The following is a 61,419-nucleotide window of genomic DNA, read 5'->3' as shown; positions in this document are numbered from 1 at the left end:
TTTTAGACACAGTCATCACAAGGTGGCGGCGGCCATGTTGTCTGCTGTCTAAATGTTCATTGATTTCATAAAGGTACTGTTGACTAATGCAGTGTGACGTAAGCCAGCAATATGGCCGCCTGTACCGTGTATAGTCATGAACATCTTGGATATTACATCACTTAAAGGAATGGTCTGCCCAAAGGTGATTCGTCGTCTTATGTCTACTGCAGGACCTCGGGGACGGGGCAACGATTCAAAGCACGTCGAGGAATCTTGTCATGCTCCGCCCCCGCGGATTTGACAGTAGGCATAACCTAGTGTAGCCTTTGGTTTGCTTGTGTCACTAATTGATGATGCTCATACATTTCGCTTAAAGGGGGACTCCACCTTTAGCTTCAGACTTGTCCTACAGATATGTCGGAAGATTTCTGAACCTGTAGTCATTGCAAAGGGTATCGCTTTACAGCTGCTGCACAACGCACACACAAGTGATGGGAACCCTCGAAGCTCAGGGTTTTTCCACGACCCAGTCCATTGCTCGGAACTTGAATTTTCGCTTGCCTGTCCTAACGAGATTGAGGTGAAGATGTAAAAAATGTGATTGTGGGGGCGGGGGAAGTTTTATATGTAACTAGCTGGTGGGGGAGGAAATAAATTAAATTTTTTTCTGAAAAATTCTCTTTTTTGGTGTTTGTATTTTATTAAGTCCTTATCCAGATCCAATCAAATCAGACCAATCATTCAAAACCACCGCATCTTTATTTAGCGTTATCATAAATAATACATTTTCCATATTTCCCTTTCCCCTTCAGAAATATATGAAAGACATACAGAAACCAGGATTTAAATGGTGGCCGAGGACCTCATCCTCTTATCGGGGGAAGGGTGGGGGTTAGTAAGGCACCACAGTAGATGTGTAACAAGACAGAGCATGAAAATGTGCTATCTAAACCATATACCAAATGATATCAAACGTGTATATATATTATATAGATTTCTATTTGCTCTTTTATGGCATAAAGGAGAACGCCTCTGTGGTTTGGCTTTATACTACCAACTCCACTTTTCAGCGCTTGTTCCTTTAACAATGCTTTCGTTGGTGCTTTGGCTTGAGAATATCCTATTACAAAAGAGAATTCTTTGATATTTGACAGGGCAGCAGTTTGATACCTTCCATAAAGTTGTGCTGGTTAATCAGACAGAGACCTCTGTAGCTCTTGTAGAATGGTTTTCAGTCTCTGCAGATGATGCTCCAGTACAGATGGAAGGTCCTACATGACTCATTTGATTTGTAAAGAGACCCACCCGTACCTTCAAGTTTGGAGAGCATTATGGCAAAATATCTCCTCCATGTGGGTCAACCAAGGATAACAGAAGCATAGAGGTTCTGCTATTGAAGGAAAAGGGCAGCTATAACTGGTTTAAAGTCTATGTCAAGACCGCAGAGTGCGGCCCCACAGCTATCCCCAAAGATTACTTCTTTCCAGAAACCAAGGCTGCAATTTCCTGGATGGACATCTCTTTGTTGAGGTACCTTTCATACTGACGTTTGGTGATACGCCCACTCTTCAAGGCATCTTCAATGTCAAACTTCCTGCCTGACTTCCTGTCGTGGATCACAGAGGAGTCACCATTTGGCCCCTTGATGGTGGTTTCTTCCCAGTCACATTCTTGACTTTGTAAGTTGACAAACATCTTCCAGTCAATGAGACCCAACCTACGAGCTTCTTCTGGTGACATCTCCCTACCAGTATCGGGATCGATGACCACAATGGATCGACGTAGATGGTTCTCTCTCTGTTCCCGCTTGATTTGCATGGTTTCAAGACGTTTCTGAAGCTGTTCAATTTCTGCATCTTTATCCCGAGAGATTTTCTTCAGTCCCTGCAGCTCATGTTCCAGGGCAGATAAGCGGGAGTCTAGATTGATACCACTATCCACCTGAGTTAAGCTTCTCAGACCCTGTGCCTCTTTTATTGTAATCTCAATCTCAGACCGCAAGTCGCGGGTCTCCAGCTGAAGACTTTGCTTCTCCATCTGTAGTTTGTGGACTTCTTCCCGCAGATATTCCAGTTCCTTGTTTGATTTGGAGTTACTAAACTCTACCTCGGACAGCTGAGCTTGCAGACGTTCAGCATTGGATTCAGATTCCATTCTGCGCTTGCCCTCTTCATCCAACGTGGCCGTAAGCCTTTTTATTTCCTGTTCTGTTTCTGGGTCCTTCTCGACCTCTATTTTTTCTGAAAAGACAACTTTCTCCTTCACCTCCATCTTCTCCAGTGTTATAAGCTTCTTCTTGAGTGCATCCAGCTCAGTCTCAAGCATTTGCCTCCTGTGTTTTTCTTCTTCCACTTGAAGTTTCAGCAAATTGTGTTCCTTCTCTTGCTGGGGGTCTTGTTGTAAGACTACCTTTTGCTTCAAAGTTACCTTTTCTTTAGTTTCGATCTCCCTTTGTTCCAGCTCGTTTAACCGGATTTTAAGACGTTGGATTTCTAGCTCTGCCTCACGTCTAGCCTGTCTTTCTCTTTCTAGTTCCTCCAGCTGACGCTCAAGCTCGGATTTCCTCCACTGCAACTGCCGCAGCTCTTCTTGTAGTTGATCCTTTTGCTTCAACTCACTTTGAATATTCTTTGAGAAACTGTTCAACTCAGACTTTAGTACTGGATCTTCTTCATATTTTACAACCTCCTGTTGTACCAACTTCTCCCTTACTTGTGAGAGCTCTCTTTCTTTCTGTCTGATTTTGTCTTCTTGAGTCATTTTTTCACGTTCAAGATCTAAGCGCTTCTTCTGCTCTTCAGCCAACTTGGATCTCAAGGTTTCCATCTCATTCTTGGTGGCAGAGTCTTCACGATATTGCAGAACCTCCTGAATTACCTCCTTAATCTGTACTTGGGGTTTGGTATCAATCCAACCCTGTATCTCTTGTTTTAATTGAGTGATCTCTAGCTCTGATCGTTCTACTATTCTTGTCTTCTCGAAGATTTCCTCTCTAAGTCTTTCCAGCTCTGCTATGACTTCTGGATCAGTCTTGTATTTCATGACTTCTTTTGTTACTTCTTTCACTGTTACTTGTGGGCCACGTGCTTTTATGGCTGATAGCTCATTCTGGAGAACTGTTACTTGCTCTTCAGCAGCTCGGTACTTCCTTTCTTGCTCAGTCAGTTCAAGGCGTAAATTGGCTAACTCGCTCTCAGCCTTAGGATCTGGCCGAATAATCTCGCGGACTTTCTCCTGGACAATAACTTTAGAGTTTTCGTCTTCTAAGATGCCTATCTTACGAATCAACTCATTCTTCTCACGCTGGGCTGTACGTATCTTTGATGTCTCATCTTCATACTGCCTGCGAAGATCAGCTACCTCTCTTTCACTGGCATGATCCTTTTCTACCTTCAACACTTCCTTTACTGTGATTTTGCCTTCAGCCATGGCTCGCTCTTTTTCTAAACGCTTCAGTTTCTCTTGGAGCAACTGTAGTTCCTCCTCTTCTTTCTGACACTGAGAACTCTCTCTTTGCATGTTCTCTTGAAGTGTCCTGTATTCGGAGGCTAGCTGAGGATCGTTTTGGAGTTTTACCACTTCTTTCTCTGTCACTTTCTCTTGAGGCTTGTTCTTCTCTTCTGTCAAGATGAGGATGCGCTCCCTCAAGTTGACAATCTCGTTTTGCTTTGCCCCTTTTTGCCTGTTCAGCTCCTCCCACTCTTCTTTGAGTCTTAAGAACTCTTCTTGCTGCTCTTTGTCTTTTTCAATCCTCAAGACTTCCTTTACTATATATTGCTGTCCACCTTCCTTCTGCTCGTATTCCAGCGATCGTATCTTGATCCTCAAGGAGTCCAATTCATCCTGCAAAGACTTATTTTGGCGCTGTTCTTCTGAAACCTTTTCAAGGACCTTGTGGTACTCTTCTTCCAGTTGGGGATCTGGTACCTTTTTCAGGACCTCTTTCTTGACTATGGTCTCCTGAGGTTTTTGATTCTGAAGGAAGATGATCTCTTCCTGAGAGCTTCTGATCTCTGATTCCAATTGGTGACGACGCTGGACTTCATCATCTAACATATTTTTGATTTTCCAGGTCTCTTCAGCAGGCTTCTCTGAACGGTTCATCTGGACTGACTGTTGTTGCACTTCCACCTCAGGTTGCTGTGGATACAACGTATATTGCATGGTAAGTGATAAGGCATTTCTTACACCATCTTAAACGTCAGAGAAACATAGATGGTTTAAATTGTTGCACGTCTTACCTGGCGTAAGAGGCTTTGTGCAAACTCCAGCGTCTGCAGCCTTTGTTTATTGACAGCGCTGGCCTCTGTGAATCTAGCAGATAAATCGGCCTCCTGCAAGAACGAGAAAATAGTTGGGATTAATCTTTATTGGTCCAATAGCATCTTCAATCATCAACTGTTGCTTCACCTGTAGTATACCACGACCTGATTCGGAACCCCTCACTCAGGCTCCAAAATCATATCCACATAATCCACTCAGTCGTATTAGTCTTTTTCAAAAGGTTATTCGTGAGGTATAAATAATACTCATTTTGAAGCTTTGCTTGTATTTTTCAGTCCTTTTATTCATATAAATAAATCGCTATAATGCATAGTAATCCTGAGAGCGCTGAACTGATTGCTACCCCATCCTGCGCGACGTTTTGGGGGTCATGCCCCCTTAATCATGCATGAGTGGATTATGTGGATCCAATAGCATCTTCTCATAGCCTGCAGAAATGTAAACGATGCCCCCTCCTATCCAGTGGCTGACAAACCAAGAAAATAATTGTGCCTAAGATCTCAACGTACCTCTTCCTTCACTTTGTTTGCTGGTGACAGCACCCTGGACCTCCTGGTGTAGGTATTCCTGCGGTTCTCCATATCCAAAACAGACCTCAGCTTCTCTGAATCGAGCTCATAATCCTAACGACATCCAATAAAAAAAAGAGCAATGTGTAAATTTGCATGCTCATACGTATATAACCATGTAACTAAAATCTTCACCTATATTGTCTTGTCTGACTCCATTCTGGAAATTTTAGATATCTAATGCCCATAAGACCAAGTATCTCAAGCCAAGACCACAAAGTATTGCATCAGTGTCCAAACTGGCTACCAAGCTTAAGGTAGTATAGTGTGAATGAAATCCCAATCCAAGAGAACTTACCTTCACTGCTTGTTGATACTGTTGGGCACTGCCAGTCACATGCTCTAAATCTTGCTCCCGATCGGTTATCTCAGCCAAGAGAAGCTGCAAGTAGAAGGTAAGGAATGACTTTCCTGACATACTGGGCTTGAATTATTTTTTTTACTATTTACTAGTCACAGTTTACTATAGTGTTCCACATGACTTACCCTTTGGTTTTTCATTTTGGTTTCCACTTGGTTGACGCTGTCTGTATCTTTGGGCTCATAGTTTGGCAAATGATGTAGCCAGCCATCAAGCTGGTCGTAGCTGTTGCGGTAGTTTGTATAGGCAGTTTTAGCTTTCTGCAAGTCCTGAGACCTAAATGAGAGAGAGAGAGAGAGAGAGAGAGAGAGAGCCTGTAAGGCATCCCAGTAGATATCTAAGTTTCCATGAATCGAGTGCCGATACATCCTAGTTGCTCACCTGCTCTGAATCTGTTGATCGAGTTGGGAGTAACGTTGGTTGAGTTTGGACACCTCCCCTTCTTGACGCTCAATGTCAGGGCAGTGCTCCTGGAAACGATTGGCCAAACTTTGGCAGCTCAGTTTACTGTTGTGAAGGTTCTGCTCGGCTTCCGCAAGGACACCTCTTCCCTGCTGGAGCTCTGAGCTCATTGCCTGCAACGATGAAGATGATACTAAAGAATTCCATCATAGTTTATGCACCTATAATGATCGAACAGTAGGCATTCTTGGAAATTAGGGTTTGGTCAGCAGAAATTGCTTTGTCCCACAAAGTAAATTGTGAACACATTTTTAGGTGATCATCATGAGAATGGATTTCCATTGATATAAAATGGTATTGTGAGGCAGTGATAGGATTATAAGTCTGATGTCTATCCTTTAGGACTTCTTGGTCACTTACCGTCAGTTCTTGCAGCTTCCTATCCACAGCTCGAGGGTCTTCTGGTACAGTGTCATCTTGACACAGCTTGGTCTCATAGGTGGTGAGGAGGTCCCTGCTTTTCTGCAAACTGTTCTCCAGGTGATTGGATGTCTCAATCCTGCAAAGCATAGAAATGTCAACAAGAGCTAAAACTTTTCAGATTCTATTGGGCGACGAGGGATGCTGCCATGCCATAGCAAATTATGAGGTTACCCAGTAAGTTAATGACATCTGGTTTGCTTCCACTTACTTGTCCTGAGCAGAGGTCAAGAGATCGTTAACCCGTTCATACTTCTTGTTGGTCTCATTGATTTTACTTCGAAGGATTGGAGCGCTGGAGGCTGTTGGAGCCTTGGAGAGATAGACCTCGCACTCCTGCACTCGCTGAGATTTCTCGGGCTCTATACGGCGCACGTTATTGGAAATGTCCTGAACAAATGATGGAGAAAACAAATAAATTAATTTCCTAGTGATATTGTGTTGTAGTGTATGGTGGTACCAGAGATGCTGAAACTACTCTTTCACTAGGAACCAGCGATTTCAACGTGACAGTTTTTGTAGGCCTCCATTTCATGGGTTCAGTAATTTGTATCTAAGGACTCCTAGAGTTCAGTCTCCCCTACTCAGGACTCCTGTTTTTCAGTATTGTGGTGCTCACCTTCAGTTCCTTCAGCCTTTCTGAAGAGTCCTGCACAGCACGGCTCTGCTCCAGAGGTGGACGCAGGTAGGAGCTGATGGATTTCTCCTGTCTGTCTAGGTCAGTGATAATTCTGTCCATCCCAGCAAGCAGCTGACGTCCCTGGGTATCTTGGGTGCTTGTGGTAGCTGTGGGTAATGGAATAAAAATACCTTTAGTTGGGGCAAAAAGCTAACAACTTAGTTGTTCTTAAGGCTTTTCGAGACCTAAATAGGTGACGGTTTAAAGGTCAATGTAGGTTGTTGACTTCAAACAATATCACATTATTCTAAATAAATGGCCCCATAATTTAGAGAATTAAAGTTGGCGGAAGCACAAAAACGGTTAAAGTGACCTGCAGGTGATACATCTTCTGGGATCATACTTTGACTTGTACAGTGGTGAACTTGTGATGCCCTTGGATTAGTTAGTCGGCTGTGCCAGCCACCATGCTGATTATATATCACAAATGCCGAAACTGGAAGCAAAACATTACCAGCCCTGGCCTATAGTAAGGTAGGAATGTGACTGGCATGGAAAATAGGCATCCTCATGCTCCAAGCAGCCTGTAAACTACTACTCTCAGCATTCTGTGTAGCCTGGCACACTAATAGGCATCTCGCGTAACACCCATTCCTCAGGGATTCAGTGAAAGTGCTAGCAGCGGCTGTCTGCGGTACAGTACAGATAATATTACATAATAGCCGCCGACCTGGCGTGCGGCCCCGCACCATCTGTCAGGGCGAAGTGCATTAGCAGATTATTCTGATCATCTCCTAATACCAAGGACTAAATGAAACCTCCGCCGCGCTGCAGTACTAGATGCACCAGGCGGCCATGTCTACACTGGGAATAGAAAGCAGGGTGCAAGTTTCAGAAGTTATATCCACTCTTGACAAACCTTTGGACTCTCTCTTGAGATCCTCGCTGCGCTGGAATAAAGCGTTCTTACAGTTTGAAGCCTTCTGCTTCGTGGCTCGGTATTGGTTGAAAGTACTGACCAAAGGGAAATATTAGAGTTACATATCAGAAAATTTGGCCCCATTATAACCACCCCCATCATAGTCTTTACATATAGCCCCTCCCCTATTATAACCCTCTTCTTTTAAGACCATGCTCTTATCTTCTCCTCTGTTATAACCCCTCCATATATATTGACCTATAACCACTCCCTTATCTCCTTCCCAATTATAACCCCTCATAGCTCTTCACCCATTATAACTGCTCCCTACTGCTATGACCACCCCCTATATCTCCTCCCCTAATTATAACCGCTCCCTATATCTCCTCCCCTAATTATAACCGCTCCCTATATCTCCTCCCCTAATTATAACCGCTCCCTATATCTCCTCCCCTAATTATAACCGCTCCCTATATCTCCTCCCCTAATTATAACCGCTCCCTATATCTCCTCCCCTAATTATAACCGCTCCCTATATCTCCTCCCCTAATTATAACCGCTCCCTATATCTCCTCCCCTAATTATAACCGCTCCCTATATCTCCTCCCCTAATTATAACCGCTCCCTATATCTCCTCCCCTAATTATAACCGCTCCCTATATCTCCTCCCCTAATTATAACCGCTCCCTATATCTCCTCCCCTAATTATAACCGCTCCCTATATCTCCTCCCCTAATTATAACCGCTCCCTATATCTCCTCCCCTAATTATAACCGCTCCCTATATCTCCTCCCCTAATTATAACCGTGCCTTGTATACCCGTATCGCCGCCCTCTTACCTTTCTGCCACGGTCAGGGCCTCGGGGTCAGTTGGGGGGATCGTGAAGCAAACTCCTGGAACCACCAGCTTCTTCCCATTGCTGTCCGTCACCTCCCACTTTTCGCCCCGGTTTGATTTTAGGGTGTATTGAGATCCTCGGGTAATCTCGCCCTACAAGACATACATGTCAGTAGAGGTCTACTGCTGATGACAGGATGGGATCTGCCCATAGTTCTGGTGATTTGTGACAGACATAACATGGACGTTGCTCACCTCGTCTGAGTAGAAGTCGCACACCGCCTCCACTGGGATGGGTTTGAGTGGCGTCTCCCGTCGAAACTTCAATGGTACAACCTGGTGGCTGCGCTTTTGCAAGGAACGTACCACTTCCTCGTATTTATCCAGAGCCTTGTCCTGGTCCTAAGAAGGATGGAAGTCCTTATGTTATGGGTCGGGGTCCCTCTGACACCCTGGAGTATAGCAATTCTGCATCCATGTTCTGATTACATTCATCACACTTCATTCCAAAAACCATCGTACATTCATCTCTGCTTTACGCATTCATTTTTATACATTATTTATCTACTACATTCATTTTCATTCATTCTTAACTCCTTTACCCTTTTACATCCTCTTTATCCTTTGCTCCTCTACAATCCTTTTCTTCATTCATCTGACATTCATTTTTTAACTCTTTTACTCTTATCTTTTCATATCTTTTCTATATCGTGTTCCTCTACAGTCCTTCATTCATCTGACATTCGTTCTTGGGCTTCATTCATATTTTCCTCTTTGGCCTTCACTCTGCACAATTCCTTTTTAGTCTCCTCCCCTGAGTATTCCCTCTGTTATATGCTGCATTCATTCTTCTGTACATTTCATTCATTATCGTTATTCTATATATCTTGTATTCATTTAGCTCAGCTCTTTATTCTATATCCTTCATTCCTTTCTATTGCACAATGATCTATATACTTCCTTCTATACATTTCATTCACTTCTCTCCACTCTATAATGCACACTGTATCTTCCTTCATTTCTACCTTTTATTTGCTCTGCCATTCCTTAATTTTCAGTCATTGTTTTCTATCACTTATTCATCTACACATCATTCATTTCCCTATATTTCATACTTCTCTTATGGGCGTTATTCATTCATACCTACATTTATTTACAAATATTTTTATTCGTCTCTATCCTTTATTCATTTATTTTTATTTTCTCTTTATGCATCTGTCATTTAATTAGTCTTTCTTGTATTCATTCATTCGCCATTCACTTTATATTCTTCCTTCTCTACCCTGCATTCATTCATCTTTTTTGTGTTTCATTAACACATTTTTTCCATTAGTTTTTACCCAATATTCATTCATTTTATATACTTCTCTACCCAGCATTCATTCATCTTTGTGTTATTTACACATTTTTTTCCCCCATTTATCTGTAGCCTGTATTCATTCATGTTTCAGTACCACATCCTTGCCATTCATTCTTCTTTAATCCCTTATGTCCTACATGACTTACTTTCTCCGTCATTCACACTTCAATCCACTCTTCATTCCTCTTTTGCTGCATTCATTCCTCCATTCATTTTTCCCTTTCCAGCCTTCATTCCCTTCACCCTCTTCTTACCTCCAGTTCACGTAACTGAGCTTCGATCTGGTAGCTGTCCTTGAAGTCTGGGTTGTACTTGTGCTCCAGGTCACTGTCCACCTTCTTCAGGAGATCTTGAGTATCCTTGGCATCTCGATAATACTGGATAAGAAGATGGAGTCATTGCCCCCCTCTGTAATGTACCTCAACATTTATGCCCCCCCACATAGGCAACCACCAATGTTCGATACCGTAGGGCTGACCCGAGTGTAGGTTTTCTTTTACCTCGCTCTTGTAGTCTCATTGCCCCAAGTATTTTCGAGCCCACTTCTCCTTACCTGGTGGTAATCCTCCATATATTTTAGGTGACTTTCCTCACAGATCAAGAGGTTAAGATATTCCTTCCAGTCAGCGTGCACAGCCTCCATGTGAGCCTGAGGTAAGAGAGCAGATGGGTGGAGTAGTCTTTATTCTCTATTTATATGATAGGTGGACTATATGTACAATGGTGTGGCCAACCAGTCTGTCCTTCCTCAATCCTTAGTCTTCCTGCTAAATCTATGACCACATCTGAAGGCTTTGATGGGGTAGGACAAGACACCACTGTCATGGCAGCACATTTTACCAGGCATGTCTCATGAGTTTTATGGTTTTGAACTTAATGGATACCTGGTATGGATTGACTCTGTGTGGTCCAGAAAGCTCTACTTGCTTCCTCATGACAATGTTTTTGGTCACAGGTGAGGTATTGAGGCAGCAGTAACTTGTTGGACATCCTCAACCCTTGGCTTCCTAGCACTTCACCAAACCTTGATCTTCTGGGTCATACAGCTAAGGTCTGTGTAGAAAAACTTACCTCTATGGGGATTTTGGCTGGGTGGCCCTCCGCCAAGAGCTTATCTCCTTCCTCCTGAAGTTTGTTGATTTCCTGTTCCTTGGCTTCCAGACTCCTCTGGATAAAGTTCTGTTAAATAAATAAGATTATAATGGGATTGATCCTGGGGTGTATGAAGGTAAGCAGAGTACAGAGGAATACTGAAAAGTATTGGAGTACAAAAGAGTAATAAAAGGTGTTGACGTAAGTAGCGTATAGAGGGCAAATGAAATGTTTTGAGATAGGTGGAGTATGGAAGTTATTAAAGAGTATTGAGATAGATTGAGTACAGAAGACTATTAAAGGGTATGGAGGTTAATAAAGTATTGTGAGATACATGTAGGATAGAGGAGTAATGTGGTAGGTGGGTGAAGTATAGAGGACTGGTGCGGTATAGAAGACTATTGTGGCAGATGGGTGGAGTATAGAACATGATTGTGGTAGGTGTAGAGAATATAGAAGACTGTTGCTGTAGGTTTTGCGGAGTATAGAAGACTATTGCGGTAGGTGTAGAGAATATAGACGACTTGCTGTAGGTTTTGCGGAGTATAGAAGACTGTTGCTTTAGGTTTTGCGGAGTATAGAGGTCTACTGCGGTAGGTGGGTTGAGTATAGAAGACTATTGTGGTAGGTGGATGGAATATAGAGGACTATTGCGGGAGGAGGGTGGAGTATAAAGGAGTATTGCTGTAGGTGGATAAGTATTGGCAGTGTCACCTCATACTGTCTCCTGCGGCTAATGTAGTCGGTGTTGCGGTCGCTCCAGTCATACTCCATGCGCTCCTTCTCTTGCTGATCCAGCCAGTAGAGCTCGTTGGTGCAGCGCTGCATGTAATCCTGCAGGGTGCCCAGATCCCGCTGCCGCTTCTGGGAGCCGTTCTGCAGAAGAACGCAGAAAGGGGAAACTAAAGGAACTGATTGGATCAGATGACTTCCATTACCACTGACAGCAGCTAAAGATTACTTACCAAAAGCTTCTGATATTTTACTTGCAAGCCACTGATGTACTCCTGCGGACAAAGCACAGCGAGTGAGATGATGGGAGTGCTAGTAAAAGGTCATTGTCATATGCAATGCATCATCCGAGGATGTTGCTGATGGTCACTCACCTTGTCTGAGTCCTTGTTGATGTGATCTCCGATGGCCTTCACTTCGTTGTTGAACACGTTGTGCTCCATGATCTGGTTCTCCAAGTTGGGTAAATCGGTGGCGAAGGTGGCTCTGTTCAGCTGGTCCTGGAAACGATATAGAAACGTTCATGTAGCGTAATATCCTGTAACCTATGACCTCACTCTTATAATCTCCATCACTCACCATCTTATCATCGATCACTTTGCCCCAGTTGACTTTTGGAACATCCGTTGTTATGATCTTCTGGTTGTAGATCTGGTCGTGCTTCTTCCTTTGACTTGCCAGACGCTCTTTAAGCTGCCGGATGCTGTAGAAATGAAGAAACAGGTGGCAGTCAGCATCAGCGGCAACAACCCTGACCTGAGGGTCTCCAAAAACTGCCGCCTGACTCTGAATAGCAGTCATATGTCATACGTGACCCTCAAGATCGTCAAGCCCTACACAAGGATGGCACACAAACATTGAATCCATTACCATTCTGTGGCCATTTCATCATCCGGAACCTATCGGGTCCTATTGACTCCAGATTTAAGGAATTTTACTGTAGAGGTTTCCAGACATTTTACAGGAACAATGTTATTATAGTTAGGCCTTGTTCACACTTCAGTGTTTAGTCAGTGATTTCCATCAGTGATTTGTGAGCCAAAACCAGGTGCAACTCTAAACACAGAACAGGAGCAGATCTTTCCCTTCTACCTCATGTCTGTGGAGGCTCCACTTCTGGTTTTGGCTCACAAATCACTGATGGAAATCACTGACCAAACACTGAAGTGTGAACGAGGCCTTAATCCAAAATATTATAGAATACTTGACCCAGGCCGGGACAGGAACATCGTATAAACCACACCCCGGTCACGATAGCATGATTATTATACTCTCTCTAGGTCGGGATAGTAACATGATATTATACACTATAGGTCAGGATAGTAACATGATATTATACACTATAGGTCGGCATAGTACCTTGATATTATACACTCTATCATTTTAACTTGTGGTCCCTTTAGTAATTGTTAGTATTTGTCAAGTATAATATTGTATGAGGTCGGGATAATAACACAATATTATACTTGACCCAGGCTGTGCTAGTAGCATACCTGACATGGGGCAGGATAGTAACATGTTATAATTGAGCCAGGCCAAGCTAATAACATAATAGTATATCTGACCCAGTACAGAAAAGGAACATAACATTATACTTGACCTGGGCCGGGTTAGTTGCATAATATTATATTTGACCCATACATGACATCATACGTGCCCTGCCCAGAGACAGCAAAATAATAATATACTTCACTGAGGTCAGGGTAGTAACATAAAAGTATGTATGACCTGGGTCGAGATAGTAACATATTACACATGACCCGGTCCAGTATAGTTACATACCTGACTCAGCCGGGATCGTATCTTATTATACATGACCCGGGACGGTATAGCAACATGATATTATACATGACCCGGGACGGTATAGCAACATGATATTATACATGACCCGGGACGGTATAGCAACATGATATTATACCTGACCCAGGGTAGTAGTAACATATTATACCTGACCCAGGGTAGTAGTAACATATTATACCTGACCCAGGGTAGTAGTAACATATTATACCTGACCCAGGGTAGTAGTAACATATTATACCTGACCCAGGGTAGTAGTAACATATTATACCTGACCCAGGGTAGTAGTAACATATTATACCTGACCCAGGGTAGTAGTAACATATTATACCTGACCCAGGGTAGTAGTAACATATTATACCTGACCCAGGGTAGTAGTAACATATTATACCTGTCCCAGGGTAGTAGTAACATATTATACCTGACCCAGGACAGTAACTTAATATACATGAACGGGGATGGTATAGTAACATAATAATATACCCGACCTGGGTCAGGATAGGAAAATAATATTATACTTGACTTTGGACAGAACAATATTTCCACTCTTGGACAGCCCATCTGAATAATATTATTTAACCCTTCCCAGACCCCTGGGATCCGCGTGTGTGCGACGCCCCTTACAGGAATGTGGCTGGCGCTGCTCTGACCACCTGTCAGGGATCCAGTATCGGTGCTCGGCTATTTCTGTTGGTTTGTAATAAGCGCTGATCCTCGTAAATAACAAGACGTGGAAAGAGATCAGGAAGAGGCGCCGCGAGGGGCCAGGGGCCAACCGTACACAGAGCAGTTAAAAGAACACAAGCTCCCAAGGACCCATTCAAGAACTGGGATATGACAGGACGACCCATTTAGCTAAGGGAAGCGGTATCTGACTGCATCTCATGTTTTTGTCCCCCATCTACACCCAACACTCACTCCTCTTGTATCATGTCACCCTGTGGGTGATTGCGTTGGCGTGCCAGGAGGGCATCTGTTTCCAGGACCACTAAGATCTTCTCGGTCTCGGACATGGTGGAGGCTGTGGAGTCTTTGTACATCACAGGCTGCTGGGCACGAATCTTCTCCAGATCCTAGATGATACAAAACTAATGGGTTAAAATGAATAGTGAATGTATGCAGCTGCTAAGTAATTTAAAGCTGTAACTGCAGTACCAGCTATGACCACCTGGTGGCACCATTCAAATGCATTGTAATAGAAACAGCCTCCTGCACAGGGTAAAAACACCGCCCCCTAGAGATGTAATGTAAGAATGCATGAGACGCTGCAAAACATGTCTTTTATCCAGAGAAGCTGCAGATTGACCTCCGCAGCCCTGTGTAAACAGGGAGGAGATAGGAGTCGGGGAGAGACTGCCAGCAGCTCTGCTCTCTCCTTGTGATGTGTTTCCACTTCACTTCCAACCCGTTTCCTGCTATGTTTCCTTACAAAAAGCCATAAAAAGTGATTTATGAGCTGAGGACCTCTTTATTGGTGTTTGCCAAACATGGATTCCACTTTTATCACCAGTCCACAGTCAAAACCTGCACTAAAATTCAGTAACTTTTATTCACTTTGCTTCAGTTTTCAATTATTTGTACATGTTACTCTCCAATCAGATCCAAAGCTGCTGAAAAAATTCTGCAGGTTTCCCCTTGAAGCACTCAGCACCACCCGGCGGTCAGACAAGTGGCCTAATAGCTGTGCAACTGTCCGCTGAAATCCCACAATGCACTGCTGTCTGATAACAGGGGACCAGCTGAATTCTCAGATTGGCTGTGGGGTGACCTACGAATGTCGGCTGTGGACCTCCAGGTCATTATAAGGTGTAACACTGTGTAGTCATTTCTTAATATCTGTCTCCATTTTCCTAAAACAGAGCTCCAAATCCCCTACATAGTCACAGAAATAAATGATACATTCTATCTCCCTACAGCCACCACTAGAGGGAGCTCACTACATACAGATTATACAGCCACCACTAGAGGGAGCTCACTACATACAGATTATACAGTCACCACTAGAGGGAGCTAAGTACATACAGATTATACAGCCTCCACTAGAGGGAGCTAAGTACATACAGATTATACAGCCACCACTAGAGGGAGCTCACTACATACAGATTATACAGTCACCACTAGAGGGAGCTCACTACATACAGATTATACAGCCACCACTAGAGGGAGCTCACTACATACAGATTATACAGCCACCACTAGAGGGAGCTCACTACATACAGATTATACAGCCACCACTAGAGGGAGCTAAGTACACACAGATTATATAGCCACCACTAGAGGGAGCTCACTACATACAGATTATACAGCCTCCACTAGAGGGAGCTAAGTACATACAGATTATACAGCCTCCACTAGAGGGAGCTAAGTACATACAGATTATACAGCCACCACTAGAGGGAGCTCACTACATACAGATTATACAGCCACCACTAGAGGGAGCTAAGTACACACAGATTATATAGCCACCACTAGAGGGAGCTCACTACATACAGATTATACAGCCTCCACTAGAGGGAGCTAAGTACATACAGATTATACAGCCTCCACTAGAGGGAGCTAAGTACATACAGATTATACAGCCACCACTAGAGGGAGCTCACTACATACAGATTATACAGCCACCACTAGAGGGAGCTCACTACATACAGATTATACAGCCACCACTAGAGGGAGCTCACTACATACAGATTATACAGCCTCCACTAGAGGGAGCTCACTACATACAGATTATACAGCCTCCACTAGAGGGAGCTAAGTACATACAGATTTTACAGCCTCCACTTGAGGGAGCTCACTGCATACAGATTATACGGCCACCACTAGAGGAGCTAAATACATACAGATTATACAGCCACCACTAGGGGGAGCTCACTACATACAGATTATACAGCCACCACTAGGGGGAGCTCACTACATACAGATCATACAGCCACCACTAGAGGGAGCTCACTACATACAGATTATACAGCCACCACTAGAGGGAGCTCACTACATACAGATTATACAGCCACCACTAGGGGGAGCTCACTACATACAGATTATACAGTCACCACTAGAGGGAGCGCACTACATACAGATTATACAGCCTCCACTAGAGGGAGCTAAGTACATACAGATTTTACAGCCTCCACTTGAGGGAGCTCACTGCATACAGATCATACAGCCACCACTAGAGGGAGCTCACTACATACAGATCATACAGCCACCACTAGAGGGGGCTCACTACATACAGATCATACGGCCACCACTAGAGGGAGTTCACTACATACAGGTCTATACAGTCACCACCAGAGGGAGCTCAGGAGCTGACTGCATACTCTGTTATTATTGGCTTCTATGTATAATCTGTATGCGGTAGGCTCCCCCTAGTGGTGGCTAGAACAGCCAGGCATGGACAAAACTTTGGCTCTAAAATGATGGGTTGCCACAAATGTAAATTCGTTTTTATATTCGAGACTGTATAACGCTGCAGGTCTATAGCAGGGATCGTCAATTAGAATGGATATAGGATCATTCTGATCAGGACCGCTGAGAGGGTGCCCAGGTGTTGCCACCTTTTTAAAGGCATACTAACGGGATCTTCTGAGTTGTTAGTTAATAAAATGCCTGCTCACATGGGGAGCTGATGATGATGATAGTGGGTAGGTGGGCACGAAGGGTGTCCATCCACACTATGGGTACCTGAATTTATATAGGCACTACACGTTATTAGTGCTCCCATATATAATTTATATAATGGGTGCAGAAATAACGAGCATATAATTGCCTACATGGTGGGTACCTGTATGATGGGTGCACATGTACCCCCCTCCCCTCGTACCTTCTGCAGCTTGGAGTCGGTGTCCACCACGTTGCGCTCCACCTGGTCGGCATTCTTCTGCAGCTGCGCGATGAGCTCGGTCAGTTCGTCGTTGGAGACCCTGTAAGAGGAGACAGAGCCAGTGTCAGCCAGGCACAGCATAGTCCTCGCTCAGCAGTCCCAGCCTTCACTCCTCTCCCTCCGGTTCACACCCCTGGGCCGGCCGAGCTCCAGCTACGAGAAGCCGTGTGCCAAGGGGGAGCACTGGAGGGCACACTGCCAGCTCATTAGCTGGTGACTCATTCGGCCTTTTGTATTACTTTCCAAACTATGTGTGCGTCTAAGCCAAGGGATCAGGCGTGTGCAGCCCTGCTCTGTACTCGGACTGTTGTTTACATGGGGCTGCTGGCGCCGTAGGTGCAGTAAGGTAGCTATAGAGTTTGCAGAGGTCGCACCTGTGCCCTAAAACCTGCAACACCCCCTGGCATACATAAGGGCAGCAGCGCAATAACTATATAGCATGTGGGCTGCAGATTCAGGGTGAAATGGGCCCCTACATTGTCACTACCTCACCCTGGGCCCCACAGGGTAACACTGTCCAAAGATCTGAACATGCAATCCCAGGCTTACCCCACCCAACACGGCTATAGCCAGAGTGAGTGCCAACATGGACTGGGCCCCCTTCTCTTTTAGGGCCACAAACACGCTGTACACACTGCCATATAGACAGATGATACCGCATGTTATATGGGGGGCCTAGGGCCCCAAAGCTTCACCCCATAGCAAGGTCAAAATGAGCCTTGATTGCATTGCTCCTATAGCGAGGGCGTGATGTGACCGGTCACAAGAGCTTACAATCTACAGGCTGGCCTGCTAGCCCGTCACTGCAGGGGCAGGCCGAGTGAGCTCCAGACATCATGTCTCAGACCCAGTGACTGGTGAGGCAGGAGGCACATGGTGCCTCATAACCGCTGCTGAACACTTTCATGGTGGCCCATGAATTACGTGGACACTGGCCGCACGCCTACTAGTACAAATAGCAATAAGAATAATAGAGGTTTAGTTTGGTTTTCAACATCTCTGCTTGCTGTCAAGGAATGGGAGCATTGATATTTACATGCAGAGGCTAAGAAAATGCGGCTACGATTGTATCCAGTCTAGATAATGCTCTGGGTGTCCTGCCCTGATACATTGTGACAAGCTATCAGCGTAGGAGAGAGATGTGTGCTGCTGATGTGTTTAGTATAGAGGAACTTAAAGGGTAACTCCACCAAAAACCTAAACAGTCATGAGGGAGTGCCGTTAACCCCGATATTCCCCCTCCTGCCATATCACAGCCACAGGAGTCCAGGAAGCTGAGATACGAGGGGCTGTTTGTAAGGTCTTCCAACTGTAGATTTCTGAGCAGCCTGTGACATGGGGGATCCTGGTAGTCACCAGGGAGTCTCCGTCTGACCATGATGCATTGCAGCGAGCAGTCGCCCCCCAAAATGCAGGGGCCACCCACAGCACAGACCCCTCCCGTGACCACCTCATCTCCAGCTCAGCCCATCCTTCTAAATCTCTCCCTGCCTGACACCGATATCTCAGGAATGTTCTCCCTGAACTCGGGCCTGGTCCAGCATCTCCGAGCACCTGCCCAGACTAATAGCCTTCAATCAATTCTCTAAGAACGGCAGTAACCCATTCATGGGACTTGACAAAGTGCCGGATTATTGGATATTCTGGATTATCAGAAAAGTTACCCTTTGTTTTGATGTAACGCTACAGGTAAATCGCTCCGGTGCCATCTGCTGCTGTCAGAGGAGTCTAGAGATTGGTTCTCTCTACTTTTTGTCCTGCTTTTAATAAGATTCTAGAATCATTTGAAAGTGTTGCACATTTTTGGTAGAAATATGCCTGAATATTAAAATTTCTGGATTATCAGATTCTGGATTACAGTATTCCATACATGTGAATGGCGTTTCCGCAATGGGAAAGTCCAGATGGATTTTCGGCACCGATGGTGAAAGAAAAATCATTTGCAGAGATAAGAAGCGGCTCTTTATCTTGTGCAGGAGAAGCCCCATTACATGACAGCGAGGCCAATCTTTGTGGATCTGCTGCACATCCACGGCAAATCTACGGCACAGCCACGGCAAATCCACGGCCATCCATAGAAAATCCACGGTACATTCACAGCAAGTCTACGGTACATTCACAGCAAATCCACGACCATCCATAGAAAATCCACAGCGCATCTACGACATCCACGGCAAATCTATGGGATATTCAAAGAAAATCCACAGAAACTCCACAGGAAATCTACGGCACATTCACAGCAAATCCACGGCCATCCATAGAAAATCCATAGCAATTCCATGGCATATCTACAGCAAATCCAGGGAACATCCACAGAAAACCACAGTGCATCCACGGCACATGCAAAGCAAATCCACAGCAGATTCACCACATATTCATGACACATTGACAGCAAATCCACAGTGCATCCACGGGAAAGCCACGTCTCATCCACAGAAAATCCACAGCACATCGGTACAAAATCTACAGCACATCCACGCCATAAATATACCGTTTCTGATGTGGATCTTGTCAGATACAGCTCGTATTTACAATATGCGACAGGAACATCATTTGTTCTGCTGGATTAGGGTCGCCTTCACACGCGGCAGATTTTGTGTCAGAAAACTCTGCGACTGAAAATCGGTTCCATTCACCCAAATGAGGCTCGCCTTTCTGCATTCAAATTAATTGAACTGATTTTCAGTCGTGGAATTTTCTGCCACGTGTGAAGGGGTCCTGAGCAGGATCTCTCCTTGATGTCTCTGCACCGTCTTCCTCCATGTTTGCGGAGCCTCTATCTTCCGCTTTTCACTGATATCTGGGACAAGTCTGGATGTCCGGCCGGAGTATCGGCGGCGTTACTCAGCACACAGGAATGTACATGGGGAAATATCTGCAGATAATGATTGTATGCCGCATGAGAACCGCTATGATAATTAATCTGTCATCCAATAGACCAGAAACTCCCTCAGTACACTGTAATCAGCAGCCTCACCAGAGGGGAACCAGTCCGCAATGAGGTCATAGCGCCATTGTGTTGTGGACCGCCTCCTGGATACATTTCACCCTATAGCTCTCCAACAGACACCTGACAAATCCCATTAATTCCAGACTGAAAAATCTGATTAATAATGCCGGCTGAGATAGGGAATGAGGCTGAGCACATTACTAGTTGCTATGGATACCCAGTTAGCTATTACATTCAGTTGTCAGGCAGTGCTTCCCTAGCAACCAGTCTAAACTGCCTATGTTTTCAGCTCAAGACCAAACTAGCAGACAAGGAGTCAGGACCGCCTAGACCAGACTTCCTTCATCTCTGCTTGCAGTAGTAATCAGATTTTAGTAATAATATATAAAGATGAGAACCGCCTTTTAACCCCATATACTATAATTTACATCTTTGCTTATAATTTACAGTATGGTGGGTATAAGATGTATACAGTGATTTCTACATTGATGACATCATCAACAAATTATGGCATCATAACCAAACACTGACTTCCAGGGCCGCAGCTCGCCCACTTCTCTTCATGTAAGCTCCATATTTTGCAGCTGCGTTTACCCCGCCACTCTTTTGTCTCGTATCCTGAACTTCTCCATGATCCGATTGGCTAAAGCTTAGTGTCCTAGCTCCACCTATTTAATAACCCCGCCCCTGCTTATGTAATCATTCCAATCATCTGATCAACTACATTTCACACATCACATCTCCTCATTGCAAAACCATCTGCGGTAAAACTGTGTCAATTCATTGTAAGACCACATGTGGTCCTCAGCCCCACCTTAACATGTGAACATGCCCTACAAACATGAAGTAAAGGCGCGATACATAGCAGCAGGTGGAGTCAGCGCATAATAGATGCTGTCAGGTGACAGCTGGACCTGCAGGAACCTGCACCCAGCACAGAATGTGAGATCAGTTTGCTGCAGGGAATACATTTTAATATATGTGGAAAAAAACTGAAAGATTAGTTGAAGAATTTCCAATGACCTGAAGGCTATAACTAGACTACACATGGACGCATGAGGCATTCTGCCATGGAGAAATGATGCCTGCCGCAGTGGAGGGACGAGGCCTGCCGCAGTGGAGGGACGAGGCCTGCCGCAGTGGAGGGACGAGGCCTGCCGCAGTGGAGGGACGAGGCCTGCCGCAGTGGAGGGACGAGGCCTGCCGCAGTGGAGGGACGAGGCCTGCCGCAGTAATGCTGTATGTGTGAATGTTCCTTAAGGGGCTAAAAGCACTACTCTGTTGCCCATGGAGTAGCTATACCGGATGCCGAGGTAACAGTTACACCGAGGCCCAGGTGCCTGAGGGAGCCCAAAAGCCTGTCCACCAAATAAGAAGACATCAGTAAATGGCAGATAAAAGATGGGGCCCAGGAGCTTCATGTTACTCCTCAGTGTGTGGCACCCTGAGAGTTTAGCACTTGTCATTTTTTTCAAGATTGGTTATTTTAAGGTCTCTTTCCACTCTTTAAAGAGGTTCTGTAGCATCTGTGGTGTGTATTACACAGTTATTCAGCACCTGATTCTCCTGAGCCCCATATTAAACACCTCGGCTGCTGTAGAACCTCTCACTGGGAGTTGAGGAGTTTAGTCCTGTATAAAAGCCCTCGCCCTGCAGTGTCCTCAGTGGCTACTAATATAGTAGTGGCTCCTCACCCTATGGAGAACTGCAATCTATGTGATAAATTTCTGTTCTCACTGCCTGCCCCCGAGGAGCGCACAGGCTTAACTTCTGATGTGTGCTGGACCAGCCCGATACTGACAAGTGCAATGTCTCCAGCACAAAGACATGGAAATGAGGGGAACACCTCTGCCGCTGTGAGAGGAAGCGTTCTCCAAACTGCAGAGCGACATCATCATTAACTCAGCAAGTTGTAGCCTGAACACCGAATTCTTCTTTACATATAAAGGATTAACTTTACTAATTATCTTCAATGGAAAACAGACGGAAGGAAGAAAGATTTCCCAAGGTCCTGGCAGCATCATGTCTCCACAACACCCAGAATCATAACACCTATTATTTATAAAAGAGGCAAAGTGTGGATCTGCAGCATATAATCGTAGTATTACGGCTCCTGTGTACAAGAATATAACTACTATAATACTGCCTCCTATGTACAAGAATATAACTGCTATAATACTGCCTCCTATGTACAAGAATATAACTGCTATAATACTGCCTCCTATGTACAAGAATATAACTGCTATAATACTGCCTCCTATGTACAAGAATATAACTACTATAATACTGCCTCCTATGTACAAGAATATAACTACTATAATACTGCCTCCTATGTACAAGAATATAACTACTATAATACTGCCTCCTATGTACAAGAATATAACTGCTATAATACTGCCTCCTATGTACAAGAATATAACTACTATAATACTGCTCCTATGTACAAGAATATAACTACTATAATACTGCTCCTATGTACAAGAATATAACTACTATAATACTGCCTCCTATGTACAAGAATATAACTACTATAATACTGCTCCTATGTACAAGAATATAGCTACTATAATACTGCTCCTATGTACAAGAATATAACTACTATAATACTGCTCCTATGTACAAGAATATAACTACTATAATACTGCCTCCTATGTACAAGAATATAACTACTATAATACTGCCTCCTATGTACAAGAATATAACTACTATAATACTGCCTCCTATGTACAAGAATATAACTACTATAATACTGCCTCCTATGTACAAGAATATAACTACTATAATACTGCCTCCTATGTACAAGAATATAACTACTATAATACTGCTCCTATGTACAGGAATATAACTACTATAATACTGCCTCCTATATACAAGAATATAACTACTATAATACTGCCTCCTATAGACAAGAATATAACTACTATAATACTGCCTCCTATGTACAAGAATATAACTACTATAATACTGCCCCTATGTACAGGAATATAACTACTATAATACTGCTCCTATGTACAAGAATATAACTACTATAATACTGCCTCCTATGTACAAGAATATAACTACTATAATACTGCCTCCTATGTACAAGAATATAACTACTATAATACTGCTCCTATGTACAAGAATATAACTACTATAATACTGCTCCTATGTACAAGAATATAGCTACTATAATACTGCTCCTATGTACAAGAATATAACTACTATAATACTGCCTCCTATGTACAAGAATATAACTGCTATAATACTGCCTCCTATGTACAGGAATATAACTACTATAATACTGCTCCTATGTACAAGAATAGACCTACTATAATACTGCCTCCTATGTACAAGAATATAACTACTATAATACTGCCTCCTATGTACAAGAATATAACTACTATAATACTACTCCTATGTACAAGAATATAACTACTATAATACTGCTCCTATGTACAAGAATATAGCTACTATAATACTGCTCCTATGTACAAGAATATAACTACTATAATACTGCCTCCTATGTACAAGAATATAACTGCTATAATACTGCCTCCTATGTACAAGAATATAACTACTATAATACTGCCTCCTATGTACAAGAATATAACTACTATAATACTGCCTCCTATGTACAAGAATATAACTACTATAATACTGCCTCCTATATACAAGAATATAACTACTATAATACTGCCTCCTATATACAAGAATATAACTACTATAATACTGCCTCCTATGTACAAGAATATAACTACTATAATACTGCTCCTATGTACAAGAATGTAACTACTATAATACTGCTCCTATGTACTATATCTGGTGGTCTTGGTGTTACATTGTGCAGTATATACAGTATATATACTGTTGCGGTTCATAGAAATAGTAATCAGCTACCTGTCAGTGAATGTCTCTCATCCATAATTCAGGTGACTGTCGGGTGTTGCTGGAATTAATGAAGGTTATTTTCAGCTCTCGCTGCTCCCCTCTCAGTATGCGGTATTATACATATGGATCACCTATCGCTTTCCCTTCATGTCTGATCACCTCCAGCACATCTGTGTAGAAGGCTCCCCCATGTACGGAGTTGGAGTACCCCCTTACCACATACCCCCCAATCCTCCTGGCAGCAGAAACCTTCCTTCACTGTCTCCAGCTGGAAGCTGTGTAACCTTCTGATATGAGACACTTAGGAGCGCGCAACATCCGCTCACTACTAGGACATGCTCCGCATCTAGGATCCGAACCTCGCTTCGCTCATCCCCAACTACAACTCTCAGCATGTTCTAGGAGCCTGCAACATCAGCTCGTTACTAACTCTGGTATATCACAAGATGACAAAGCTTCCAGCTGGAGCCAGCGGAGGACGGCGTCTGCTTCAGCGAGGGTCCTCCCAGGCGGAGCAGCCCAAGCTCCACCCAGTTTACAAAGCCTTAGCATTGGAGAGGTAATAGGTGCTTTTTTTAGTTTTAGTTTAACTAAAAAGCAGTAAAAAACAAAACAAAACTTCATGTGTGACGCCAGCCTAAGGTGACTTGCACACCTGCGGTAAGCAGTTCATGCAGAGAAACAGCCTGCCGCGGTTCACCGTATCCGGCATAGCTGGAGAACGGCTCATGCCCACAACTGTATGCATTTTGTGGCCCGCAAAACTCTGATCCCCCCCCCCCCCCCCAAAAAAAATGATGACATTTGTGTGACGTCCGTGTTTCAGCCATTTTATTTTTGTTCTTTGCAGATCCATTGTAACAATGCCTATCCTTATTCACAAAACGGACAAAGATAGGACATGTTCAAATTTTTTGCGGAACGGACTTGCGGCCATACGGATACGTTTTACGTTATTTTTACAGACCCATTGAAGTGAATGGTTCCGCATACGGAGCTGTAAAAAACAGATCTGAAACGGGTTTTGGCCAGACGAAAAAATGGTGCATTCTAGCCGGCCGAAACCTGGCTCTTTTGCCGGAATCCGGTCGCGTCCCTGCCGTATAATCGTGTTAACTCCTCTGCCGTATAGTTTACTGCAGGTGTGAAACTAGCCTATCAACATCCGCCACGTATTCGGCAGCAGAGGCCGCTGAGGTTTCTATAGCGGTTTTTCACTTTGGATGCCCGCTTACAGTTTATCCCCATTGAATGGAGCTGAACCACGAGCGGACACCCGTAGCGGCTTCCAGTGGCGTCTGTACAGAAAACCCACCAAGAAGGGACGTGCCCCTTATGTTGCATACACACGAATGTACATTGTAACAAGGCCTGTTCTTCTCTGCAAAACAGACAATGGGAATAGGACACGTTCCATCTTTCTTGCGGGTGACGCAGACGGACATACGGATGCGGACAGCACTCCGCACACTGTGCGCATCTTTTGCAGTCCCATTGAAGTGACTGGGTCCACATCCGATCCGCAGAAAATGCAGACCAAAAATACGGTCGTGTGACTGGGGCCTTGGCAAGGTCGTGGCTTTAAACCGCCGACCACGTGAATGGCAGCGCTGCCTACCAATGCAGTGGCAAAATCCGCTATGTGAATAGGTCCTAAAGGGAGGATATGTTTTTTGCAGCTGTCCCCATGGACCTGAATTTTACTTTCTGAGCAGGAAGCGAATTAAACTGCAGCTCAGGAAACCATCAGCTAATTAAAATCCATAGAAGACGTGGAGACGGGATCATCCCTCCTAGAGACCTGCGCACATTGTGCATAGGACGGGGGCGTGCAAGTCAGCAGCACATCCCGTCCCCTGGCTGCGTCCACAATAGTCCTAAATCCAGAATGGGCAGGTAAACAAGAAGCCTCCTTCCTGCTCTGCCCCCTGCGGCCTACCTACCCCCACACTAATGGCTCCAGACCGGAGGGGGAAATGATTCACCCGAGCCTGTAAATAACAGAGGGCAGATTTATCACGGTTATGCTTATCTGTCACACGGCTTCCAATGCATCACGGACATTAAAAATGAAACCTGAAATCCAGCAGAGCCACGGCCGGGTAGTCACAGGCGGATCCATGTCTGTGGATTTCTGGCATCGTAAACTGAAAATCCCCTGTGTTAACAGAAGAGCCGACTCTGTTGCCCATAGCAACCAATCACAGCACAGCTTTCATTTTACAACAGCAGGATATGGAATGAGAGCTGCGCTGTGATTGGTTGCTGTGGACAACAAAGACGGATTTTAGGCCTCATTTATCAAAACTGCCTGACAATACCGCCGGGCGTCCACGTAGCGGCATAATATAATGCCTGGCCGAGAACAGAAAAGCAGAGCCACAGATTCGTAAAGTAAAATGGCCTCTGTGTATTAAGACGTTATGGTTAGGCCACATTTTACTAGAGAGGTAATGGGGAGAAAAACAATAAAACCAGTGTGCAGGTATGAGTGGCCAGAGCCGCAGAGCGCATATTGTCAGCTGGTCTGACCTCTCAGACCTTGGATCCCGCAGCTGGTCTGACCTCTCAGACCTTGGATACCGCAGCTGGTCTGACCTCTCAGACCTTGGATACCGCAGCTGGTCTGACCTCTCAGACCTTGGATACCGCAGCTGGTCTGACCTCTCAGACCTTGGATCCCGCAGCTGGTCTGACCTCTCAGACCTTGGATACCGCAGCTGGTCTGACCTCTCAGACCTTGGATACCGCAGCTGGTCTGACCTCTCAGACCTTGGATACGCTGTGAAGGGCTCCCTTACATGTTCACAACACATCACCAGCCTGATATCATCAGAAGCATGGATATCACAGGACATCTCAAAAGGACCCTCCAGGCACAAGGGACACACTGGCTACTGTAGAGTCTGAGGGGCGGAGCAGGACTCCTACCAATCCTATGCATTAGGCCTCCTGCACACAAACGTGTGCGCCCCGTTGCCGTATTGCGGACCGCATTTGCGGATCCGCAATACACGGGTGCCGTTCCGTGGGCATTCCGCATCATGGATGTGGACCCATTCACTACAATGGGTCCGCAAATCCGGAGATGCGGAATAGTGCGGGACGGAAGCACGGAACTGAACCCTACAGAAGCACTACTGGATGAAACCCCACAGAAGCACTCCGTACTTCCGTTCTGCAAAAAGATAGAACATGTCCTATCTTTTTGCGGAACGGACAGATCGCGGACCCATTAAAAAGAATTGGTCTGCGATCTGCTGCGGCTGCCCCACGGACGGTGTTCGTGTATTGCACGTTCTAGTGCAGGAGGCCTTAGACATAACACAGTGGGTCAATGTGCCCCCAATCTCACCATTATTTAGGTTGCTAAACAGACATGCCTAGTACCAACAAAATAGTACCAATCATAGTACCCATGTCTACCACCCAGAGCTCCTGTGTAATAGTACTACATGTAGTGCTCATATAATACCACCAATAGTACCTATGTATACCACCCATAACTCCTGAGTAACAGTACTACATATAGTGCTCATATAATAGTACCAATCACAGTACCCATGTCTATCACACACAACTCCGATATAATAGTACTACTACATGTAGTGCTCATATACACAGACTAGTCCCATTATTCTGACCACTTCCTACTTTTGATGTCGGCAGCTCATGAAGGAAGTCCTGTGTGCTGAGCTGGCTCGGTGGGTATATAAGGTGGGTGATAGGCTGTCTGCACACATATCCCTCGTTGCCGTCATGGGTAAAAGGAACAATTTATCAGAGTTGCAAGAAGAGACAATTATTGGCTTTTGGGCCCCGGGTGGCGGTATTTCTGAAACTGCGCAGTGTGAACTATTCCTGTGCTGCTGTGGTGAAAGTGTCTGGTGAGCGGACAGATGGCACCATTGTTAATAAGCGTTGTGTAGTCTGTGGAGGACCACGTGCCACTGGTGTGAGAGGTGACCTTCGGGTATGAAGGTGCGAGAAGGCGGACGGACACCCTGCAGTGGAGCAGCTCATCGCCAAAATAAACCAAGGGGCGACCAGACGTGTGTCTAACACTACAGTTCACCAAAGCAGACGGGTGGTCACTGCTCCTCTGCTAACCAAGTTGCATCATCAGAAAAAGGCTTCAATATTGGCAGTATCAGAATTGGACCTCCGCTGATTGGTAAAGGGTCACGTCTTCTGCTTCATAAAACGGACGGACATTGGTGTCAGGTGAGAAACGTCAGAGAACAAACTTCCTGCAACTTGTGTTTCAAGTTTGGCGTACAAGGTTCGGGGTATCTAAGAATTCTGTTATGGATTCCGCTACCACGGACCACTATAACTTCTGGTCCGTGGTAGCTGAATCCATAACGGAATTCTTAGATAACGCGAACCTTGTACGCCGAACTTGAAACACAAGTTCGCTCAACACTACCTGCAGCCATTGCTGGAAGAACACAAGCTGGTGGGGGCGGCGTTATGGTCTGGGGGATGTTTTCCTGGCATTCTCTGGGCCACTCATCACGTGGAAGGCGCTCTCAGCCGATTTGGGTATGAATCCATCCTTGCAGATCGCGTACACCCATACTTGCTGATGGTCTTCCCTGGGGCGAATGAGACAGTGTAACATGGAGCATGACCGAGACTTCCAAGTGCTACCCTGGTCCCCTAACTCCCTGGACTTCAAATCCACTGAGCAGCTGTGGAACCTCAATGGTTGCCTTTGCTCTATGGATATCCCCCACGTCCCCTCCAGCATCTGAGGGACCACCTCGATGGTCGTGTTTGCTCTATGGACCCTACGTGCTACACATGGCGATTTCTCTGAATATTAGCTGCTGCTCAGAATAACGGAACTGTGTAATAGTACCAATTACAGTACCTATATTAAGCAGCCATACTTCCTATATAATAGTACTGCACATAGTGCTCACATAATAGTGCCAGTCACAGTACCCAGGTATACCACCTGTAACGAGGTATAATGGTATTTGCGCATTCTGAATAACAGCACTAGTCACGGTACCCAGATCTACCACCCATAACTTCTCTATAAGGCCTCATGCACACGATTTACGTATTTTGCGGTCCGCAAATTGCAGATCCACAAAATACAGGTGGCGTCCGTTTTGCCTCTGCATTTTTTGCAGATCCATTGACTTCAATAGGTCTTGGATCACATTTTGCAGCCAAGTATAGGACATATCTTTTTTGTGGAAAGGACATACGGATGCAGAAATCACACAGACCATCCGTATGTCCGTTCCACAAAAAGATTCACAAAATGCAGACCACAGACTTATTAATGTAAAAAATATATATTGTGGAAGGCGCACAGACTGCATCCATATGTTGCAGTCCGCAAAACGGATAAGGTTGTGTGCATGTAGCCTAATACTAATACGCATAGTGGTCACATAACAGTACCAGTCCCCATGTATATCACTCATATATTCAGGGGTGCACCCCCAATGAGGCGATCATCTCAGGAGGCACCAGGTAGGGGCGAAAGGGGGGCAGCAAAAGGGCCATGGGCAGTGAGCGCTTTCATTGTGGCAAAGGGGTTAGGTTAAGAAACAGGAGATGCCCAGGTTATACCAGCATGGTCCATATCACTATATACAGGAGATGTATAACTTATACCAGCTGTACATATATAATTATATACAGGAGATACCCAGGTTATACCAGCATGCTCCATATCACTATATACAAGAAGATGTATAACTTATACCAGCTGTACATATATAATTATATACAGTAGATGCCCAGGTTATACCAGCATGGTCCATATCACTATATACAAGAAGATGTATAACTTATACCAGCTGTACATATATAATTATATACAGGAGATACCCAGGTTATACCAGCATGCTCCCTATCACTATGTACAGGAAGATGTATAACTTATACCAGCTGTACATATATAATTATATACAGGAGATACCCAGGTTATACCAGCATGCTCCATATCACTATATACAAGAAGATGTATAACTTATACCAGCTGTACATATATAATTATATACAGGAGATGCCCAGGTTATACCAGCATGGTCCATATCACTATATACAGGAAGATGTATAACTTATACCGGCTGTACATATATAATTATATACAGGAGATGCCCAGGTTATACCAGCATGCTCCATATCACTATATACAGGAAGATGTATAACTTATACCGGCTGTACATATATAATTATATACAGGAGATGCCCAGGTTATACCAGCATGCTCCATATCACTATATACAAGAAGATGTATAACTCCCAGTATCCGTCACTCCTGTCAGGTATATACCACCATCATATGTTGAGCCTCTTCTGTTGTCGCTGATGTGTAGCGGAATACCTCTCCTATCATCTCATGGATGATGAGTGTCATTGTAAGCTCTGTATTTACTTAGCAATTTCCCGAGATAAGCGGTGACTGCAGTGCACTGTGCAGTGTAAATAATGGCCAGGATATTAATAGTGTAGGCCTCTTGCTACTCTATTTAAAGGGCCAGTAACCCTTAAGTCCTATATATACAGGAGTGTTAAATGGCTGATAACGGGGAATCGTAGATTACAGCCTAATGGACTTGGGAACTTTAGATAAGGGTACAAGCTCCTGGTGACCAGCGGCGCCACCTATGGGGACGACAGGTAGTGCACTTCTGGGCTCCAATGTAAAATCTGTAACACTGGTGTCTTTGTATGTGACAGAGGGGCCACAGGCGCTAGGGCCCGGGTACAAATGCTACCTATGCCGCCCTTCAGCTATTTGCCTGGCAGCTGTATGTGTTATGCTGACAAACATGAGGCATGTGGTGCGTTCAGATGAAGCAGAGTTTGTCCGGCGCAGTATCGCCGATCGCCTTTTCCGATTGCAATGAAACTGTATCAGCGGCACACCCCTGCCCCAAGTTCTTGCTGAACCTGCTCCCGGGCTCTGCTATGTCAGTCTCACGCCCTTCTCTTATGTGACATTCGGTGATCGCACTCCTCCCTCGAGTGAAAAAAAAATAAAAATCTCTGGAATCTTCTCCCCTCCGACCTTTATAAGACGCAGGATGAGGAGATTCATTGTCTTCTCCAGGAAGAGCTAAATTTAGATGCAACCACCGGCACAATAGAATGATGCCTCAATCATAGGAGTAGGCCGGGGAGTCCGGTTTTGGTTATTAAGAGTGAAAACCATCAACATGCAGATCAGGATCTTATTATTGGTGTAATTATGTTAGATGTCAGTTTATAGGACATCCTGTCCCATTGTATTAGACACCTGGGAAGAATAACAGCAGCTTGCTGATGGTTTCCGGGTCCTTCCAATGAATGGCAAAAATGGTGGACATGTTTTACCAGATTTCTGACCTGTGCAGTGTATAAGTTCCATTGTATTATGGTGACAGTGGAAGGTCCCCATGTCACTGGAGCACCCCTACTGGTCAGCGCTGGTACTTGTTCTTCTGCTTTTTGTCTTGTATAGTCTTCCAAAAATTGTCACCGAGGTTCTAGGATTTTTCTCTCCCAGGTCAGGGTTTTAATGGTAACTATTGCTCAGGGCCCCAAGGACTATAATGGATATATATGGCAGTGACATGTGGGCACCGTATGGTAGTATTATATGGACACTGCATGGAGGTATTATTAAGGCGATGTATGGCGGTATTATTTGAGCTGATGGTTTCTTGGTTTAGGGGAGACATACAGGTCTATTGCCTAGGGCATCATTTTCTAGTAGGCCCCAAGGTCTAAACTGGAAATATATAGCAGTGTTATGGGAGTACTATATGGGAGCACTATATGGGAGCACTATATGGGAGCACTATATGGGAGCACTATATGGGAGCACTATATGGGAGCACTATATGGACACTGCATGGAGTTATTATGAAGACAAGTTATGTCTGGGCTGTATTATGTGAGCATTGTATAGCGGTTTTACATTATTTGGGACATATTATGTGGCCATGGTATAACGGCCTGATGGTTTCCTGGTTTAGAGGAGGCAGATAGGACAGTTTCGTAGTAGACCTGGAGGACTAAATTGGAAATATATGGTAGTTTTTTATTGACTACATTACTAAAGCAATGTATTGCAGCGTTATTTGGGCTGTAGTGTGTTGACACTCTACGGCGGTATTACAGTATATGTACTGTATTATGTGGGTACTGTATAGCGGTACTACTTGGGCTGAAGGTTTAGAGGAGGCAAATAGGGCCGGCGTCCAGGGCTCCCAATTTTGTAATGGACCTGCAGGACTGAACTGGAAATATATGGCAGTGTTGTGCGAGTACTATATGGTTTTATTATACGGATATTGCATGGAAGTATTACCAAATCAATGTATGGCGGTATTATTTGGGCTGATGGTTTCCTAGCTTAAAGAAAGCATATGGAAATATATGGTGGATGTGTTATGTGAGCATTAGAGGGGCGCTGCATGGAGGTGTATGGTGGTATTATTTGGGCTGATGGTTTCCTAGCTTAAAGAAAGCATATGGAAATATATGGTGGATGTGTTTCGTGAGCATTAGAGGGGCGCTGCATGGAGGTGTATGGTGGTATTATGCATTACATGGCAGTATTTTTCTGGCGGTGAGGGTACTACTCTGTTGCCCACCCTCCTGTTGAGCTGACACGAGTTAATCCAGCGGCAGGTACGGTCAGGAACGTGCGGCGTCCTCCATTGTTTGCAAACAAAAGAGCCTTTTTCTAATCCAGTGAATGGAGGCGTCATGACTGGGAATAGAGCCACCAGGAGGCAGGTGCCAGTAACGCGCCAGGGCAAGGATCTCATGAGATGTCACACACCGGGCGGCATTAAAGGGGCTTTCTAATCGAGACGGCCTCTAGTCACATACCTAGTTATGGCATTATGGGCCTCACGTCCAACATGGCGCTCTGGATTGGAAGCCAACCTGATTGGACAAGAGAGATCACCCACGCTAATGGGTGTGGAGGGGGCTGTAGGGTAAAAGAGTCGCCCCTCAGCAATATTTGGACTGTCACAATGGACGCGACTCCCCCATGGTGCAGCAGCTTTGAAGAGGGGCATGTCGATGCTAATCTTGCGCCAACTTAGCCCCTATAGAAGACAAACATTGACAAGGACATCTTCATTCACACCCGGAGATCAAGGACCCTGTGGCATTGGGTTGACCAATGAATGGTGCCCCCCTTATCTTGTAACAGGAGGTCGTTCCAATCTCCGGCGGCGTCCAGTTGTGATTGATCTTCGGCCAAAACCAGTCAGATTGGTGTGTCAGAAACATGTCCACATACTGGTTCTTCCCCCTCTAAGGCCACATTCTTGAAATACCTACTAAAAGTCTTGCCAAACAAGACAAGGGTACGAAAGGAGTGTCTCCAGTCCAAAAAATCCCAAACATTCACTGTCACGCCCCAATGGATTGTTTCCATTTCTCACCATTTTCAAGATCTCTGCTTGCTGTCCAATGTATGGCTGCGTTCTTGTTTACACCCGGGGACTGAAAAACTCATCCTGGCCAAATATTCCATCCAGACATTGGGGTTTGTTACAATGTATCCAGAGAATCCTCTGGTTGATACATTTGACCTGCAATGATACATTGTATCAAGACAGGAGATGGCTTTGCAGGAAAGTTCTCACAGCTCGGCTTTTCCAAGTTCCTGGTAATTTAGGGATACACCCCTGGTCTCATCCTGCTGCATATTTAGGCTTCTGTGTTTCTGGGAAAGCTGGGTGACGCCAACACAGCCCCTACAATACAGCGCGCATGCCTGGACTCCATTTTTCACATAATTTGGAGGTGCTGGTCTGACTCTATTTTGGATCCATACAGCTCCCATAGGGGAGTCCACCCAGCTTTCCCAGTGTGCTGAATAATAATATTTGCTGGGTGGGAATCCTGGAGGCTGGTGAAGAGTCGTCTCTCCTTACCTCTATACAATGATGGTGTCTCATTTTATATGTCACCTCCCTGGAATCACATTCTCTAACCCCCCCCAGGTTAATCCTCACACACAGCCGGGGTGGCGTTCCCTTTATACTCTCATCATTCACACTGTCTCTTGACGTGGGATGGACTACTCCCACACCCATCAGACCAGTCATTGTCACCGCCTAGGTGAGACTGCTGCCACCATCGGGCCTCTCCTCCAAGCAAAGGTGTGAAGGAAAACCCCCAGCACCTGCAAAATGTTCTCCCAACGTTGTGAAACTACAACTCCCAGCATGCCCTGGCAACCCCAGGCAGAGCAATGCATACTCGAGAGTCACAGGTTATGATACTACAACTCCCAGCATGCCCTGACATCCCCAGGCAACCAGGGAGAGCAATGCTTACCTAGGAGAGTCACTACAACTCCCAGCATGCCCTGACAACCCCAGGCAGCCAAGGAGAGCAATGCATACTTAAGAGAGTCACAGGTTATGATACTACAACTCCCAGCATGCCCTGACAACCCCAGGCAGCCAGTGAGAACAATGCATAATCAAAAGAGTCACAGGTTGTGAAACTACACCTCCCTTCATGCCTGAAATGCCAAAGACCGTATGCTGAGAGTTGTAGTTTTACATCTCGGATCACGTCTTGACCCTACACAAAGGTGATGCCAGCAGGCAGTAACTAGGCTCATTGCCCATTTGCCCCAGGAGTCATGCCCACTATCCCATGTAGCTGCTGATACACTACAATTGTATCTGACATACTACTACCTCATCATCCTCAGACTACATTATGTCCACACCTCAGTTACACAACCTGTCACATTCTGGTGCACGGCGAGAGATGTCATCCCCTCCACGCCCAGCTACCATTCCCGTGCACCAGAAACACATCAATCTGTAATACGTAGAGAGCAGGGGCGACATGAAAAACTTCAAAATCCCCAACTACAACTCCCATCATCTCAGGGCTGGAGTCTATACTGTTTGCTAACACTATGGTTCCTGTTGAGAGGACATGGGGTAAAAGAGGATAGAGGCCTATCTATCTATGGGCCCCTCAGCATCCATAGTGGGCTATATACCCCCATGGTCCCATTATCATGATCAATGACAGGCAGAGCTATTGGGGGAGCGGGGGTGACAGGCAGAGCTATGGGGGGAGACTGAAGGAATGACAGGCAGAACTATGGGGGGGGGACTGAAGGAATGACAGGCAGAGCTATGGGGGGAGACTGAAGGAATGACAGGCAGAGCTATGGGGGGAGACTGAAGGAATGACAGGCAGGACTATGGGGGGGACTGAAGGAATGACAGGCAGAACTATGGGGGGGAGGACTGAAGGAATGACAGGCAGAGCTATGGGGGGAGGCTGAAGGAATGACAGGCAGAGCTATGGGGGGAGGCTGAAGGAATGACAGGCAGAGCTATGGGGGGAGGCTGAAGGAATGACAGGCAGAGCTATGGGGGGAGGCTGAAGGAATGACAGGCAGAGCTATGGGGGGAGGCTGAAGGAATGACAGGCAGAGCTATGGGGGGAGGCTGAAGGAATGACAGGCAGAGCTATGGGGGGAGGCTGAAGGAATGACAGGCAGAGCTATGGGGGGAGGCTGAAGGAATGACAGGCAGAGCTATGGGGGGAGGCTGAAGGAATGACAGGCAGAGCTATGGGGGGAGGCTGAAGGAATGACAGGCAGAGCTATGGGGGGAGGCTGAAGGAATGACAGGCAGAGCTATGGGGGGAGGCTGAAGGAATGACAGGCAGAGCTATGGGGGGAGGCTGAAGGAATGACAGGCAGAGCTATGGGGGGAGGCTGAAGGAATGACAGGCAGAGCTATGGGGGGAGGCTGAAGGAATGACAGGCAGAGCTATGGGGGGAGGCTGAAGGAATGACAGGCAGAGCTATGGGGGGAGGCTGAAGGAATGACAGGCAGAGCTATGGGGGGAGGCTGAAGGAATGACAGGCAGAGCTATGGGGGGAGGCTGAAGGAATGACAGGCAGAGCTATGGGGGAGGCTGAAGGAATGACAGGCAGAGCTATGGGGGGAGGCTGAAGGAATGACAGGCAGAGCTATGGGGGGAGGCTGAAGGAATGACAGGCAGAGCTATGGGGGGAGGCTGAAGGAATGACAGGCAGAGCTATGGGGGGAGGCTGAAGGAATGACAGGCAGAGCTATGGGGGGAGGCTGAAGGAATGACAGGCAGAGCTATGGGGGAGGCTGAAGGAATGACAGGCAGAGCTATGGGGGGAGGCTGAAGGAATGACAGGCAGAGCTATGGGGGAGGCTGAAGGAATGACAGGCAGAGCTATGGGGGGAGGCTGAAGGAATGACAGGCAGAGCTATGGGGGAGGCTGAAGGAATGACAGGCAGAGCTATGGGGGGAGCGGGGGTGACAGGCAGAGCTATGGGGGGAGGATAAAGGACAGGTGCAGGGGTCATATCCATGGTGGAGCACTGTCCATAAATCTCAGGGTGAGCCAGCAGCTACCCTATAATTGTCCCGCAGAGCTGACACTCACTAGGATCAGTCACACTGTGTCACAGGAAGAACAATGAAGGACAAACCTGTTTCCTGACATCAAAGATGATCCAACAGAAGCTGAGAACTTAAAAAGAGCATCCCTCACCATTCAGCCTGTTCTGCCTGATTCTAGGAAAGCTGGGTGAGGAGTAGAGTCCAGAGTGGTGGTCTCCTCATTCCTCCATAGTCCGCAGTCTACCCTCCATTACATTAATACAAGGACTAGAGTCCAAATAGGACTAGGCCCAGAGTAACCAGAACCGGGGAATACAGAGGGAGAATGGAACCATAAACCGAGAGGAAGCAAGGATGGAGACGGTGTAACTGGACCTCGGACAATTGTATGTCAGCACCAGAACACAATGTATCCGGCTCTAGAACCCAGCCTGCCAGTACCATGACCTGGCGACGATCTAGAATCCAGTATGTCAGCACCAGAACACAATGTATCCGGCTCTAGAACCCAGCCTGCCAGTACCATGACCTGGTGTGGCATGATCTAGAACCCAGTAGGTCAGCACTGGAACCTACATTACCAGCATTAGAAACCAGTATGCTAATACTAGAACCCAGTATACCAGCAGACTGTAGAACCCAATAAAACCAGTAAGAGAACCCCAGTAAGGCCAGCACTATAACCCAGTATATTCAGTAGTAGAATCCAGTATGACCAGCAGCACAGACACTTGAGCTCAGTGTCACCTCCAGTAGAACCAGTATGGTCAGCACTTGAGCCCAGAATGACATGCACTAGATCCCAGTATAACCAAAGGTGCAGACACTTAACCCAGAATGACTGGCACTAGAGCTCAGCGGGATCAGCACTAGAACCCATTATGACCATAATTAGAACCCAGTAAAACAAGAACTAGAACCCAGTATAACCAGTAATACAGCCCACTATAACCAGTGCATGGTCTCAGTATAGCTGATACTGAACAGTCAATGTAGTGAATTATATGCAGTCTGGATATTCTAGATCACAGTCCAGTCCGGTTTATACAGTGTGGCCCTTCTAGATCACAGTCCAGTATATACAGTGTGGCCCTTCTAGATCACAGTCCAGTCCGGTATATACAGTGCGGCCCTTCTAGATTCCAGTATATACAGTGCGGCCCTTCTAGATCACAGTCCAGTATATACAGTGCGGCCCTTCTAGATCACAGTCCAGTATATACAGTGCGGCCCTTCTAGATCACAGTCCAGTATATACAGTGCGGCCCTTCTAGATCACAGTCCAGTATATACAGTGCGGCCCTTCTAGATCACAGTCCAGTATATACAGTGCGGCCCTTCTAGATCACAGTCCAGTATATACAGTGCGGCCCTTCTAGATCACAGTCCAGTCCGGTATATACAGTGTGGCCCTTCTAGATCACAGTCCAGTATATACAGTGCGGCCCTTCTAGATCACAGTCCAGTCCGGTATATACAGTGTGGCCCTTCTAGATCACAGTCCAGTATATACAGTGCGGCCCTTCTAGATCACAGTCCAGTATATACAGTGCGGCCCTTCTAGATCACAGTCCAGTCCGGTATATACAGTGTGGCCCTTCTAGATCACAGTCCAGTATATACAGTGCGGCCCTTCTAGATCACAGTCCAGTATATACAGTGTGGCCCTTCTAGATCACAGTCCAGTCCGGTATATACAGTGTGGCCCTTCTAAATTCCAGTATATACAGTGCGGCCCTTCTAGATCACAGTCCAGTATATACAGTGTGGCCCTTCTAGATCACAGTCCAGTCCGGTATATACAGTGTGGCCCTTCTAAATTCCAGTATATACAGTGCGGCCCTTCTAGATCACAGTCCAGTATATACAGTACAAGTGATCTCTGCCTCAGCACAGAGATAGTGAATACACATAAGCTAAATGTAAGAATAGGTGACAGTTTGCGCAGGGGAGCAGATGCTCTCTATAGGTGACAGGATACAGATGATGGGTGCTGTCTATAGGTGACATGGTGCATATGATGGGTCCTCACTATAGGTGACAGGGTGCAGATGATGGGTCCTCACTATAGGTGACAGGGTGCAGATGATGGGTCCTCACTATAGGTGACAGACTTTAGATGATGGGTGCTCTCTATAGGTGACAGGGTGCAGATGATGGGTCCTCATTATAGATGACAGGCTTTAGATGATGGGTGCTCTCCATAGGTGACAGGGTGCGGATGATGGGTGCTCTCCATGGGTGACAGGGTGCGGATGATGGGTGCTCTCTATAGGTGACGGTGCAGATGATGGGTGCTCTCTATGAGTGACAGGGTGCGGATGATGGGTGCTCTCTATGAGTGACAGGGTGTGGATGATGGGTGCTCTCTATGAGTGACAGGGTGCGGATGATGGGTGCTCTCTATGAGTGACAGGGTGCGGATTGTGGGTGCTAGGGTGCGAATGATGGGTGCTCTCCATGGGTGGCAGGCAGGGGTACTCACACTTTAGGCTGCACGGGGTTGGGGCTGTATTTGGCGGTGGTTCTCTTCTTGAACAGGGAGCTCATGGTTCCTGGCCCTCGGGTGTCGGTGCTGCTGCAGACTGGGGCCCCCGGCTGAGGTCCCTTCGCACAGATCGGAGTAGTGTTGGCTCCTGGCTGGGGAGGTGCAGGGAGTCAGTGAGGAGCCGGGGATCCTGCTCTACAGGTAGGAAGGGGAGTGCCCTGCTGGGCAGGTGGCTATTACCTGGGAGGTGGAGCAGACCTCGGTGCGCACTCCACCTCCACTCTGCAGCCCGGATTAACCCCCAGGGGGTAGGGGAGCAGATCTGTGTCTGGTGGGAGTGCATCCACTGTCAAACTACAACTCCCATCGTGTCCTGAAAGCCACAGTCCATTACAGCATGCTAGGGCTTGTAGTATCAAAGCAGCTGGGACTCCACTGGTTGGCAACCACTGCACTAGATACTATAACACCTCCCATTTGCATTAATTGCCTGCCCTCTGGCAGGAGAGGGGTTAATCCCGTGTGTTCTGTTTATAGTGCAGGGTGGGAGTGGCCTAAAGTGACAGCTCCAGGCAGGGAGAGAGGGACTGCTGCATACCAGAGAGACAGTCCCAGACTGCACCCACACTGCACACCCTGCAAGAGCTGCAGCAAGCACATCAACCTGAGGCTGCACACCTTGCAAGAGCTGCACCTATCACATCAACCTGACACTGCACACCCTGCAAGAGCTGCAGCTATCATATCAACCTGACACTCCACACCCTGCAAGAGCTGTAGCAAGCACATCAACCTGGCACTGCACACCCTGCAAGAGCTGCAGCAAGCACATAAACCTGACACTGCACACCCTGCAAGAGCTGCAGCAAACACATCAACCTGAGTGACTCACAGAACACTGCACACTCTGCAAGAGCTGCAGCAAGGATGGAAGGAGCACTGCCCAGAACATTGCACCCTATGGTCCACGTCCACCTGCTCTCAGTACACACTGTCCTATCATTACACAGCGCTGAGGACACAGGAGATCACAATGTGTCACACATATTATTATATTACGGTACGCTGTGTAATATCCCGTTATATAGTCAGTATAATGAGCACATATATGGGGGTCCTTGGGGGGGGGGGAGTGCCTACACAATAGTGTCATATAGTGCCTATATAATACTAGCATATATAATACTGCTATATAGTGCCTACCCACTATTGCCATGTAGTGCCTACATAATACTGTCATATAGCGCCTACATAATGTTATTATATAGTGCATACAGAATACTAGCATGTTTAATACTGCCATATATTACCCACATACCCGTGCCATATAGTGCCTACATAGTACTAGCATATATAATACTGCCATATAGTGCCTATATAATAGTGTCATATAGTGTCTACATAATAGTACCATACAGTACCTACATAATAGTGCTATATAGTGCCAACATTATAATACCATATTGTGACTACATAATAGTGCCATGTAGTAGTATCCACATATTATTGGCATATGGCAATTTGTAATAGTGCCATAGAGTACCTATATAATGCTCTTATATAGTGCCTACATGATACTGCCATATTGTGCCTACATAGTACTATGTACCATGTCTAGACTGTAACAAACCCTCAGCTGTGACACGTATCAGGCCTCTCTCTGGGTTCATTGTTCTGCAGAATCAGAGATGAAGCTGGTGGGAGATGTCATGGCGGTCGTATCTGATGTCATGGCGGTCGTATCTGATGTCATGGCGGTCGTATCTGATGTCATGGCGGTCGTATCTGATGTCATGGCGGTCGTATCTAATGTCATGGCAGTTGTATCTGATGTCATGGCGGTCGTATCTGATGTCATGGCGGTCGTATCTGATGTCATGGCAGTTGTATCTGATGTCATGGCGGTCGTATCTGATGTCATGGCGGTTGTATCTGATGTCATGGCGGTCGTATCTGATGTCATGGCGGTCGTATCTGATGTCACCCAGCTTTACTGAAGTTCAGAACAACAAATGCAGGAGTGAGGGCGGTATTATAACAGGGAAAGCCGAGTGAGGGCCATATTTAATCACCCTGCTTTCCCAGGAACTGATGTGACTGAAGGATTTCCTCTTCTTTCTGTGGTGGTGAAGAGGTTAACTCTGGGGAGTGCTGCTCTGAGGGCTGGTGCCTGCTGCATCCCCATACAGCATAGTCCACATTCTTCTCTCACAGTCAGTACTTTGCAGGGTTGCAGGTATCTCTGCTCCCGCGGTGAGTCACTGGTGAGGAATGTGTTAATGTCACCTACCCCAACCCCACCTACCCGCTGACAGGAGCGCCCAGGTCCCCGCCGGTGACAGGACGCCTGGTATTAATACTACTCATGTGCTGAAACCCCTCTCCCAAAATGCAGGAATACAATGCCAAAACTGCAGTGAACACTGACACACTGACAGGACAGAGAATGAAGTAACTGTATGGAATAATAAAGAAGTCTCCAGGTTTACTCATAGCTTATAAAAGATCCTGACTCATGACTATAATTCCAGTACTACAGTGAAGACTGACACAGGGGTAGCAGATGAATAGAAATGGAGAGTCGAGGCGGGAATGTAGATTTACACGCTAGTTTGTGACTATCCCTTTAAGAACATGGCACCCCTCAGTGGTGGTCACCCATCGTCCTAGGATGGGATTCGATGGAATGACGCGTGGAATCTGATTGGTTCAAGGACTTACCTTGGCGTGATGACTTACCACCGCCTACCCCCCAACCTGGTACTGAAACTGATTCCTTCCCCTTTAAATCCAGCAGAGACTCTGTGGGCCGGCGGACATCATGGCCTCCCGCCGGCGCCGCTTTCTCCGCAGGTTTTACATGGCGTTTGCTTATACTGCCGCGTGCAAAGCGTCAGCTAGAAATTTGTTTACAGGGTGTGAATACTTTTGCAGCTGCAGTGCATCTACCTTGATCAGAGCTACGTGTCTCCATGGTAACAGACCACAAACAAGCCCTGTGTAGTCGGATCTTCTGCCGCCTGTAGAGGGGCGACTGTAGGATCAGACTACCACGGGGCTTGTTCGTAGTCTGTTACCATGGAGACTCATAGGAGCTGAATCAAGGCCCTTTACAAAAGGCATTAGAGCTATAAAAAAAGAGTGAGTTGCAAAAGTATACACACCCCATTATGTTACTGAAAATAGCGGAATCAGAAAATCCAATTTTTATCTATTTCTAGGAAATTTAGGTGCAGTTATGAATACTTGGGCCCCCAATTTCATGGTAAGGGCCACGCACTCTAAAATTTCGGACCATGACGGACTTCTCACCTGGGTCTCACACTGCGCTGTGATATCGTATTTCTCCAACATTCATTGCCTATTATTAACAGACCTTTTAAAGGGGATGTCAAAACAAAACGGACAATCCCTTTAAGCAGACAAACCCTTGGCCCCCGGACGGCGAGGCGTCCCTGCCGATTCCAGGTTTGGCTCTGAATCTTGAAGTACCGGAGGCGCCGAGTGGAAGATCCACATTCTTCTTGGTTGTAGAATCGCCGTGTTGTGTTAGAGGGAGCGGCCCCCGAGGACTCTTCATTCCACCCGGTGACACATGAAAGAAAGATTTAGATTTCGGGTCAATGACGTGGGATGATGGGTGTACTACTTCATCCCAAGCTCTCCAACACTGCTCGAGCGCACCTATAGGACGCCGCACCTGCGTGTCAGTCTAAACTGCATTTCTCGCATTCTGTTCAGGCTAGACGGGTTGAATAGTTATGGAACTTTCTACGAGAACCCAACGCCTCAGTTTCTGCTTCAAGATCTCTGCTTGCTGTCCCTGAATAATAAGAATAGCCCTATTTATATCCCGCGCATGCAATCCCATCCAGACCTAATACTGCTGAGGGTTTGTTACAGTTGTATGATCCATTCTAGACAATCCTCCGGACTCCAGACGGATGCATGTCACCTGCCCTGATACATTGTAACAGACCCTCAGCTGTGAGAAGTATCAGGCTTGTACAGGTTTTCAGCCTCTGACTGTAAGCTAGAATTTTACCATTCACTGACAGCAAGCACCACTTCTCCCCTACGCAGCGGGCACAGGCGGGTGCAGTGTGTACACAGCAGCGGAGGCTGTGAATGGGGATCAATCATCAGCTGCTGTGTTCTGCCCGGGGCGCTGGGGTGGGCGCGATCGCTATGCAGGGTGTGTCCTCATTCATTTCAATGGTTCCGCAAAAAAAAAACCGGAATGTACTCTGTATGCATTCCATTTCCGTTTTTCCGTTGAAAGATAGAACATGTCCTATTATTAGCCCGCAAATCACGTTCTGTGGCTCCATTCAAGTCAATGGGTCCGCAAAAAAACGGAACACAAACGGGACGTACTCTTCCATATCCATTCCGTTTTTGCGGAACCATCCATTGGAAATTTTATGCCCAGCCCAATTTTTTCTAATTACTGTATACTGTACGGAAAAACAGAACGGAACCGGAAACACTGCTGGAAAAAAACGGATCCGGGAAAAACGACCTGAAAAAGACATACGGTCGTGTGAACGAGCCCTTACTGCAGAGGCGTGGCATAGCGCCAGGCTGCAGGGGGCACTTAGATCGCAAGCTCCCTTGGCACCACCTGCCTCAGAACCAAAGGGGCTTTCATGGGTCCAAGGGCATCAGCAGCCATAGGAAGGGCAGAGGGCACTTTTGGGGATTTTCCTATGGGGGGGGGGGGGTAGGTCTCTCCACCTCACTTTTACTCTTGCTGTCAGGGAGTCTCCTTTAAGAGGAAGAGATCTGACAGCCGCCCACACAGGTGGAGAGGGCGGCCGTGCCTCGCTGGGTGGGTGACGGGCACCTTGTTCTGGGATGAGTCACCGGGTGCGCGGCCAGAAACACACAAACCCCAATAAAATGGATGGAAAGACGCGGACTGGACCCCGACCTCTGATGTCAGGTGACTGCACCGGAGCTAATGAAGCAATCTCTACTCCAGTCACAGCCGAAGCTGCACTCAACATTCTGCAGGGTGCCCCACAAAATAGGCACATGATCATAAAGCTTAGCTCTACCTGTGAGCCCGCCCCAACACACAAAGTAGTGATAAACATAAAATGTAATGCAGCTTTGGATGTGAATAGAGAAGATATCTTCAAGGAAATCAGTGCTGAGCCTCTTGCACAGGAACGTATTTTCTTTCCGCTTCCGTTCCGGGTTTTTTGCGGACCATATGCGGAACCATTCACTTCAATGGGTCCGCAAAAACAAAGAAAGGCACTCCACGTGCATTCCGTTTCCGCATTTCCGTACCGCAAAAAAGTAGTGCGTGTCCTATAATTGTCCTCAAATCACGGTCCGAGGCCCCATTCAAGTCAATGGGTCCGGAACACATCCGTATGTCATCTGTATTTAAACCGTATTTTGCGGATCCATACTGTAGAAATGTGATGCCCGACCCATATTGCTCAAGTGTTTGGTGATTAATAAGTTACTGTTTCTGTTTCCAATCCGCAAAAAAAACGTATCGCATACAGAAACCGTACAGATATGTTTTGTGGAATAACGGAACGGAAGAGGACTTAAATCTGAGAAAACAAACCTCAAATACGAAACAACGGATCCGGGAAAAACGGACGCAAAACAACAACGGTCGACTGCATGAGGCCTTAAAGTAAAGTTTGTATAAAGTGATGAAGATCAGAAGATTTGACCTGCAATGGAGGCATCAGAGAAGTGACCAGATCTGTGGGGAGCGGCTGACGAGGAGTCTCCCTGATTAGTGTCCTCCCAAATGTGACCCCAACATCCTCCCGTCTCTACCTGTGTCCGGGATTGGTTTAGTTTTATTGTCCTATTTTGTGCAAAGTAACTGAACCCATAAAGTGACATCATCCAAACACACCGACGGTACACACTGCATGGTATAACGGTAGAGCAGCTAAACTCACATAGAGCAATTCTGTGCATGTTACTGTACATAGGAGGCAGTATTATAGTAGTTATATTCTTGTACATAGGAGGCAGTATTATAGTAATTATATTCCTGTACATAGGAGGCAGTATTATAGTAGTTATATACTTGTACATAGGAGTGGTATTATAGCAGTTATATTCTTGTACATAGGGGCAGTATTATAGCAGTTATATTCCTGTACATAGGAGCAGTATTATAGTAGTTATATTCTTGTACATAGGGAGCAGTATTATAGTAGTTATATTCTTGTACATAGGAGGCGGTATTATAGTAGTTATATTCTTGTACATAGGAGCAGCATTATAGTATTGATATTCTTGTACATAGGAGCAGTATTATAGTAGTTATATTCTTGTACATAGGAGGCGGTATTATAGTATTGATATTCTTGTACATAGGAGCAGTATTATAGTAGTTATATTCTTGTACATAGGGGCAGTATTATAGTAGTTATATTCTTGTACATAGGAGCGGTATTATAGCAGTTATATTCCTGTACATAGGAGCAGTATTATAGTAGTTATATTCCTGTACATAGGAGCAGTATTATAGTAGTTATATTCTTGTACATAGGAGCAGTATTATAGTAGTTATATTCTTGTACATAGGGGCAGTATTATAGTAGTTATATTCTTGTACATAGGAGCAGTATTATAGTAGTTATATTCCTGTACATAGGAGGCAGTATTATAATAGTTATATCCTTGTACATAGGAGCAGTATTATAGTAGTTATATTCCTGTACATAGGGGCATTATTATAGTAGTTATATTCTCGTACATAGGAGGCAGTATTATAGTAGTTATATTCTTATACATAGGAGCAGTATTATAGTAGTTATATTCTTGTACATAGGAGCAGTATTATAGTAGTTATATTCCTGTACATAGGAGCAGTATTATAGTAGTTATATTCTTGTACATAGGAGCAGTATTATAGTAGTTATATTCTTGTACATAGGGGCATTATTATAGTAGTTATATTCTCGTACATAGGAGGCAGTATTATAGTAATTATATTCTTGTACATAGGAGCAGTATTATAGTAGTTATATTCTTGTACATAGGAGCAGTATTATAGTAGTTATATTCTTGTACATAGGAGCAGTATTATAGTAGTTATATTCTTATACATAGGAGCAGTATTATAGCAGTTATATTCTTGTACATAGGAGCGGTATTATAGCAGTTATATTCCTGTACATAGGAGCAGTATTATAGTAGTTATATTCCTGTACATAGGAGCAGTATTATAGTAGTTATATTCTTGTACATAGGGGCAGTATTATAGTAGTTATATTCTTGTACATAGGAGCAGTATTATAGTAGTTATATTCTGGTACATAGGAGGCAGTATTATAGTAGTTATATCCTTGTACATAGGAGCAGTATTATAGTAGTTATATTCCTGTACACAGGAGCAGTATTATAGTAGTTATATTCTTGTACATAGGAGCAGTATTATAGCAGTTATATTCTTGTACATAGGAGCAGTATTATAGTAGTTATATTCTTGTACATAGGAGCAGTATTATAGTAGTTATATTCTTGTACATAGGAGCAGTATTATAGTAGTTATATTCTTGTACATAGGAGCAGTATTATAGTAGTTATATTCTTGTACATAGGAGGCAGTATTATAGTAGTTATATTCTTGTACATAAGAGGCAGTATTATAGTAGTTATATTCTTGTACATAGGAGCAGTATTATAGTAGTTATATTCTTGTACATAGGAGCAGTATTATAGTAGTTATATTCTTGTACATAGGAGCAGTATTATAGTAGTTATATTCTTGTACATAGGGGGCAGTATTATAATCCTGACATAAATTAGCCTACAAAGTTCACTTTCCTGCAGAGTAAGCCACCTTCTGGTTAAATCCGGTATTGCAGTTAAACTTTCCCAGTTCTATAAATGTCTCAAGCAGTTTTTCTAGTTGGGGTGGATTCCAGAACTGAACATACACCAAATAATTCACCTTTAGTTGTGTTTTCAGGTTTTGTAGCAACCAAAATGACATTCCTTCAGTTTGTGCTCTTTAAAAAATGTTAGTTTAATGTTTTTGCACAGCAATTAACATACCGGCAGCTTCAACATGTTTTCACCCAAAATCATATTCATAGATTATAAACCACTCATCTCTTCCTCTCTAATTATAACTAATTGCTTCTGTGACTTTGGGTTTCCGAGCTGCTCGGCCCCATCTCTGGAATTCGGTTAAAGGTCCATTCCCATGATATATGTCAGACGTCTAACGCTTCTCAGTACCGACTGTCGTGGAGAAAACCGCCACTACGATCGCCTCCTCCTATAACACCAGCCGATCGCCCGCTTCTGAGCGCAGTGAAGCCGCTTGTGGTATCTGAACCGAAGGGAATTCTCCTGATTCTTCACAGAATTCATGTTAAATGAGAAACAGAGCGTCAGCGAGAGGCCAAGTCCATGTGATGAAGCGGAGACAGATGGCGAAGCCTCGTGTTTAAGAAAAAAACTGCAATAATCAAAACCACAACCTGGTAATAATCGACCGCAGCCGTAAAATACACAGCGACGAGGGGACCGGATGTGTAAAGACCCTCAAACATAAGGGCTCCATGCCCAGATTGTGGACCACAAACGGCGGGTCTTCAATATACGCGCACTGGCCGCGTGCACTCCATTGACTTGAATGGGTCCGCGATCCGTAATATGTGGCACAAGATAGGACGTGTAATAATCTTCTGCAGAGTGGAAGGGTTTCCGTGAGCAGTCATGTCCGTGCTTCCGCATCGCAAAAGGTAGCACATGTCCTATCTTTCGCTGCATCTTACGGATCGTGGGACCATCAAAGTCAATGGGTCTGCACCGCGATATGGGGTTCACATGGCCGGTGCCCATGCATTGCGGACCACTATTTGCACGCACTACGGACATGGCGATCATACGGTTGTGTGAATGAGCCCTATGAGAGAGCGTTATGAAAACATTTTAGTTACGTGGTGTTGACATGCCGCAAATACACAATATTTGCGAATCCGCTCTAGTAAGTGCAGTGGATAATTCCTTTAAGGGCTCATGCACACGGCCGTAGCCCGGCAGTGCCCGTATTCACAGCGTATCACGGATACAATCCGGGAAATACGGTTTGGTGCAGAACAGAGGCACGGATCGGGTTTTCTGCCCGTGACTCTGTACTGCAGTGCATACGGATAACCTCCAAGTCAGTAGGTCCGCGTCCGCAGATGGCGGCCACGCGGTCGGTGCCCGTGCATTGCAGACTGACAAGGCCGGCATGAGCCCTAAACCTGCAGGACCCCAGGACTGTAAGGCACCAGCGCTCACATGGATGTGTCATGTTCTGAGCCGCTGGAAGTTGTGATGGAAAACATTACAGGGGGCGTCACAGCCACGTAAACAGACCACAGCTGTGCGGAGTTACATGAGTCAGATGAATGGTATTCCCTCTGATCACTGGGAATCTCCCCTGTTCATTACCTGGAACATGCCATGTAGCCGGAGGGTAGAGTGCCCCCTGCTGGACGCTATCCCACCTCCCCGCAGAGCTCTATGGCTGGTGGAGCAGGTCATACACTGACCAGATGACAGCAGGGGTCGGCAACCTCCGGCACTCCAGCTGTTATGAGACTACAACTCCCAGCATGCTCCATTCACTTCTATGGGAGTTCTGAGAACAGACAAGCAAGTGTGCATGCTGGGGGTCGTAGTTTCACCACAGCTGTTGATCCCTGCTTTAGGCCTCATGCACACGACCGTAGTTTGGGTCCGCATCCAAGCCGCAGTTTTTGCAGCTCGGGTGCGGACCCATTCGCTTCAATGGCAGCGCAAAAGATGCGGACAGCACTCCGTGTGCCGTCCGCATCCTTTGCTCCGTTCCATGGCCCCGCAAAAATAATATAGCATGTCCTATTCTTGTCCGTTTTGCGGACAAGAATAGGCGTTTCTACAATGGGCCGCCCGTTCCATTCCGCAAATTGCGGAAGGCACATGGGTGGCTTCTGTTTTTTGCGGATGCGCAGTTTGCGGACAGCAAAAAACGGAACGGTCGTGTGCATGAGTCCTTACAATGTGGAAGAGATTACAACCTCAGCTGCTGCAGAACTTCTTGTGAAAGTGTGATTTTCATATTCTCCACTGACTGGCTTGTACCCCGCACCTCCTCATTGTATAATCAGGCTCCACCAGCAGCTGCCTAATTATATAGTGCCGCTCACACCCCAGCTGCTGCAGAACCTCATTAAGATGGAGTGGGGGGGGGCTTTAAGCCAATCATTCGGCAGCAGTCAGGATGTGTTTTATATAGTAGATGTTAGAGAGGACTCGCCCCTCTCCTGACGTGTATTGTAGTAACTACTTGCATTCCCCATATAATACCCATTCTGGAGCATCTATTCTTATGGCTCTATGTTGTGCCGTTCCTATAGTATTCCTACTAGAAGTTATGAATGACTTGTCAGCAGTCTGTAGTGAAGGTACATATGAGGGGGATGTCCCTGCACAATCTGAAAATGGCAGCACGTATTGGTACTGGTAACACCCAGCAGTACCTTTACTGCAAACTTCCAGCAGGAATAATAGAGGAATGGCACAGACTAGATGCTCCACCAGAACTGGTATTACAGGGGGGATGCCAGTAGTTACTAAAGCTGACGGCTCCTCTTTAAGGCTCCTATGCCGCACCATTTTTGGTGTTATTTGGGCACCTTATGGCAGTATAATTTGGGTGCTATATGATACTGTACGGTGCTATTTTACACACAACATGACCATATTATATTGGCATGGTATAGAAGTATTATGTGAGCACTGTATTATGCCAGCTTTCGATGGTGTATTGTTTAGCTAATATTATATGGGCACCATCTAGTACTATTATATGGACGCTTAAGCAGTATAAATTTGACTCTGTATGGTACCATTATATGGGCACAGTATGGCATTATAATTTAGATACTGCCCTGTATGGCAGTGTAATGTGGGGCTTGTTTGGGCATAAGATGGCACTATAATTAGGATATTGTATGGATACTATGGCAGTGTAATGCTAATATTGATTAACTATGATGTGAGTACTCTACTATTTGGATACTGTATGCTACTTTTTTGTACAGTACTGATTCAGAGACTATAGGACGGTATTATTTAGGCAAACTTTCAGGCAAGGCGCTTATACATGTTTTGCCTTGGATTTTCCATCTTCAGTTAAGACGTTGTCATAGATTGGTTATTTCCAAACTACAACTCCCAGCATGTTGTTGGAGTTATATTTTGACATCGGCTGGAGGCCTCTGTGGTTGAGATCTATTGTGCTGTGTATAAACAGCGGCTTCTACAGATGTCGATGGTCTATGACCCGCAGACACTTCTCCCACAAAGAGCCTTTGTCACTATAACACAAAGCAAACACTAAGCCCTGGAGATGTGAAGAGCGACACATCCCGCCCAGCTCTACCTCAAACATGGCTCCGGTCTGGAGGGAGGACATCCTCTGCTGGCCAGAGACCCAACAAGCTAGTCCACTACCCAAGCAGCCCTCTGTAGGAGCTATGTAATGCCTCATTCATCCTCCGGGGGTGCTGCAGTGAAATTGAACCTTACTGCTTGGTTCGTCTGGCAATAGACAACTAGATCACCATCCTCTTATGAGCCAACTTCTCTGTCTCTCTCTATGGCTTGCACTGCACCCATCATCCTGGGTGACAACACCTAGGCTCCACTCTCCTCACAGTGGCAAAAATCAAGATGGCTGTTCCGTAAAATGTGCTTCCAGTATAGTCTTCCACGTGACAGGCAGTATTGCACACGGTCCCTACAGACTGCAGGCTGGCTGGTCCTGGTCACTGGCGCGACTATCACACATGGTTCAGCTGCTTCTAGTTGCACAGACAAGTCGGCTTCTCTCTACCCCTCAACTCCAGCCTCAGTGTCTCTGTGATATTTGGTTTCAGATGGCCGTAGCTAATCCCTGAAATGTTGTACCCTTATTACTAGTGCCGATCACCAACACCATGTAGCTGGTTACTTGCAGGATAAATGCTGGTTTTGTCTCCAGCAGCAGCTTCCCAGCTCACTCTTCTGTCTGCTACTGACCATGAGGTCTGCAATATGTTATATCACTACATATCTAGAGATATTGATTACTTATCATGAGGATAGGTTATCAGCATCAGATTGCTGGAGGTCTGAAACCTGGCATCCCAGCGGATCAGCTGCCGGCAGTGGAAAGAAAACAGTAGACGGAGCCGGAAGCAGAAGACTCCATCTATTGTGTAGTGCAGGATGCAGTGAGAGATAGATAATAGATATGAGATAGATAGGCTACTTTCCCATTTATTTGTGGATCCGTCATGATCACTATTGAAAGTCAATAAGGGATGGATCCGTTTTCTCTAAAACAATTGACTTTCAATGGTGTTCATGACGGATCCGCAAAAAAGTAGCCTATCTATCTCATATCTATCTTTCTATGTTTGGCTCAGTTTCATCAGGCAGACCGCAAAACGCTGCAGGCGCCTCCAGAGCAGAATGGAGACTGATCGGAGGCAAACTGATGCATTCTGAGCGGATCCTTTTCCATTCAGAATGCGTTAGTGCCAAACTGATCCGTTTTGGACCGCTGAGCCCTGAGCGGATCTCAGAAATGGAAAGCCAAAACGCCGGTGTGACAGTAGCCATAGATAGGCGCCCATGTTAGTCATGTGACTTCCTTCTCTACGCCGATCTACAGTACAGGGATTGTCCACCATGGTCTTCATGCCTTCCTATCTGGCGGGGAGGGTATAGTGAGATACATTATATCGGACGTCTTCTACATCTGTGTCATAGAGAGATTTGTAGAATGTATTATGTCTTTTAGACATGTCTTCTGTAGAGGGAGAAGCCTCCTACGTGATGTCTATATCAAGGCTGCAATGAGAGGTGACAAACACTTTATAACCAGCTACTCCCTATCTGAAACCAGTTTGTCCAGCTCCCTGGCATGAGGACCTCATCATCCTCTCCCTGGGGTGTGCCAGCTCCTAAATCTCTATCGAAACCACCAGGCCTAGTAGTAAGAGAAACAAAGTCCAATGATGACGGCCTTGTCTGCCAGAGGTCACCCCCTGCTGCCCACCAATCTGCTTATTACAGGGTCGCCCCGTCTGGTGGACTAAGACATGTCCTGGTGGAAAGATCTACTTGCTGGGGTCTACTTGCTGGGGTCTGGGGTGGAAAGATCTCCTTGAGGGGTCTACTTGCTGGGGTCTGGGGTGGAAAGATCTCCTTGAGGGGTCTACCACGTCCTGGAGCAGCTTCATTATATAGTTATTTTTGAGTGTTTTGATTGACAGATCTGCTGGAGGTGGTAGCGGGCCTGTTGTATCGGTGTCCGGGGAGACAACCATGAGATAGGATCACCTCATATAACCATGTCTAGGAGGCAATTCAGTCATAAACGTAGGTAAACATAGATAAAAGACTCTTGTTTATTGGTTATATTGCCTCAATGTACAGCCAATTGTCAGGAAGTGAGCAAAGTGAAGGAGAAAGCTGTATCCACATGCAGCGATCTCCTCCACAGTATTAGGACGAGCGGTCGCTATTGCGATCCCTCACCCCCATACAGAATCATTGTTTCTGGGCAGCGGAACGCAGTTTGGACAGCGCGACAATTGATGTGGCTGCGGGAACGACAGCATCACCCAATGAATGAGCGTTTTCCTCATTCATCGGGTGATCAGCGGCACATTCACACGGACAGATTGTTGGGAATGGACGTTCGTTCCCGGTTATCTGCCCAAATATCAGGCAGTGTAAATCCACAGTTGTCAGTCTTACTCATTTTAATAACCTATGGTACAGATTGGCACATGACTACGAAAGTAAAGGCAGTCATTTTTAGACATAATAGTGTACCCGTCCCATTCTTTGCAGTTTACATTGTTGAGTGTTACTGCCATCTAGTGCGGAAAAATGCTATTACAACGTCAAATAATCAATAATGCACTTGAAGTGCAGAGAACAAGAAATTATAAAAAAATTATATTCATTTTTTATATAAAACCACCACTTATATGCAAGACTTTAACTGCCATTATACTACCCCTTATGTACAAGAATATAACTACTATAATACTGCTCCTATGTACAGGAATATAACTACTATAATACTGCTCCTATGTACAAGACTATAACTACTATAATACTGCTCCTATGTACAAGAATATAACTACTATAATACTGCTCCTATGTACAAGAATATAACTACTATAATACTGCCTCCTATGTACAAGAATATAACTACTATAATACTGCCTCCTGTGTACAAGAATATAACTCCTATAATACTGCTCCTATGTACAGTAATATAACTACTATAATACTGCCTCCTATGTACAAGAATATAACTGCTATAATACTGCTCCTATGTACAAGAATATAACTACTATAATACTGCTCCTATGTACAGTAATATAACTACTATAATACTGCTCCTATGTACAAGAATATAACTACTATAATACTGCCTCCTATGTACAGGAATATATCTACTATAATACTGCCTCCTATGTACAGGAATATAACTACTATAATACTGCTCCTATGTACAAGAATATAACTACTATAATACTGCTCCTATGTACAAGAATATAACTACTATAATACTGCCTCCTATATACAAGAATATAACTACTATAATACTGCTCCTATGTAAAAGAATATAACTACTATAATACTGCTCCTATGTACAAGAATATAACTACTATAATACTGCCCCCTGTGTACAAGAATATAACTACTATAATACTGCTCCTATGTAAAAGAATATAACTACTATAATACTGCCTCCTATGTACAAGAATATAACTACTATAATACTGCTCCTATGTACAATAATATAACTACTATAATACTGCTCTTATGTACAAGAATATAACTACTATAATACTGCTCCTATGTACAAGTATATAACTACTATAATACTGCTCCTATGTACAAGAATAGAACTACTATAATACTGCTCCTATGTACAAGGATATAACTACTATAATACTGCTCCTATGTACAAGTATATAACTACTATAATACTGCTCCTATGTACAAGAATAGAACTACTATAATACTGCTCCTATGTACAAGGATATAACTACTATAATACTGCTCCTATGTACAAGAATATAACTACTATAATACTGCTCTTATGTGCAAGACTATAACTACTATAATACTGCTCCTATGTACAAAAATATAACTACTATAATACTGCTCCTATGTACAAGAATATAACTACTATAATACTGCTCCTATGTACAAGAATAGAACTACTATAATACTGCCTCCTATGTACAAGGATATAACTACTATAATACTGCTCCTATTTACAAGAATATAACTACTATAATACTGCTCCTATGTACAAGAATATAACTACTATAATACTGCTCCTATGTACAAGAATATAACTACTATAATACTGCTCCTATGTACAAGAATATAACTACTATAATACTGCCTCCTATGTACAAGAATATAACTACTATAATACTGCCTCCTATGTACAAGAATATAACTACTATAATACTGCCTCCTATGTACAAGGATATAACTACTATAATACTGCTCCTATGTACAAGAATATAACTACTATAATACTGCCTCCTATGTACAAGAATATAACTGCTATAATACTGCCTCCTATGTTCAAGAATATAACTACTATAATACTGCTCCTATGTACAAGAATATAACTACTATAATACTGCTCCTATGTACAAGAATATAACTACTATAATACTGCCTCCTATGTACAAGGATATAACTACTATAATACTGCCTCCTATGTACAAGGATATAACTACTATAATACTGCCCCTATGTTCAAGAATATAACTACTATACTACTGCTCTTATGTACAAGAATATAACTACTATAATACTGCTCCTATGTACAAGAATATAACTACTATAATACTGCTCCTATGTACAAGAATATAACTACTATAATACTGCCTCCTATGTACAAGAATATAACTACTATAATACTGCTCCTATGTACAGGAATATAACTACTATAATACTGCTCCTATGTACAAGAATATAACTACTATAATACTGCTCCTATGTACACGATTATAACTACTATAATACCGCTCCTATGTACAGAAATATAACTACTATAATACTGCTCCTATGTAATAGAATATAACTACTATAATACTGCCTCCTATGTAATAGAATATAACTACTATAATACTACCTCCTATGTACAGAAATATAACTACTATAATACTGCTCCTATGTACAACAATATAACTACTATAATACTGCCTCCTATGTACAAGAATATAACTACTATAATACTGCTCCTATGTAATAGAATATAACTACTATAATACTGCCTCCTATGTAATAGAATATAACTACTATAATACTGCCTCCTATGTACAGAAATATAACTACTATAATACTGCTCCTATGTACAACAATATAACTACTATAATACTGCCTCCTATGTACAGAAATATAACTACTATAATACTGCTCCTATGTACAAGAATAGAACTACTATAATACTGCCTCCTATGTACAAGGATATAACTACTATAATACTGCTCCTATTTACAAGAATATAACTACTATAATACTGCTCCTATGTACAAGAATATAACTACTATAATACTGCTCCTATGTACAAGAATATAACTACTATAATACTGCTCCTATGTACAAGAATATAACTACTATAGGGGGCGGAGCCTAGCCACGCTGCTGAATGGCCGCACGAGCTTGAGCTCCTCCAGCAATCCGGCTCAATTGCCCTAATTAAACTTATAATTTTGCTTATTATGGGGAAACCTGGCAAGGACAAAGCTAGAGGAAGTGGAGAGACGACCCCACGGCATTCCAAGCAACCAGAAATGGAGAAGTTTCTCCGGAAAACGCCGAGGCTTGTGGCGCAGAAAGGCCCTAATATGGCGGAATCTGCAGCCCATGACTCTGACGTAGGAGACCTCTCCGATGCTTGCAGCGGCTCCGATACCTCGGATAGGAGGCCCAGAGAACCACCTATGTCAGAGCGGACTCTCAGACGGGTCCTGGAATCAGCCCTCTCGCCTATCAAACAGGATCTTTCTGATATAAAGGATGACCTGCGGCATTTGGGCCAGAGGGTGGTCGCGTTAGAGGAAGCGCAGGAATCCATCATGTCTTATGAAAACAAAGCTTCGGAGGTGCTGGCGGCTCATAAGACTTTACTGAATGAGGCTTTCTTAAAGCTGGAAGACCAGGAGAACCGCAGCCGAAGGCGCAACATTAGAATACGCGGCCTACCTGAATCAATTGCGGCTGAGGCCTTGCCGACGGTAGCGCGCGAAATTTTCTCCATGCTGCTTGATCCTGAGAGAGCGGCGGGCATTGTGGTAGAAAGAATACATAGGGCGCTGCGCCCCAGGCCCAAGCCTCAGGAACCTCCACGTGATGTCATCTGCGGCCTCTTAAGCTACGTGGATACTGCGGCCCTCTTGAAGAAACAGAGAGAGATGGAGGTACTGGAGTATGAAGGCACGCCATTTCAGATGTTCCAGGATCTGGCGCCATCCACTTTGGCGAAGCGACGTCTGATGAAGCCCCTCCTGGATGTCCTGAGGAAAACATCTACGCCATTCCGGTGGCTGTATCCCTTTGGACTTGCTGTCTCCAGGAACGGTAAAGTACTTACCATAAGATCCCCTGCGGATCTCTCTTCGGTCTGGAATTCGCTGGATGTCCCTCCGGTGGATATCCCTTCATGGTTGCCTGCAGACCAGGATGGCCCCCTACCGGTTCCACCACGTGTCTCGGCCTGGCAGAAGGCTTCACCAGGCAGACAGGAGCGCTCGGGTAGAGGCAAGATGGAGAGGGCCCCCACCTGATTTACTTTATCTTTATTTTTGTTATAAGTTTGGAGGCACGCATTACCACTTTCTTCATCGGGTTTAGAAGGTGCCTGGCTTATTTGTTTCTCCGCGATTGACATTGGAATATGTCGTCACGAAAGCAAATGGACGCTTTTGTATTGCATTTTATGCTTAACGTTTTCTCCACACTGAGAACTTTGTTCCCCGCCTGCAGGGTATTGACCGGAACGTTACCGGTGCTGGACGCATCTTTTGTTGTTGGTCTATTATTTTGGTTTAGACCATCGAGTGCTTTTCCTGCCCCCTCGCCGATCCAATCCTGTCTTGGATGGTGATAGGGGAAGCACTCACTCCTTTTTGGTTGTATGCTCTATCTGTGCTGGTTTTTTGCCAGTTAAACATGTTCATTGATGTTCTACTTATTTTATTTTTTGTTTTCCCCACCCCCCCCCCCTCTTCACCCTTTTCCTTATTCTGCTCATACATACTATGTGTTCTTTGACACTTTCATGGGTATCAGACGCTATTTCTCCCTTGAATATCTAATGTTATGTCTTCCATTGTAGTCGCCTCACTAAATGTCCATGGGCTGAACGAGCCATGCAAACGGTCCCAGATCATATCTCTCCTCCTGAAGGATAAAGTTTCAGTGGCTTTTCTACAGGAGACTCATTTTAGAACAGGTAAAATCCCCAATCTTCCTCCTAAGAAATTTGCTCAGTGGTTTCATAGTACTCATGACTCTGCTAGCAAGGGAGTAAGTGTTGCTCTGCACAAAAATCTCCCATTTAAGCATACCTCTATTTTAGCGGACCCCGAGGGTAGGTATATTTTTGTAAAGGGAGTGTTGGGAGACTCTCCGGTTACGTTTGCTAATTTGTATGCGCCTAACAGAGGGCAAGTACCATGGCTCGTTCAGACCCTGGACTTACTGTCATCCTTCTCTGATGGATTGCTAGTTTTAGGGGGCGACTTCAATGTTGCCTTAGAACCGGCGGTGGATACCTCTGTGGGCAAACCGTCGATATCGTATAGGCTTTTGAAAAGGCTTAAAACTGCCCTGAGAAAATTGAAGGTCCGGGATGTCTGGCGTACCTTGAATCCCAGTGGCCGTGATTATACATTTTATTCACATGCCAAGTCATCCTTCCATAGATTGGATTATTTGTTTTTGTCTGACTCACATATGCGCAGTGTCTCTGGGGCCCGGATTGGCAGCATCACACTGTCCGATCACGCTCCTGTTATCATTGATCTCTCCCTGTTTGGGCCACAAAGAAATGAACGCCTATGGCGTCTTAATGACACCCTGATTTTAGATCCCACTCATGCTAGCAAAATTGGGACAAGGATTTCCGAATTCTTTAGACTTAACGATACGCCTGACTCCCCTCCTTCTCCCTCTATATTATGGGAATCCCACAAAGTAGTCGTGAGGGGCGAACTTATTGCTTTGGGGGCGTATGTGAAGAAGCAAAGGACGCAGGCACTGGATGCTTTGCTAGCGGAGATTGCTCGCCTTGAATCCTCCCACAAGGAGTCACAGGCTAAGCAATATATGTCGGAGCTTACTGAGGCTAGAGTACGTTTAAAAAACACATTGAATGTCACTTCAGCTAAATTGGTCTTGCGCTCACGATTTAAAGCCTATGCACATGGGGACAGAGGAAACAGACTGATGTCGGCGATTGCGAAGAAGCAGTTCTCTGACTCCTTTGTTTCCTCTATTAAGGACCCCAAAGGTAAAATACACAAATCCACTCCAGATATTGCTAAAACGTTTTGCGCCTTCTATGAAGCTCTGTATAACCTACCCTCTCCTGAAGGGGCCACCGCAGGTGATCTTTCAGAGGCCACAGATAGGTTTTTACAGACCTTGGACCTCCCTTCTGTTTCCCCATCCAAGGCTTCACAGCTAACTAGACCCATTACTGATTCTGAGATTCATAAAGTGCTCTCGTCCATCCCCTCGGGCAAAAGCCCTGGCCCAGATGGCTTTTCCATCACTTACTACAAGTCCTTTAAGGACATTTTAGTTCCTCGTTTCAGGGATCTGTGCAATTTCCTTCTTTCTGGAGGCTCCTTAGCCCCTCACTCTTTAATGGCGCACATCACGGTCCTGCATAAGGAGAATAAGGATCCGACTTGCTGCAGTAACTATAGGCCGATCTCTTTGCTTAATTGTGATGTGAAGTGGTGGGCAAAGATCCTGGCTGCCAGGCTTCAGGATGTTCTTCCTGACATTGTTCATGAGGAACAAGTGGGCTTTGTCCATGGCAGACAGGGGTCGGAAAATACGGTTCGGCTCCTTCATCTTGTTAATTGGGCTAAAAGATTCTCAAAGCCTTTGGTGTTGGTGAGTACTGATGCGGAAAAGGCCTTCGATAGGGTCGGTTGGCATTATATGTCGCGGACCCTGTCGAAGTTTGGCCTCCCAGACCAATTCATTGCAGCCATTTTCACCCTATATTCGTCCCCCTCTGCCAGGGTCAAAGTCAACGGTGCTTTGTCGCCACCATTTCGCATCACTAACGGGACGAGGCAGGGGTGTCCCCTCTCTCCTGCACTATTTATCTTAGTGATGGAGACCCTCCTGTGTAAAATAAGGGCAGACCCAAATATTAAAGGACTCCAGATCGGTTCCTGTACGCATGTTACTGCAGCCTTCGCGGATGACCTCTTAGTCATGACCTCCAATCCTAAGGAGGCCTTGCCCAAACTACTAGACATATTTGAAGAATTTGGTTTCATATCCAATTTTAAAATCAACTACGGGAAATCCATGGCGCTCAACATTTCCTGCCCACAGGTAGTGATTAATGCTCTTAAGCGTGCTACTCCATTCACTTGGGCCTCCGGAGACATTGTGTATTTGGGGACTCACATATCAGCCAATGTTCGGGATCTGGCTTCCCTTAATTATATACCGCTCCTGAAAACTGTGCGTGCGCATCTACAGAGCTTGAAACTCCCATTTGTCTCCTGGGTAGGGAGAAAGAACTACATTAAGACCTTCATCCTCCCCAAATTTCTGTATTTGCTGCAAACCCTCCCCGTTTGGTTGCCGAACTCTTATTTTACTGAAATTCGCAGGGTGTTTACACGCTTTCTATGGAACGGCAAATCGCCACGTATAGCATATTCTGTTCTCACGAGAGATAGGAGGTTTGGAGGCTTTGGGTTGCCGGATGTAAAGTTTTATTATACTGCGGTCCAGCTCTGTAGATGCGTAGCCACTATATCTCGCCAATCTACTTCCCTTTGCTCCCGTTTGGAGAATGCATTGTTTACAAGCCGGGAGTTACTTACCCTGTGGGGCGTTAGGCCTATTTCAGCTAACCACTACTACTCCTCTCCGGTTTGGAAGGGCATGTTGGTGGAATGGTCCAAGATGGTTCAGTCCCATACTTTTATGTTTCCTCATCCCGACATGCCACTAAACCTATTACAAAGTTACATCCACCCTGCTGTGTTAAACCCCTCCGGGATTTGGTCCAGGCTTGCTGACATTTCTCTGCGAGATGTCCTTCTCCCGGATGGTAGTTTGAAATGGGACTCGGTGTTGGACCTCCCAGAGGTCAAAGCTGCACCCTTTTTCCAGTTAGCGGTTTTCCGGCGAGATATTAAAAATTGTTTTGTACCTTCTAAGGGACATAGCTCACCTTCCTGGCTGGAAAGGAAGATTCTGTCCACCAAGCCTCCCTTAAGACCGCTGTCTCAGATGTATAGAGAAATTCTCTCCGCCCTTCCTCCTGAGCTGGGTTATATGACCTCCTGGGAACGGGAGCTTTCCTTGTCCTTTACTGAGCCGGAGAAGGCATTCATCCTGGCTCACTCGCACGGCTTCAACCGTTGTGTGAGGATTCAGGAGAATTCCTTTAAGCTTCTTAGCAGGTGGTATAAGACACCTGAGTTTTTGCATAAACTCAACCCGGAGATCCCTGAAGTTTGTTGGAGATGTGGTACAGGCACGGGTTCTTTGTCGCATATTTGGTGGACCTGCCCTAAAATCCAACCGTTTTGGACGTCGATTGAGACATTGGTCAACCAGATATGCGACACTGAGATACTGTTGGACGCTAAGCTTGTTCTATTGTGGTGTCCCAATGGCTCTTTTACTCCCTCTAAACATGGTCTCCCGACCATGCTGCTGACAGCGGCTAAATTACTCATACCTTTTCTGTGGAAGAATGAGTCCCCTCCATCTCTCCCCATGTGGTCTGACAAAGTGGACCAGATATACCGATTTGAGGAGCTTGCACACTGGGAGAACAACTCACGTTCTCGCTTCTTAAAGTTGTGGTCTCCATGGAAAGCTCATAGGAAATTTGTGTAATAGAGCAGAAGTCTTTTCGCCTCCTTGTTTCCCTCCCTTCCTTCCCCCCCTGATTGACCCTCACCTCTCCTTTCCACTTCTCATTTCCTTGATATCAGTTAATTGTCCATTGGCAATGATGGCTTGTAATATGTACCCATGACGTGTATGTTTGAATGTCATTTGAAGCTTTATTATCATACTTGTCATGACATGTGTGGGCTTCGGCTCTGATTTCTTTCAATAAA

At 45.2% G+C, this 61,419-nt stretch overlaps 1 protein-coding gene across 1 annotated transcript; it reads right to left on the bottom strand.

Moving 5' to 3' along the window:
* Positions 1-722: 722 nt before the first annotated feature.
* Positions 723-39,231, bottom strand: PPL (periplakin). The gene is made up of 22 exons (XM_044302527.1): positions 39,017-39,231; positions 17,256-17,355; positions 14,354-14,508; positions 12,218-12,341; positions 12,013-12,138; positions 11,872-11,913; positions 11,621-11,782; positions 10,886-10,993; positions 10,368-10,463; positions 10,069-10,191; positions 8,710-8,856; positions 8,456-8,607; positions 7,617-7,711; positions 6,698-6,864; positions 6,290-6,468; positions 6,019-6,157; positions 5,578-5,771; positions 5,322-5,472; positions 5,134-5,217; positions 4,776-4,889; positions 4,224-4,316; positions 723-4,122 (listed from the first exon to the last, which is right to left on the bottom strand). The coding sequence occupies exons 1-22, from the start codon at positions 39,079-39,081 to the stop codon at positions 1,456-1,458; spliced, it is 5,283 nt and encodes a 1,760-aa protein (XP_044158462.1). The 5' UTR covers positions 39,082-39,231; the 3' UTR covers positions 723-1,455.
* Between the last annotated feature and the right edge of the window lie 22,188 nt (positions 39,232-61,419).

This window comes from Bufo gargarizans, chromosome 8 (assembly GCF_014858855.1).
Source record: "Bufo gargarizans isolate SCDJY-AF-19 chromosome 8, ASM1485885v1, whole genome shotgun sequence".
NCBI lineage: Eukaryota > Metazoa > Chordata > Amphibia > Anura > Bufonidae > Bufo > Bufo gargarizans.
Note: the sequence above shows the minus strand (reverse complement) of the source record. Positions and strands in the feature narration are given on the sequence as shown.

Coding starts and splice junctions, on each gene's coding strand:
- PPL (XM_044302527.1), bottom strand. CDS start 39,081: ATGAGCTCCCTGTTCAAGAAGAGAACCACCGCCAAATACAGCCCCAAC. Junction 10,994..11,620: donor GCCGCAGGAGACAGTATGAG/GTGACACTGCCA, acceptor TTTATTTAACAG/AACTTTATCCAGAGGAGTCT. Junction 10,192..10,367: donor ATATGGAGGATTACCACCAG/GTAAGGAGAAGT, acceptor CTTCTTATCCAG/TATTATCGAGATGCCAAGGA.